At 38.9% G+C, this 72089-nt stretch overlaps 1 protein-coding gene and 1 pseudogene across 1 annotated transcript; one reads left to right on the top strand and one right to left on the bottom strand.

Moving 5' to 3' along the window:
- The first annotated feature begins 11145 nt into the window (after positions 1-11145).
- Positions 11146-16108, top strand: IFNG (interferon, gamma). The gene is made up of 4 exons (XM_011929269.1): positions 11146-11387; positions 12636-12704; positions 12800-12982; positions 15392-16108. The coding sequence occupies exons 1-4, from the start codon at positions 11274-11276 to the stop codon at positions 15521-15523; spliced, it is 498 nt and encodes a 165-aa protein (XP_011784659.1). The 5' UTR covers positions 11146-11273; the 3' UTR covers positions 15524-16108.
- A 10674-nt stretch (positions 16109-26782) lies between these two features.
- Positions 26783-62862, bottom strand: LOC105502738 (annotated as a pseudogene).
- Positions 62863-72089: the final 9227 nt, after the last annotated feature.

Raw genomic sequence — 72089 nt, 5'->3', positions numbered from 1 at the left:
TAGAAATATTTAGTTGCACAAACACTTGTTCTTAAGCTCTGTTTTACTGGAGCCAAATCCAGATTTATTGAGATTTTTTTTTTTGACTGTTGCAGTCTTTATACTAAGGTTAGGGTCTTCAGTTTACATATTGCTTGACTAATATTGGCCTCACCTAATTTGGGAAATTATAACATATAGGTTCTGCAAAACCTCAGACTAAAAGTAACAAGGCCTATGGAGACAACTAGAGTTGGGACATGACATTCAATACTTCTCAAACTTTAAAATCAGAGCATTAACAAAGGCAACAAAAATCCTAACCAAAACCAGGCATCTAAAAATCTCTTGGGAATTTCCACCAATCACCACAGTGAATCCGTCCTTTGCAGCCTGGTAATTTGGACTGCTGCTTCCTCTTTTGAGATAAAGGGCCTGGGGACATGTGTTTCTGGGAGAGAACATTTTGGTTCCAGTTAAAAATTCTATCGAAGGCACAGCCATTTTCATTAATCCATTGATTTTATACAGGAGGAAAAGTCTTTGCAGTTCCTTCACCTGCACTTGCTGCTTCCCAGATAGTGGAAATTCAGCAATTCTTGAATCCACTAAACCAATTACTACTGGTATTAAAGTAAAACACTTCTATAACTTTTGACTTTTTAAAAAGGTCTTCAAATATTGCTAAGGATTTTTCCTAAATGTGAGAAGACATATGCTTGGTTGTCTTTTTTTTTTTTTTTTGAGATGGAGTTTTGCTCTTGGTGCCCAGGCTGGAGTGCAATGATGTAACCTCAGCTCACTGCAACCTCCGCCTCCTGGGTTCAAGTGATTCTCCTGCCTCAGCCTCTGAAGTGGCTGGGATGTGCCACCACGCCTGGCTAATTTTGTATTTTCAGTAGAGACGGGGTTTCATCATGTTGGTCAGGTTGGTCTCAGACTCCTGACCTCAGGTGATCCACCCGCTTCGGCCTCCCAAAGTGCTGGGATTACAGGGATGAGCCACTGTGCCGAACCTTGGTTGTTTTAAAACCTTAACATGCTGGGAAAAATCTAGTATAAACCCAAATTAATTCCACATTTTATCAGCATCATTTTCTTATTTGCCAACTAAGCATGAGGTAATCATAAAAAAGTTATAGCAGAACAAACAGTTTAAAAGGGAAAAAAATAAAGGAATATTATGCAGTACAGGATTAACTTCATCCTAAGAGAGCTTTGGCCTTTGTCTCCAACACTGGGCATGTAACCTCCATGCCCTTGGAATGTCCTGCCTGATAAGAGTGCCTTTGGTTTCCTAGGGGCCTTAAGCCCTGTGACATAGTCTATGCTAACGATGTGATCTATGGTGGGAGCATTGGGCCATCCAGTATCAAATTGACCTCTGGAAGGGCTAGAGACTAAAGTCAGTCATACAGGTGTCAATCTTGTTTATGTGACCAAGCTCAATAAAGTCTCTGGACAGCAAGACCCAGGTAAGCTCCCTGAGTCTGCAGTACTCTGTGTACACTGTCACATATCATGGCTGGGAAAAGTTAGCACTGTCCACTTCCCTACTGGTAGAGAACGACTGGAAGCTCTAAGCATGGAGTGCTCCTGAGCCCTGCCCTATGGGCCTCTTTCCTCTGCTGATTTTAATCTGTATTCTTTTGCTGTAATCAACCATAATCATGAGTATAATGGTTTTTCTAAGTTCTATGAGTCCTTCTAGTGAATTATTGAACCTGGGGCTGGTTCCAAACTTTCAGTTGGTGTCAGAAATGAAGGTGGCTTTGGGGACTCCCAGATGTTGCACAAGGGTTATAACACAAAGCCAGTAACTCTGATTCATGCAGTTCCATCTCTGAAACATACTTCTCTGAGGCTATCACTTTTAATTCCTTTAGTTTCATTTCTTAGCTCAACTTCTACTTACCTTACACAACTACATATTTCTTACATTCAATTTTTCCCATTTCAAGTAATATGACTATGACTTACTTTACCCTATACAAACACACACTTAGCCCCTTTATCCTCTGTCTTCCCATTATAGCTGCTTTACACTTTAGGTGGTAAAATGGACATGACTATGATTAGGTAAATCTTGTTCATGATATTTGTGGTACAATATTACATTTTTTCATGAACCATATTTGCTTTTCCCGAAGTTAATAATTGGCATTGTTTGGTTTGTTTTCTTAGTTTTCCACATACCCATCATTAATTTACCTTCCCCTTCTCCAGTCTCTCTCAGGGGTGAAATTTCTTTGTAATGTTCATATTAATTGCATTTCTTTTTTTTCTTGGAGACATTTCTCCTGGGCTTTCCAGTCCTTTAGTTCCAACCAGTGCTGGTTGCTCTGAAGACCTGCTGCACAATGATCCTCTCGGGATTTCCCTCACCACCTGCTAGAAAATCTTCTAGCTTTTTCCTGTGTTAAATCCTTTGTTTCCTGGATCCCAGGTCTTCTTCCTTAATTTAATGTTTTATTCAGGTTAAACACTTTCTCGACTTTCTCAAGATGCTTCATGAGAAACGACACGTGGGACATAAAGTCATGAAATCTCCCATGAATAAAAAAAAGTCTTATCCTAACTATTAATTGTTTGGCATAGCATGAAATTCTAGTTTGGACACTATTTTCTTCCAATATTTAAAAGCATTGCTCCATCAACCTCTAGCTTCCAGAATAGCTATTGAGAAGTGTGATGACATTTTGTTTCCTCATCCTTTGTATTTATAATGTTTACAACCTATGTTTTCTCTCTTGAACTTTGAGGATCTTCTCCACATCCAAGATTCTCTGAAATTTAAAAATGCACTCTAAGGCCTGTCTCTTTATTTTTTTTCCAAACTCATTGGGCTGGGCATTCAGTGGGTTTTTCATTTTGGAAACTGACATTCTTCAGCCATGGAGAAATTAAAAAAAAATCTTCTTGATAATTTTCTTCCTTCAATTACTTATTTTCTCTTTCTGGAGCACCTGTTACTTAAGTGTTGGATTTCTAAGTAGATTCTTTAGTTTTCCTGAATTTCTTTATATTTTTCCAGTTCTTGGTCATTTTGTTCTCTCTTAGAGATTTCTTCAACTTTATATTTCAACCCTTCTATTGCTTTATAAACTTCTGCCACCATTTTTTTTTTTTTTTTTTTTTGAGACCAAGTCTCACTCTGTCACCCAGGCTGGAGTGCAGTGGTGTGATCTTGGCTCACTGCAACCTCTGCCTCCCGGGTTCCAGTGATTCTCCTGCCTCGGCCTCCTGAGTAGCTGAGGCTACAGATGTGTGCCACCACACTTGACTAATTTTTGTATTTTCACTAGGGACGGGGTTTCACTATATTGACTAGGCTGGTCTCGAACTCCTGACCTCCAGTGATCCGCCTGCCTCAGCCTCCCAAAGTGCTGGGATTATAGGCGTGAGTCACTGCACCTGGCCCTACCACCAGCTTTTAAGTTCTAAGAGCTTCTTCTTCTCTAAATGTTGTTGTTCCATTAATCTTCTATTTTTTTTTTGATTTTTGTCTCTTTGTTATTTTTCTCTGCATTAACTCCATTTCTTTTATTTTTTCTGTTTGTTTTTTAGACTTTGTATTTTATCCTAAAGTACTTTTTTCAAGTATTTTTCTGCTCATTAATGTTGTTTATGTTTTATAACAAAGTCCAAATCATTGGATTGGGTACATTAAATATATGGATTGGACTTCTCGACTTACAAGCCTCCTAGTAGGGTGATACTTGAAACTGGTGAGTTTCACTGGCAGAAACCCCACGTTAGTACATCTTTTCTTTTCAGCTTGGCAATTTCCTAGAGACTAGGAATATAAGCCTGATAGTAAGCATTCTGGAAGCCTCGTGCTGTCACTGCTCAGTATAATGACTTTCAATTAAATCCTAACCTTATGAAGGTACTTACTTCCTTCTCAGCTATGCTAAATATCCAGAAGATATCCAGAACCTTGCTGGAAGGTAAACTTCCAGTCTTCAAACAGGTATATGGGGGCAGTGGAGTGGCTAAGTGGGATACGAGGGATCTAACTACATCTTATATACATTTTTCAACCAATTGTCCTATTTTCAATCCCACCCTGAACTTCCTTTTTCAGAAGTGATTAATAACACAATTCCTGAGTTTTCTACTAATCTGCAGTGTGAACTAACTTTCCTCTACTTGGTACTTGCCTCAGCGGAGAAATCTAAAGTTGAAGTTACTCACCACTTGCTCATCTTCTTTCCATCTTCCATAACTTCATTGACATTTCTCATTTGCTTTTGTCTTTTTTTGTTGTTGAGACTTTAGAGCCTTTTATGTTGTTATTTTTGTCTTAGAGATTCTGAAAGAAGGTAGAGGTAGCATGTATTCTATCTGCCATGTTTCGTGTCCTCCAAACATGTGATCATTGTCATTACTGCAGCAAAGGAAGAGAGAGCTGGAAAGATTCTCAGGGGCTTTATTTGGCCTTGGCCCAGAATGGCATCTCATGACTTTTTCTGGCCAGCCTACTCTAATCCAAAGTAATGTCTGTCATTACATAGAGTAGATTGGCCAGAAGAAGTCATGAGATACCATTTAATTGAAAGAGGCCGTGAAGTATCTTATTCCATGTGCTAGGAGGAGACTGAATCTGAATATTGGAAGCCACTAGTAATAATGACTATGCATTTAATGAGCTCTTACTATATGCAAGGCATTGCACTATTACACATGTTGACATAATTTATACTCATGAAATCTTTTTGAGACAGTTATTATTTATATCAACTTTTTATAGACAAGGAAAGTGATACTCAGAGAAGTTAAGTAATGCATTAAAAATCAACAGACAGTAAGGAGCAAAGTCACGACTGAACACACACTGCCTGACCCCAAAGCCTTTGAACTTAATCACTAAATCACTTTGGCTCATATTTCGTTAATCCACATTGGGGAAAAATTCTGTGCCAGGCACTGTGTTATGTAGGTAGAAAAAAATAATGAAATACTTTGTCTCAAAACGCTAACTGTATTTACCTATGGGAAATGAAATCATAGGTGATTTTTTCTTTTCTTACACTCTTCTGTATTGTCTGATTTTTTTTTGTTTAAAAGATCCCACATAATTTTACAGCCATTAAAAAATATTTCTATTTGAAAAATCAATGGATGGGAATTTAATTCTGATACTTCTTAAATTAGTTCAGGGATTGGTGACATGGTAATAATGACATGTTAAACACTGGTGAGAAAAGAAACTTATTTATTGGCTCATCATGGACTCAGAATTCCTCTGCCAGGTAGCATAGGAGTGAATGTGAACCTGCCAGTCTGCGGTATAGAACTTTTATCAAGAGAGACACAGAAGTAAGTTTCCATTGGAAAAATGTACAAGTTTTCAAAGCCTCGTGCCATTGCCATTTCAGGGGCTACCCTGAGGGCAACTCATTTCTTGAGATCATTGGGGTAAAAAAGCACATGACCTGAAGGTTTAAGTACAAGCTGTGAAGTATTATTCCTACAAATTCTATATATGTTTAAAAATTCTATTCCAATTCAAAGCTCAAATTCAACTTAAATTAAAAACTCAAGTGATGGGTAGAATTTCCCAACTTTTCCACCATTCAGACAATGATTTTTTTCTGAATTTCTTTCTTTTATTTGTTTTTGTTTGTTTTAGACAGAGTCTTGCTCTATCACCTAGGCTGGAGTGCAATGGTGCAATCTTGGCTCACTGCAACCTCCGTCTCCTGGGTTTAAGTGATTCTCCTGCCTCAGCCTCCTGAATAGCTGGGATTACAGGTGCATGCCACCATGATCGGCTAATTTTTGTATTTTTAGTAGAGATGGGATTTGTATTTTTAGTAGAGATGGGGTTTCACCATGTTGGCCAGGCTGGTTTCGAACTCCTGACCTCAGGTGATCTGCCTGCCTCGGCCTCCCAAAGTGCTGGGATTACAGGCATGAGCCACTGCACCTGGCTGATTTCTCTGAACTTCTAAGTCTGTTGGAGTCCTTACTTCCTGTAACCTTAGTCCTTAGTAATGTCTTATATTCCTCGTAAATCACAATTATAGAAACATAGGATATTAAGAATAGAAGATAACTTAGAGTTCATTTAGATCTAAATCTTCATTTTAAAGATGATGTCGTTAAATATAAGGCATGGGTAAAGGCTTTGTTCAAAATCTCACATCACTTGCAGACACAGGACCAGAATTTGGGACTCCTTTCTCTTAGGCCAAAGTTCTTTCCCTTATATTACTTCATGTTTTCCCCCAATACTAATTGTTTTCCCCCAATACTATGTTTTCCCCCAATACTAATTTTCTTGGAGGAAGAGATTATGCCTTTTACTTCTTTGTAAGTTGAATGAACCTATTTGGAGGATCTAACTAAGAGGCATAACAATAAGTAAACCTTTGCCCTAATAGGGAAAATAGGCAATGAAATATAAATAAATTAGTATCTATCTGGATTTCAGTGTTGAGAAGGATTCAGCAGTTATATCTGAATTCAATAGAAAGGAATGCCATGACTGATTAGTGACGTCTGCCTTGGGTATAGGAATAAGAAACACAATACATATGCCAATGTGTGTATTTCCCTGTGACCAATAATAAGTCCTCTCAACTATATGAACCACCTGGAGAGGATATACATGGAGAAGAGGTGGAGAATATGGACACCTATTCTACCTATTCAGCAACAACAACAGGAGAATCAATCCTAGCTTCCAATGTGGTGACATATGCTTCTACCAGATTGTCTCACTGTTGACTTCTTTGTAACCCCTAAAGCTATGAACGTCTAGTAGGCATTCAATTCAATAAGGACATATTAATTAATTGAAATTGGGATATAAACCAACGTTTTCACAATAGAACTTTCCATCCGTCTTTGGTAACCCCATATCAGTCAAAGTATTTGGCATTTGGTGCATTAAAATTCCTTGTGGAACAAAAATACAACCTTTAAAGCAGGACCATGAATCTCTGGATTATCAATGCCCAATCCCATCTGATATAAAATGAAGAATATTGTAATCTGATGATTGTACTGTGTAAGTAGCATACCTTCTATATTCTTTGAACCACTCCTCAAAATTAGCCAGAAGGCACAAAAGAAAAGGGGGGATTCAGAAAATCTTCCTCTAACTTACGGGATTTTATGAGTCAAATTGCGGGGAAAATCTGACTCCGTGTGGACTTCCATTCTGTATGTCATGCTTCTTCCGTAGGTTTGGCTTGCATGATGTCAGGAGTTCCGGGAGTCAAAATAGCGTGGGGGCATGGATCCAATATTGACTCATATTGAGTGGAAGAAATCTACACCGAAGTCTGGATGAGATAATTTGGTTGTGAGTACTAGGATGTGACTGCTGATGACAGAGGAAAAGGGAAACCAAGGTGTAAGTTTTGGCTAACTGACTACCTACTCAGTTAAGACGGAGGATAGCATGAGATATGATTGAAATCTTCCTGACATGTCATATATAACCATAGCCAGTTTTCAGAAAAAAAGTCTGGTTGAAAAGAAAAAAGAAAGTTTTCAGCCCCTCTGTTTTAGTAATATGGTCACACCTTGGCTCCTGGTGGGTTTGCAAAACTTTTAAATTATATCTTGATGGTGATTTATTCTGCAGTCTCAGAACTGGCCAAACCAACAAAGTGTGAAACCTCTAGTTTGCATGTGCAACAAAAGGTGTTTTACGGGCAGAAAAGAGAGAGAACTTTCTTTGTTTGCAAAGTTGACAAGACAGGAAAAGATCACAAATGGATATACTTATTGTAGTGATAATGTTCTGAGCCAAAAAATCATATGTTGAAAGATGAAAATCTAATAGCAGATGTTTCACTTCCAGCCTGGAATGCAGGACAAGCTACATAATTTGTGGAAACAAGTGCAAAACGAAAATGTGGGTCCGTTGTTTGAAGAGTTATTAGAAATTTCAAGAAAGTGACAACAGAGCATTAAACCAAGTGTGGGCTGTTCTAAGTTCAGGGTTCTGACAGACTGCACAGGTTGCATGCCCATGAAGTTGAGCTGGCTGGGATGTCTAGGCAAAAATTTCCAAAATATATTTCAAAAACAATTTCAAAATATATTTGCAGTCTTACTATGTTTTAAGGAATTAAAGTGTGATTACTATCTCACAAATTCTACAGAAAAAAAGTTCCAGAAAGTAAAGCCTGATAGGGTGTAATTATCTGAATTCACATATCTAATGTAGAGGCACATACAATAATCTCAATGGATATTGATAGATTGGGGGATGTATTGACTAAAGGTTTCATCCTCTTTGGGAAGATCTTGGATTTAGACTCAGTTCTGCATTAGCCAGTTGAAGGAATTTAAGCATATCACTTGTTTTTCTGGGTCTTGATTTACAAATCTAAAAGGTAAGGAGGTTGACCATAGATAATCCATAATTCCATAATTCTGTGCTTGGCCGTGCAATCAACAGTTATTAGAGCTTGGATTTTAGCCATGTAATTACTCTTCATAAACATCCATCCACACTGTAAACAATATAATCTGTTATTTTGAATAGGCATTCTCAATTTACAAGTGGCTACGCAGCGTATCATTCCCTGTTATGAATCCCACTATTCTTAACTCCTCAGTCCTAGTACTACATTCCAGTGGAGCAATCAAGGACTAGGCAGAACTAAGTTTTACTTATTTCCAGAAAGCTGGGAACATTCCTTCCAGTGACTCAGAGGTGGACCATTGGAAGGTATTGAGAACCTGCAGTGTGTCTCAGGCTTGGACCCAAATCCCTGTGCCACCTGCAAGCACGTTCTCTGGCCATAATTTTTCTTGAGCAGAGCAACAGTAGAGCTTTGAATACAACAATGTAATTTTTACATTCTTCACTTGCTTAACATGAGGTTTGGTTTCACATAAATGTTTTGATCTTATTCATTCTTTGGGAAGATTGCCCCTCAAAGAGCTTTCTGGCTTTTTTTCCACATAAAAGAATACACAAAATTGTCCCAGTCATCAAGTGGCTAAAGAGACAGAGCATCATGTTTCTAACATTAATCATAAATATTATTTAATTAAAAACTAGTTTCTTACAGGTTAGGCCTGATAATATCAGAATTAGATCAGAATTAGAACTTCAGGGCAAATAACTCAAAAGAGATCCTTAGGCAAGCATTCGAATTTACATTTATTCAGTGCTGTTTATGAGCAAATCTCCATGCTAAAATATTTTAAGGAAGAGAAAGCCATCATAAAAGCAATGAAACAATTTCTGATTTTCAGAAACTCAATCTAATATGGGAGAAGACACACGAATAACTATCTTCAATCAAGATTGAGGAATCAGAACTCTTAGAAAAGTATACACCAAGACTTTTATAGAGAATGTAAGATTAATTTTAGGGGAGGATAATTTTGGAAGAACTCAGGGAGATGATAATTTTTGAGCTGGGCTTGGATGAATGGCTACTATCAGGGGCACAAATGAGAGTAAAAAGAACTCAAGACCAAAGACACAGCATGAGCAAAGGTACAGGGTATTTTTTTTTTTTAAAGAAATGACTAGTCATCCAATGTGCCAGAATAATAATAAACTTTTATTGAGTGATTACTATATGCCAGGAAAAATTTCTAGCACTTTATGAGGGTTATCTGATTTAATTTTCAACTGAAGCATGGAAGAAGCTACTTTTATCAAGCCAATTTTACAGATAAGGAGACTGAGTCATAGTAGATTTAAGAAGCTAACTCACAATCATATAGCTAGATAGTATGGGAGTCAGGAATCAAGTTTGCCCCCATGACCGCAATGCTGTTATGTACACAGTGCAGGTAGAAATGCAAAGTGGGTTGGAACCAAAGAGTGGAGGGCTTTTTGTGCCATCCCAAAGTGTTGTACTTCATAAATAAATTACAAAGGAGGAGAAATAATCCTATTTTTTTTTTTTTGTATCTGAAAGACAAAGAAATAAAAAGTTAAAAAGATTCTGTGTTAATACTGATTATTTGGAACAATAAATTGTTTAGAGCTATGCTGTCCAATATAGTAGCACCTAGCAATATGTGGCCATTAAACATTTGAAATATGACTAGACCAAATTGAGATGTACTGTAGGTATAAAATATACACTGTAGTTCTTTTTTTTTTTTTTTTTTGAGATGGAGTCTTACTATGTCACCTAGGCTGGAGCGTAGTGGCATGATCTCGGCTCACTGCAACCTCCACCTCCTGGGTTCAACCAATTCTCCTGCCTCAGCCTCCCTAGTAGCTGAGATTACAGGCATGCATCACCATGCCTGACTAATTCTTTGTATTTTTAGTAGAGACGGGGTTTCACCATATTGGCCAGGCTGGTGTCGAACTCCTGACCTTGTGATCCACCCACCTCGACCTCCCAAAGTGCTGGGATTACAGGTGTGAGCCACTGTGCCTGGCCCTTCCCATGGGAATATTCTGTACACTGTATTTCAAGGATTTAATATGACAAAAAGAATATCAAATACCTTATTAATAATGTAGTATACTGATGCATACCGAAGTAATATTTGGGATATATTGGTTTAAATACAATGTATTTAGAAATTATATTTACCTTTTTAAGAAACTTTTATTAATGAGGCTACTAGATCATTTAAATTTACCTGTGTGGCTTGTATTATATTTCTACTGGGCAGGGCTGATCTAGAGCAATTTGAAACTTGTGGTAGATATTTTACTAACCAACTCTGATGAAGGACTTCCTCACCAAATTGGTCTTTCAACCACATTCTTTCCTTGCTTTCTGGTCATTTGCAAGAAAAATTTTAAAAGGCTCCCCCTTTGTAAAGGTTTGAGAGGCCCTAGAATTTCCTTTTTCACTTGTTCCCAACCACAAGCAAATGATCAATGTGCTTTGTGAATGAGGAGTCAACATTTTACCAGGGTGAAGGGGGGAGGTGCGAAAAAATTTCCAGTCCTTGAATGGTGTGAAGCAAAAGTGCCTTCAAAGAATCCCACCAGAATGGCACAGGTAGGCATAATGGGTCTGTCTCATCGTCAAAGGACCCAAGGAGTCTAAAGGAAACTCTAACTACAACACCCAAATGCCACAAAACCTTAGTTATTAATACAAACTAGCATCCCTGCCTATCTGTCACCATCTCATCTTAAAAAACTTGTGAAAATACGTAATCCTGAGGAGACTTCAATTAGGTATAAATACCAGCAGCCAAAGGAGGTGCAGCACATTGTTCTGATCATCTGAAGATCAGCTATTAGAAGAGAAAGATCAGTTAAGCCCTTTGGACCTGATCAACTTGATACAAGAACTTCTGATTTCAACTTCTTTGGCTTAACTCTCTCTGAAACGATGAAATATACAAGTTATATCTTGGCTTTTCAGCTCTGCATTGTTTTGGGTTCTCTTGGCTGTTACTGCCAGGACCCATATGTAAAAGAAGCAGAAAACCTTAAGAAATATTTTGTAAGTATGGCTTTTTAACAGTACTTTTTTGTGGTTGAAAATGACTGAATATTGACTTGCTGTAGCATCTCTGATAGACTGTTCTCTTGTACACAGTCACTTTGAGATCTGGTTTTATTTTGTTAATTATTGACTGGATGAGTTTCTTGACTACATAATCTAGATATTGTTTTAACCCTCTGCTCAGTTTGTATAGAGACTTAAAAGGGATTTATGAATCTTCCAAAAGATGGGCATGATATGGATATGAAGCATAATGATGTTAATAATTTTGTGGTGAGAACTCATTCAGATGTGATAAGTCAAGGAGTATGCATATTGAAGAAAATGATTGGCTATTAGTTTTTGACTTCTCAGACTCTAAGGTCAGGATTAGCATTAAAAAGTTAATAGGAAACGTTTACAAATTAAAGTAAAAGATCCTTAAAATTTTGGCTTAAAAAAATCACTGATAGGTGATTTTCTCCAAAAAGTTATTTCAACATTCTGCTGCTCTATCTATATTACTTGTGAATTATTCCTGAACTTAGTTGCTCACTGGGATTTTGTAGGAATTATGATTCTGGCTATGGAATATTTAAAAATTTTAAGCGAGTTTTTTGAGTCTCTTTTAAAATTTTATTGACGGTTAATGAAAAGTTTTTACATTTCAAATATTTCATTATTTATTTAAAACTTAGCTATTATAATTATAACTGTCATACATTCACAATTGATTTTATTCAGACATTCACAATTGATTTTATTCCTACCACACAAAATCATATCTCACACACACACACACACACACACACACACACATGCACACGTTTGAAACTATCTTTTAAAGTTGACGTAATACCCTACAGGAAGGCATAGTAGATGTAATAGAAACCTGTGCCATTGGGGGGCAGTATTTTATAGTGGGGTGGCTTTGCTGTTTTTGTTTTGTATTTTTTAGCCTAGCTTGAAAATACTTTCTTTAGCCTACTATAGTTTTTGAGACCCTTGGAGTATCATCAGCTTTGTTGAACTCCTTTGTGACATTGCAATTTAATGGTTATATTGGAAAACAAAAAAGCTAAAAGAGCATAATAATCTTTGGCTATATCTCACATAAACCTTTTGTGAATACTTATTGTTAGAACTAAGCAGAAGAATTGAAAAGGAAATCAGTGAATATTGTCACATCTGAGTTCAATGAAACTTGAAATTTATTTTTAAGACAATTTATGGGCTAATTGTAAACCATTTTTTTTTTTTTTCCAGAATGCAGGTAACTCAGATGTAGCAGATAATGGAACTCTTTTCTTAGACATCTTGAGGAATTGGAAAGAGGTAAGCTGAATATTCCCATTTGGCTAATTTTCCTGTTGCTTGTTTTCTGATGGATAAATACACATCATCCTCTGTTTGTGTTCTTTCCTTCCAAGGAGAGTGACAGAAAAATAATGCAGAGCCAAATTGTCTCCTTTTACTTCAAACTTTTTAAAAACTTCAAAGATGACCAGAGGATCCAAAAGAGTGTGGAGACCATCAAGGAAGACATTAATGTCAAGTTTTTCAATAGCAACAAAAAGAAACGGGATGACTTCGAAAAGCTGACCAATTATTCGGTGAGGCTCTTTAAATTCTTTCTTTGGTTTCATTGTGGAGGGTCTTGCAAAGCATTTGTTCTCCAGAAAGTAGACATTAGCTATTTAACAGTTGCTAAAGCTATGAACTCAACCCATAGCTGAAACTCTTACTAATTCCATTTGTGTTTGGATGACTTTGCAAAGCCAGTATGGGGATCACTGAAGTATGTAATGTAGAAAAATGCTAGCATTGTAACTATTGTGTAAAGACAGGTGAATTGACAAATCCAATGAAGAGGAAGTAGGTGAGGAAGTAGTGGGGAGTACTGAGTAGCAATTCTCTCGTTGTCCCTTGCTCATATGATGGAAATTCTCTTACTTTGAATGAGAGTCTTAATGGAAAGAGCAGTGGGAGGAGCTGAGAAGATGTGTGTTCTCCTCCCAACTCAGCCACCAGGGAACTGTGATGAATCACATGGCTGGCTGGGGCTCAGTGCCCTCATCTTAAAAGGAAACTGTTAGGTTCACTGCATAAGTTTGATGACCTTCTTTGCTCCAAAACTCTACAATGCCAAGAATAGAAAATGAGAATGAGATACAAGAAAGCTACAGCCTTTGAATAGGTACCAGTGCACCCCACTGCAAGTCTCTAGCCAACCTATCAGATTGTACTGCCTAATTAGAAGCAAGAATGGTTGCTGTTTGTTTTTAGGGAAAAATAGGTAGAATTTATACCTTATGAAAAAGATTGCTCTATCAAGTCTCTATCAACTTTCAGAATATCTCAGCTGGAGAACTCCTTAGACTCCTAAGTCATACCTCATGAACTTGTATCTTTAAATTATCTTTAAATTATGCCTTCTGTAAACAGAAAGATAACATTGAGGCATAAAGACAAAACACGTTTTTCAAAATTTTATCTAGAAGACAAAGACCTCTAGATTCCTTTGGGGTTGGCTTTGATATAAATGGGCTCAAATGAGAGCTCAAGCTGGCATTTCTGTTCTTAGGATTTGTGCTCAGCTTTCACTATTGCCGGGCCTGCCTCTCACTCCTCTCATGTGAGCCCCCAGAAACTGAAAGGAGAGACATGGCAACAGGTATCCTTTTGTTAGAAACTAGACACTCAGCACTTGCCCCTAACCCAGTGGTGCCCCTGGCTTACTGTTCAGTCCTGGATAAGTCTCTTAGTTTCTTGGTGATGATTTGAACATTGGAAAGTAAAATCTGTCACTTGCAAACACACAGCTTGTAGAAAACTTTTTCTACTCTGCAGGAACTGGGCCTTAAAAAAGTGAAAAAAAAATCTGTGGGTTTCTTCCTTCTGGAAGCTACAAACCTCCTGTTTCTTGATGGCCAATCTTGAGTGAGCTCTATTAATTATTGTTCTCTTTGGTTCAGTTGCTAAGCTGAGGTATGTCATGCCCTTTCATAATTAGTCCTGTAGCCTGTAATCCCCCAGCCATCCTCAGAAATGTGGCGAGGTAGCCATAGTGTTCCCAAGATTAGAAAAAATATAATGGCAGAGTCAAGAGGAAATTAAATGGTCCACATTTTATGAAGCAAGAAATCACCTAAATGGCCCTATTGGTTAGAGTGAGGAAATGCAAGTAGTTCAATTTGCTGGCCTAGAAGGTAGGGTACTGGAAAAGTTGTTGCAATTCCTAATTTTAAACTTTATATATCAGTAAGCCATATATAAATATGATTGGTGGTTATTTTAAAACCTATTATGGAAATTGAGAGACTGACCTAATCTCGGAGAAATAAAAATTACAGTTTTCACTTGTTTTGGATTTGGTGTTTTCTAGGGTACCTAACCTAGATCAGTGGTTCTCAAACTTAGGTGGATGTCAGAATCACCTGGGGAGCTTAGTGAATGCACAGGGCACAGTCCTTCCAATTCATGCACCTGGATCTCTGAGTTCTTTATTAGGTTTCTGGGTTAATCTGCAACGCAAAACAGTGAGAATCATTGACCTATAGTTACTCATTTGATACATACAGGAGAGACTAAAGTATAAAGTGATATAATGGTAGATTGATGATAAAGAGGTCATAGAAACAGTCTTCTCTTCCTTTAGATGAGAAAATAGAAGTTCCGAAAGGTAAAGTAGCTGGCTCAAGGTCAGAATTAGTGCACACATGAGATTCAGATCCACCTTTTCACATTGACTCCACACCGGGGTCTTTTCACTATATGATTTCAAGAATTCTATAGGAGTAGATTTAAAGATATGTGATGGACTCCAGCACATCATTGCACAACTAAGAATGTAATTATAATTTTTAGCCTCAACTGCTGAAGAAGTAAATATTGTATATTAAGGTAATATGGTCCATTTTTTTAAAGGAATCATTTTATTTTCACTGACCATCATGCCATTAACCGAATATCCTGATGGCTTATATGCCTGAAATTAATTTTGCTCTTTTCTTTTCCAATAGGTAACTGACTTGAATGTCCAACGCAAAGCAGTACATGAACTCATCCAAGTGATGGCTGAACTGTCGCCAGCAGCTAAAATAGGGAAGCGAAAAAGGAGTCAGACGTTTCGAGGTCGAAGAGCATCCCAGTAATGGTTGTCCTGCCTGCACTATTTGAATTTTAAATCTAAATCTATTTATTAATATTTAACATTATTTATATGGGGAATATATTTTTAGACTCATCAATCAAATAAGTATTTATAATAGCAACTTTTGTGTAATGAAAATGAATATCTATTAATATGTGTATTATTTATAATTCCTATATCCTGTGACTGTTTCACTTAATCCTTTGTTTTCTGACTAATTAGGCGAGGCTATGTGATTACAAGGCTTTATCTCAGGGGCCACCTAGGCAGCCAACCTAAGCAAGATCCTGTGGGTTGTGTGTTTATTTCACTTGATGATACAATGAACACTTATAAGTGAAGTGATACTATCCCGTTACTGCCTGTTTGAAAACTTGCCTGCATTCTGAGCCACTGCTTTAATGGTATGTCAGACAGAACTTGAATGTGTCAGGTGACCCTGATGAAAACATAGCATCTCAAGAGATTTCATGCCTGGTGCTTCCAAATATTGTTGACAACTGTGACTGTACCCAAATGGAAAGTAACTCATTTGTTAAGATTATCAATATCTAATATATATGAATAAAGTATAAGTTCACAACTATTTATGCTGTGTCCGACTTTTTCTAAGTGAGAACTAGAGTGAAAGAACTACTATTAATGAATTAATAGGGACGGGAGTCATCTTAGCTGTGGAAATTTCAGAGTTGCATTTGGTTCCATTAAATGTGGTGTCTCTTTCCACTAGCATTTTGTTGGCTTTCACTTTTCCAGTTGGCAGCTCTTTGAATTATCTTTCTAAGATACAGATTTAATTATGTCACTATTCAATTTAGAGGTTCTGCTATGGAATGTAGTTTAAACTGCTCAGCTTGGCACACAGAGATTTATTTCTAGCCCCTTCTCCACCTTCCTATTCCCTCCTTCATTTCAGTATCTTCCTCTCCCTCATCCAATGCTGGCAAACACCACTGGGTGTGGAGTAGTGGGTGTAAGCTCTAGGGACAAGGCTTGAATTGGAATCCAAGTTATTCCATTACAAGTAGTGTGACCTTTAATACATTATGTATATTGTCTAAGTTTCAGCTTTATTGTCAGAAAAATAATTGTGTGTTCCTCATAATATTGTGGCACAAATTGATACTTTCACTCAAGACATATTTATTGGAGTACCTACTATGTGCCTGGTGCTGTTGTAGATCCTTGAGATACCTTACTCCAGCAAAACAGCCTAGGATCCCTGCCCCTGGGGAATTTGAAATTAAGCAAGGGACAGATAAACAATGAACAAAATACATACTATGTAAGTCTATTGCATGGCATTCTCTAAGGTGACTGGTATCATGGAAAAATAGTTAAAGGAGAGCAGGACAGGGAAATTAGGAATCCTATGTGTGGTGGGGTGGGAGGGCTAGAGGTTCAAAAGAGTAATTATATGTGGCTTCATTGAGGAGATGCCATTTGAGGAAGCACTTGTAAGAAATAAGAGAGGTAGCTATTTGAATTCCAGGCAAAAGGTATATCCTTGCAAAGGCTCTGAAGAGGAGATTTTCCTGGAATGGTAGAAGAACCAGCAGACCAGTGTGCTGCGCCCAGAAGACGGAAGAGAAAACCAGCCACACTTGAGAGGAATTCCGGGGAAGCAATGTCCTTAGGGGAGGGCCAGTTTATCTTTTGAGAAGGAGGAAGTTGAGGATATGAAGGATTTGGTTAGTTCTGGGCTGTAAATTCCAGAAGACACAGTGAGACAAAATAAGAGAGGCGGTCATAAAAGGGAAAGTGCATAGGGATGTGTTGTGAGTCTGAGACTTCTGATGATCACCGACATAAACAAGATAATGGATATAGTGAGATTAGTTCTACCAACTATGGAACATACAGTGGTGGCAAGATTGTGAATGTCAAGGATAGAGAGGGTTAGGCATCTGGGGCTTCCTTCTCAACAATTTCACATAACTCTCCAACAGCAACAGTAGGATTATGTGAAAGAGATCACACAAAGGATCATTTGAGTTGTCGATAACAATCAGGGGTCATTATTTTGATTATTGGGCAATTAAGTGACAGTGGGTGAGACCTGATTCTGAAACTTTTGAATCTTTGATGAAGCAAGACTGAAAGTAAATTGGGGTTATTTTTGGCACAATTACAGTTAATATGATCTGCGACTGGTGTCTCCACTCTTGTTCATATTAAGATTCACTGAGGCAGACTTTGATGTGTAAACAGATGGAGGGCTACTGTGAAACTGTCTTGCCTGGACCGTATTTCCAGAGCATACTTCTGGGGAAGGGATTGGAAATTCCCACCATCAATCATCTTGAGAAGCGATTAATCACACCATGTGGAATGAAGCCCCAGGAGATGAATTTTAGTCTAGGGCTGGATAAAACATTCCCTTTCGGCCGGGCGCGGTGGCTCAAGCCTGTAATCCCAGCACTTTGGGAGGCCGAGACGGGCGGATCACGAGGTCAGGAGATCGAGACCATCCTGGCTAACATGGTGAAACCCCGTCTCTACTAAAAAATACAAAAAACTAGCCGGGCGACGTGGCAGGCGCCTGTAGTCCCAGCTACTCGGGAGGCTGAGGCAGGAGAATGGCATGAACCCAGGAGGCGGAGCTTGCAGTGAGCTGAGATCCGGCCACTGCACTCCAGCCTGGGTGGCAGAGCAAGACTCCGTCTCAAAAAAAAAACAAAAAAAAAACAAAAAAAAAACATTCCCTTTCACTGAAGTTGGTCTCAGTTTGGCCCAGACTGTGAGATATGAAGAGATACAAACTGTATTAGGTGTTGTGATGATAGCGGGGAATGAGACAGGGAGAAGATCCTTTAAGAGAATTTGAGTTGAGACTGGCCTATGCAGTGGTTGTCAATTATTCCCTATGTTGTATGTTTCTTCTCTTATGAACACACCTAGTTTCAGAAGTATGATGGAGCTTGTAGGAGGGATGGACCATGCTTTAGACTAAGACCTTGGGGGAAGCTTCCTCTCCCAATGCCAGCAGGGGCAGTTATCTCCCTAATCTTGTAAGCAGCTGGGGCAGCAGCCTGGGCTTGCAGCCTGAGAGCCCTTATCATATGGCGTCCCACCCTTAGTGACTTTCAGAAATTGCTGGCACATCCTTGCTGGTAGGGCAATTTTTGGCAATTAAAATTTGAGCATGAAATGTCAATGGATTTTCTTGTTCTTTCTTTCTTTCTTTCTTTTTTTTTTTTTTTGAGACCCGGAGTCTAGCTCTGTCGCCCAGGCTGGAGTGCAGTGGCCGGATCTCAGCTCACTGCAAGCTCCGCCTCCTGGGTTCACGCCATCCTCCTGCCTCAGCCTCCCGAGTAGCTGGGACTACAGGTGCCCACCACCTCGCCCGGCTAGTTTTTTTTGTATTTTTAGTAGAGACGGGGTTTCACTGTGTTAGCCAGGATAGTCTCGACCTCCTGACCTAGTGATCCGCCCGTCTCAGCCTCCCAAAGTGCTGGGATTACAGGCTTGAGCCACCGCGCCCGGCCTTCTTGTTCTTTCTTATTCTGTTCTCTTCATTCTTCTCTTCTTCTCTTCCCATTTGAACAATATTATTCTAAATCAATTAAGTGCATCAGAGTAAGGTAGACATCTGTAATTGCCCACGATGGGCAGCCAATTCCAGGCACAGTGTGAAGGGAGGAAACCTGGTGTGGAAGGTGTCAGAACCTGAGCAGAATGAGGAGAAGGTCCTTGAAGAGGTGAGTGAGCATATTAGTTTCCTATTGCTGTGGTAGAAAGTGACAACAAACAGTTACTGAAAAAAACCCCACATGTTTATTATCTTATCATCATGGAGGGCAGAAATCCAAAACTAGGCTCAGTGGGCTAAAATCAAGGCATCGGCAGGGCTTGTCCCTTCTGGAGACTCTAGGAGACAATCTGTTTCCTTGACTTCTCCAACTGCTGGAGGCCACTCTCATTCCTCAGCTAGTGGCCTCTTCCTTTTCAAAAGCCAGCAGAACAGTGTCTTCCAGGCTCTCTCATTCTCTCTGAGTCTGATATTCCCTATTTCCTCTTATAAGGACTCTCGTAATTACATTAAGACCACTTGAATAATTCAGGATATTGTCTCCTTCTTAAGATTTTTAACTTAACCACATCTGAGAATTTGTGTGTGTGTGTGTGTGTGTATGTGTGTGTGTGTGTGTGTGTATGCCATATAAAGCAACAGTCCCAGATTCAGGGGACTAGGATGTGGACATCTTTGGGGGTCCATTATGCAGTGTATCATAGGGCGGCAGCCTGACATGACATGGGTCCTCTGAACCTTAGCCTAGCAAGGAGGTGCCTATGTGAAAGAAAGGCCTGGAGTAGGCTGTCAGAGTCCAGGCAAGGTGAGGAGGACATCTGTGTCCTGGGATGGCCCAGCATGGGTGTTAGAGTGAAGTAAGAATGGCATCTGCATAGGGGAAGGCATATTAGTGCAGATGGGAAATTAATTAAGTAATTATATTAAAGATAATGGGAGCCAGTTTTCCTCACTATTGAAGGAAGCTAAGTACAGAAAAGGAGAAAATTAGAATAAACCCTATGATATTGAATTAGAATTAGATGTGTCAGTATTACCTTATGCTCTTCAATATATAGAGGTAGATACAGAAATACATAATAGGTGGAAATATTAATTCACCCTAACTCTGTCCATTGAGGGGGCCTGAGAGTAGTTAACATTCAATAACAGTGAGAACACTGATCACCCATATCTTCACTTCTAAATACCATTCTTTGCTAGAAGGGACCAGAACTCCTTGGAGAACTGGCTGATCCCAGAGCAGGGGTAATGAAAGTACATGGTGTGCTAGAACAAAAGAAGTATTCAGAGGATGATGGAAACATGTTAAAAGGCACAGAAACCAGCTCGAAGGGACTCCCACTGGTCAAATATGAGAAAATTTGAGCATCAAAATAAATAGTGATAGTGATGTATTATGACCTTTTGAATATAATAGGAAACTGTGAGTATATATTGATATAAATGAACATGCCAAAAGTTTGATGAGGAATGGTATAGCCACATCATTGCAAAATATCTCCCTATAAAATATTTATTAATTACAAATTGGAAAGGAGTAATTTTATAGTAGAGAAGCTTAGCAGATGCCATCTTAATCAAGGAATAAAAGTGAACATCTTTAGTAATGAGATAAACGAAAAGGTGTCCTACCTGATAAGATGCAAGGAAACGAACACAGCATACCTTTTGTAATATCTCTGTGAAAGATGCATAACCTATTCTAGTCATGAGAAAACATACAAATGCAAACTAAGAAGCAATTTACAAAATATCTTGTCTGTAGTCTGCAAAGTATCAAAGTTGTATACGTTAAGGAAAGACTAAGGACTGAAGAACAGTTTTGTTCTGAAATGAATTATAGAGACATGATAGCTAAATGCAATGTAAGTTTCTGAACTGAATACTTATGCAGTAGAAATCATTTTTAGAACAACTGGTGAACTTGAATGAGGTCTGAAGATGAGAGAGTAGTGATATATCAATTTAAACTTCCTGATTTTGAGGTTTGTATCATGGTTAAGCAGGACATGTCTTTGTGGGTAGATAATGCACACTAATGTATTCAGAGGTGAAGGGGCATCAGGACAGCCACTTACTCTGAGATGATTCAGGAAATATAAAGCTTTTCCAACTCTTCTGTAAGTTTTCAATTTCTTTCTTTCTTTTAAGACACCCAGGCTAGAGTGTCACCCAGGCTAGAGTGCAGTTGGTACAATCATGGCTCACTGCAACCTCTGCTTCCTGGGCTCAAGCCATCCTCCTGCCTCAGCCTCCTGAGTAGCTAGGACCACAGGCACGCACCACCATGCTCAGCTAATTTTTAATTTTTGTGCTTTTTGTAGAGACGTGGTTTGACCATGTTGCCCGGGCTGGTCTTGAACTCCTGGGCTCAAGTGATTCACCCACCTTAGCCTCCCAAAGTGCTATGATTTGCATGGGTCCAGCCTGCAATATTTTTTCAAAATATAAATATGAAAAAGTCACTGTGAGATTATTTCAGAGTCACAGGCTGGTGAGGTCTAAAATTCTTGATAACTCAGAATTCCCCTTATTTAACTTGAAACAAGGTGAAATTTCCAAAAGTAATCACACATATATAGTCACCCCATTTCCATGCTCTTCTTGTAATGTGACTTCTTGTAATCCAACTTAAAGATGAGGGTGTGTTACTCTCCTAAATATTGGGAAGCGGCTTGACTTTGCTTACCAGTGAAGTGAAATGGAAATGCAGTCACATCCTTTGAAGTCTAGGGTACAGTCTCTACCTGGCTTCTTTCCATCTCAAGACTTTTGTCCTCAGAACCCAACATCATGTCGAGATGTTCAGGCTGCATGGGGAAAACCATGTGTGCATATTCTGGCCAAGAGTTCCAGTGAGGCTTCCACTCAACATCAGCACAAATCATCAGATGCATGTGAGCAAGCCCTTAGATGATTGCAGCTCCAAGCGTTTGAATTTTCCAACTGAGGCCTCAGATACCATGCTGCTTGGGATGAAAAAAACCATCGTGGGTTGGGTGCAGTGGCTCAAGCTTATAATCCCAGCACTTTGGGAGGCCGAGGCAGGTGAATCACCAGAGGTGGAGAGATCAAGACCATTCTGGCCAACACGGTGAAACCTGGTCTCTACTAAAAATACAAAAATTAGCTGGACATGGTGGCACGTGCCTGTAGTTCCAGCTACTCAGGAGGCTGAGGCAGGAGAATCGCTTGAACCCGTGAGGCAGAGGTTGCGATGAGCTGAGATTGTGCCACTGCATTCCAGCCTGGGTGACAGAGTGAGACTCCATCTCAGAAAAAAAAGGAAAAAAAAAAAAAAATCATCATGAGAGACTTCCAGTTTTAGCTCCAACATATACAGAGCCTGGAAGTTGTTACTCCAGCCTTCAAAACAAGGAAAAGCTGGACAAACAAAATCAGTGATTTTTTTTTTTTTAGTTCCATTATAGAACGGAATTTGTAGGACAAACTGCCACAATAAAATCTGGAGAGTAGGCAAATCCAGAAATTCACAGCCAAGACCTGCTTACTTGGACCTGAATCCACTGAAGTAATTAACTTGTTAAAACACTTAAATGGTAATTTTGATGAGTTGCTGGAGGCTGAGTGTGGACTAGCATGGGAGTGAGATACACCTGGGGGTTGAACTGTGAAGGGCCTCCATGTTTTCATGAGGGTACCCACAGGAATCCCACCAAGTTCTCATGGTGAAGTTCTGAGAAAGATATCCCTGTGGCTCTGGCAGGGGGAGGGGATGAGTAATCCTTGTGAAGTGTGTCCAGAAACAAAGGTCTGCTCTCCATGTGGAAAGGCTTTACCAGACTCCTATGAGAGGGCTGTGGGAGAAGGATGTTCCTCTAACTTGAGTCCCTTCTAGTTGTCCTTTTTCACCTAAAGCTATACAAGATGAAACACTTGTGAAGATCACAGTCCTGAAACACAGGCCCACTAAAATGCTGAGATTTAAAGATTATAAAACGCGTCCCTTTCCCCATACTTTACTACATACCACAGGGCTCCAGTAATAACAGTGGATCACAGGTGAAAGAGCTGCAAGGCACAGACTCTCTCTAACGAGGAGCAGTTATGGAAGCACAAAGTAAAGATGGGAGACAAAGGCAAGAATGCCAGAGAACTTGAAGCCTCTGGCACACGGAAAGGTGAGAGAAAACAGCCGGAAGTGATAAAGCAAACGTCAAAACCAGATTTGGATATGACATAGAGTTTGAGATTACCAGGTGAGAAATTTAAAATAGCTAAAATTAATATGTTAAGGGAGAAAGGTAGACAACATGCAAGAACAGATGGGTAATGTCAGTAGAGAGATGGAAAGTCTAAGAAAAGAATCAAATGGAAATACTATAAATAAAATACACTGTAACAGAAATGAAGATTGTCTTTGATAGGCTCAACAGTAAACACAACATATCGGTGAGCTTGAAGAGAGTCAGTGAGTTTGAAGCGAATCAGTGAGCTTGAAGATAGGTAAATAGAAACTTCCCAAACCAAAATGCAGAGAGAAAAAATGAAGAACAAGCAAACAGAATAGAACAAAACACACAAAAAAGAATATCTAAGAACTGGGGAGGGGGCAATATGTTTTTAAATTTTTTCTTTTTGGTAATTTCAAAATATGTAGCATAACAATAGATCCTCAAAGAATACTGAGCAGAACAAATTGCAGTAAAACTACCCCTAAGAATATGCTATGGTTTGTAAGAAGTTCAGGTGTTGTAAACTAATCCTCAACACAACAGTGTTGAGACATGGGATCTTCAGGAGGTGATTAGGTCGTGAGGGCATTAGGCTGTGCCCTCATGAATGGATTAATGTCATTATTGAGAATGGGTTACTTATCCTGAGTGGGTTTCCTTTTAGAATAAATTCAGCTTCCTTCTCCTCCTCTTCCTCCTCTGAACCTTTCTCTCAAGCTCTATTACTCTCTCTCATCCATGTGATGCCTTTTGCCGTGTTGTGATGCAGCAAGAAGGTCTTCACCAGGTGCACCCCCTTGGCCTTAGATTTCCCAGCCTCCAGAACTGTGAGACAAATTAATGTCTGCTCATTATAGATTACTGAGTCTCAGGTATTCTGTAATAGCAGCACAAAATGGTCTAAGACAGAATATTATATTCAAATGGCAGAAAAACAAAGAGAAAATCTTGAAAGAGTCAAAGGAAAAAAAAAGCCACTTTACCTGTGGAAGAACAAAAAATTACAACAAGCTTATTTTCAGAAGATATGTATATTAGTTTCCCATTGCTGTTGTAACAAATTCACAAACTTGGTGGCTTAAACAACACAAATTTGTTATTTTCCAGTTCTGGATGTCATAAGTGCAAAATCAGTCTCAGTGACTAAAATTAAGGTGTAGGGAAACTCTGTGTTCCTTCTGGAGGCTCTAAGAAGAGAATCTGTTTCCTTATCTTTTTTAATTTCTAGAGGCTGCCTGCATTACTTGGCTCACAGTCTGCTTCCTCCTTGTCAGCTGAGTCCTTCTCATGCTGCCATCTCTCTGGTTTGCTCTCTCTGCCTATATTACCCATTTATAAGAACCTTTGCTTTCATATTGGCTTACCTAGATAATCCAGGATAATCTCCTCATCTGGAGGTCAGGTGATTACCAAACCTAATTTCATCTTCAACCTTAATTCTTTTCCATTTAACCTAACATATTCGTAGAAGAAAACAGAAGGTAAACAGATCGGAAAAGAAAAAATTAAACTGTTCACAGTGACATAATTGTCTATACAGGAAATCTCAAGGAATTGACAAAAAGTTCTTGGAACTAATAGGTGAGTGTTGCAAGGTGACAGGATGCAAGGTGAATACACAAAAGTTAATTGCTTTGCAATATACCAGCAGTGAACAATTAAAATTTGAAGTTAAAAACATCATTTACAATAGCACTCAAAACATGGAATAGGTATAAATCTAACAAAATATGTACATGACCTCTATGCGGTAAATTACAATGCACTGATGAAAAACATCAAAGAAGATCTAGGTAAATGGAGAAATATTCCATGTTCATGGATCGGAAGATTCCATATCATTAAGATGTTATTTCTTATTAGCTTAATCTATAGATTCAACAAAATCCCAGCAAGTATTTTGTAGATACCAACAAATTTTGAAATTTATGTGGAAAGGGAAAAAACAGAATAGTTAACCCTATACTGAAGAAAAAAAAAGCACCTGTTGATCAATCAAAGCTGTGTATTAAGCCTACTGCACTAAGGGAGAGAAACCTTGACAAAGTCTTTCTAGGTCTCAGAACCTAGCGGTTCAGAGGAGGTCAGAAGGATATTTATAGGGCTTGGGGCTATGGGATCAAGTGGTTTGAGAAGAGTCTTTCAGTAAAGGGAGACTGAGATTGCGGAATCTGTGGTATGTTGATTTAGGTCTAGTGGAAATGTAAGGCATTCTTATATGTCAAGAAATTCTTGTCGGATAAGTAATTTTTTGATAATTGTTTACTCAGGGGAGCAATCTGTTGTCCTGAGAAGGAGGTTGTTTGTCCAGTTAAGCAACTATTTGTTCAGATAAATTGATTTTCAATACTTTTCTGAAGCAAGCAGTGAAATTATTTACTGGTTTATTTAAGTCACCTTGACCAAGGTGGCATTCAGCTTCAGTTCTGCTAGTTAAGCTCTGTGGACACAGGTGGTCATAGTTCTCACCATGACCCATTTGTCAGTCTCCTTTGTGACCTCTGACTCCTGGGTTGATGTGTGAGGTCTATTTTTGATACATTCTTATCAAGACATAGAGCTTAACTCCTCAAAATAACATACTCACACAAAAGCATTAATACTCAGCAATTCAGAATACTTTCTGAAGGTGTCAGAGGGTTTTTCAGGGAAGAATGATTATCAGTATTCCAGAGATTTTCTTTTTCCAAAGGTCTACCTCAGCTGCGCCATCATGGAGAGGGGAGATTTTTCTCTTTCCTCTACACAGTACCAATTTCTTTTCCTTTCCACAATTTCCTTCCAAGAACTTCCGATTCTTCACTCTTATTATCCAGAGTAGCTTCCTCTCTTCCTTTGAAGATTTGACTGGAATGGAATTCTTTCCCTGGGGCTCAGTTTCCAGCATAAGTTTATCAAATCACTTCCCACAAAGCCAGTCTTCCCCATACAAAATCCTTGCTACTAGAAAGAATACTTTTTTTTTTTTTTAGTTTATTAGCTTTCACATTTTTCATGATAATTTTATGTGTTAGACATTATCACACAGTTACTAAATGGATAATTGATTGAAAGAATTGGAGAGGGTTGAGAAATCTTGATTTGTCTGTAACGTAATCAGCATCTGAGTGCTCTGGGAGAAAATACAAGGCCAGAAGTGTCTTATCCTTTTCTGTTTACCTGAAATGAGAATCTGGCTGCTCCATGACAGGGCTTCTTTTGGGCAGATGGTGATGAAGGATCAAAGGTGAAAGTGCCATCACCATCTGAGCTGCATTTTATATGCATTCTATTTAATCTTCACAACAATCTTATCAATGAGGCTTGGAAACTACAAATAACATTCCTAAAGTTTTGCAGCTGAAGAGATCTGAGTCTAACTGAATCCTGAACAAGAGTTGTTAAGTACAGCACATGCTCACTAGTTGCTCATTAGCACAATTTTATAGTAGCCTATTACACATCGTTGGGGGTGGTCATACCCAAGCTTCTTTTTTTCCTTGGAAAGCAATAGTTTTTTTTTATACGTCCGCAAATATTAACTCGGTAATTACAACAAACACTGAGTAATCTCAATGCTGTTTATCTGGAGGACGGTCTGGGGGGTCACAATGAATTATTTCTTCTTGAAGCTTTTCCTTCTCCTAAATCTCATAATGACTCTTGACCATATTTCTGTCTTTTCAATGACTGTGGCTTCTACTCAAACAAGATCCTTTCTGGGGAGTGGCTTGTCCAACAGCGTGAAGTTGTCTGCCCCAACCAGTAGGACCTTCTCCAGTAGAATTCTCTCTCCACATGCAAGGTCTAGTTCATTTCCAATTAAGATAAGATCTTCAGAGGTCACCTTCAACTGGTGGCTGGCAAAATGCACCATGGGAAAAAGCCTGCCATACTGCCCCACGGCGATGTAAAGTTACATCAGAGAATCATTGACATCTTGGTTACAGCCACCCCCAAGGATGTGTAATAGGTTAGTGTAAAATTATACTCATGAGTAACTAGTGAGCATGTGCTGTACTTGTCTGGGTTTCAGTTAGACTTAGATCTCTTTAGCTGTAAAACTTTAGCAATGTTATTTATAGTCTCCAAGTCTCATTTATAAGACTGTTGGTAAAGATTAAATAAAATGCATATAAAATGCTTAGAAGAGAGACAATGCTCTGTAAATGCCTATTATTATTATTATTGTGATTTTTGTTGAATAAATCAATGAATCATTGTCATTAGCTTCATCATTCTGGCAAGTTCTGTTTAGTTTTTCTGGGTCTGAAAAATTTTCCATTTCTAGAAGCACCGAGAGAGGAAGCAAGTTGCAAAAGAAGTCAGTAAGTCAGAATCCCTTGATTATGTTTAGTTTAACTGTGTTTTCTTTGGCATGGTGCACTGTTACTTAGGCTCCAGTGTAGATTTTGTGAGGCCTTACATCTTAGGAACATCAGGGCGATGATCTGAGGTGCATAGGGCTTGCAAAACTGATCTAGCCTCAGGAATTTGGTCACAAAAGGGCAGAGTACCCTGGCGGTTGGTGAGAGACTGTGGTGTGGCAGTTTTGAGGAGAAAGGGTGGGAGCATCTAGACTGTGATCCAAATCTTGGAGACAGGGGTGGTGAGTGTGATTTTGAGGAATCCATCTATAAAAGACGAGACCACCACTGGTGAGGGGGGGTCCCCATGGCGGCATCTAGTCCTTTTGAGTAAGCACTGACAGAAGGGCGATGAGGATATGGGTACCGACCAGTATACCTGCTCAAATGCACTGAAACAGCTTGAGAAGAGGAAAGGGCAGGAAGTTCTGGGGCTCGAGAGGTCCAAACAGCATCAGACTCTTTTCTGTTGCATCAGGTCCCTGCTAAACTGCGGTGGATGTAAACTGATATGACTTGCTATGGGCCCTGCCCATATCATCAGTATTTGCTCAGGACCTGGGGAAAAGGGGTTTGAGCAGGCTGAGACTGCAACCATAGAGAGCTGGGAAAATAAAATATAGGGGCCTGATGATATGCTTTAGATAGGAAAAGATACACAAATTGTGAAAAGGTTTGTAAGAAGTCCAAATGAATCAGTGTTCACGTTTGGATAAACACTCTATTTGGTTGAGGTTATGATTTTTAGAGGGCAATTGCTTTTCAGAAATACCAAGTATTTTTGGAGATTTGACACTGTCACTCATCAGCTATGTGACTTTGATTTACTCAGGATCAAATGACATAATATTTGTGACTCTGAATGGCAAAGTTCTATGTAAATGTGAGCTATGACACTAACGTAGTTTCTGGAAGGAGCCTTGTAATATTCTGGGTGCCAGATTCATGAATTTTAGGAGATAATGAAATGTAGTAGATTTTTCTATTTCTTAAACTTCTCTGATGTGTAAATAATCAATTAAGATCTAATTTCATGAATTTAAATCTTGTTAGTGCTTATTCTCAAATACTGCCTTCAGAAGGATTTTGTGGTTCATCTTAAGATTTTGTAGTGGGATTGTTTTGAATTTTTAACTCAGTTTTTCCTCTGTATTTGTTTGATCTTAGACCATCCCTCCCATTGAAATAGGCCATTCTGTGCTAGTTGTCAAGAACTGATGTAACAATGGAAAATGGAGAAAAACTAGGTCTTCACTTTCAAAGGCCTAGGATGTTAAAAAATAAAAAAGACTTATGATGTAGACAAACAATTTAAGAGAAAGCATCCTGAGCTAGAGGAGCAAGTTCTACCTCAACCCTCAGATTAATCAAGAACTCCTCTGGCCAAAAATATTAGGGGAAATTGGAAATAAGGTGATGGGGGAGGAGAAATTGGGGAGCTCTCGGGTCACAAAGCTGGAACGGAGAGAATCATATGTCCCATAATGGAGTCCCTACCTGGAGGTCAACCAGCTTCTACTTGAGCAAAGTAACCATGCGTCACCTAGACTGACACAAACAGCATTATTCTAAGGGACATGTGCTTCCATTTTCACCAGAAGATTCTGGGAAACCACTTCTATTTCAGGCTGGAAAAATCTGTTCTTATCTCACCAAACACTAGTATATGATTTTGTTTTGTTTTTCTGTTTACATTTTAACAAATATAGTTGATACTCTTCTTATTCATTTACAGGTAGTAAAGAAAGGGAGAAAAATTTAGGTTGGTGGAGGAAAACAAATGAATCTTTGCATCTCATAAGATCTTACCTTGTGATTTAAAAAGAAGTACAAAGTGGAAAGAATGTCCCTGGAGCCTCACAAAAGTATACTCTGCGTATCCCACAGAATGGCATACACAGACAGTGGCTCAAAATTACCTTAATACAATTATGAATTTTACATGAAGTTTCCAGGAATTTATTCTGATTTACCAAGAATATTTCTTTCCAGGTGAAAATAACATCAGTAATTAATTACTGAGTGTTGCTAAGAGCTTTCTGGTGTCCAACATGATTTTTCAGTACTTTAGGTGCAGAATTATCTTAGATGTTGTAGTGAGGTCTCCAGAGCCCCCTGCCCGTGCCTCATGGGGATGTGGCAATTAAAAAAATGCACTTGCTCTTTAACCATACAAAAAAGTGATATTAATGATTCATGTCAAATGAACACTGAAATTTTTACCAGTTCATGTAATTTATACATACTGCTTTGGGTGCACCAAGACTTTAATTAGTATAGATAGAAAAAAAGAGGATTGGAATCAATAGCAAAATTATGGCTAGGAAAATGATTATGTCTGATAGAAGGTTTTATGGGCTGGAGTATGTTTTTGGTGGAATCCAACAGCAATGTTGATAAATCTGTCTCCTGTCATTGCATCCTGCTTGGAGACACCCACTAGCAGATGTTCAGATTCACCAAGGATTATTTGCACATCATTAATATTTAGGAAGGTGATCTAGCTGCTCTCTAAGAAGCACTAATTATCAACATATTCACTGGGGCTTATGCCACCTCAGCATGTTAATGTATTACTTCTGGGTCTTTGCAAATATGCTAATCCTTTTTGCTACTCAGGTTTCCTGAGGGCTTTGCATAAGCCACTAGAAAACTTTTTAAAATTAAGACATTGGCATCCATTAGTGAGCTAATAAAGACCCAGCAAATGAATGACCTATAATTTAGGCCTTCAGGTGCAGGGAAAAGGAGCCAATATTGTGTGTCACAGAACACTTTTTGAAAAAATGCTAAACACATATACTGTAGTGTTTCATGGTTGTGTGGGTGGTTCTACTTTATCTTAGATTGGTGAAGTGAGAGTTGTCTTTATTTTTGAAGAGCAGATGACATGAAATAAACAAAGAAGTAGCAGCAGAATAAGTTTCAAACAGGGGAAAGTGTAGTACGCTGAGTGAAGGAAAAGCAAACTTTTTTGTCCCTGAGTTGGGGGTACACAACCAGGCGTGTACCCTATGGGAAGAGCAAGAACAGGACCAATCAATTCAATGGAACTATTTCACCAGTCACTAACATAGCAATTGCCCAATTCAGTTTACTTACAATGTTTGGTCATTAGGGTATGTGTGGGTAAGCAAATTCCACTTTTATTCCTCTTTTTCAACCTCATGTGATTTTACAGCAAGGGTACTTGACCACAGAGACAGAATCTGTTTAACTACCTTGACACCATGCTGCTTCCAATAACTCAGGATATGTTTTTTTCCTTTGTAAGCTATTAGAAGACAAGGTCGAGGTACATTAAGTCCTGGTTAAACCATAGATTCAGTTTTTGTCCTAATGCATATGGGCTCATGAAAAGAATCCACCTTCAAACCTATTATTTATTCAGTGCTAAAATCCTATAGGGGTAATAAAGAAAGGGAGAAAAATTTAAGTTGGTGGAGGAAAACAAATGAATCTTTACATCTCATAAGATCTTACCTTGTGATTTAAAAAGAAGTACAAAGTGGAAAGAATGTCCCTGGAGACTCACAAAGGTATACTCTGTGTATCCCACAGGATGGCATACACAGGCAGTGGCTCAAAATTTCCTTAACACAGTTATGAATTTTACATGAAGTTTCAAGGAATTTATTCTGATTTACCAAGAATATTTCTTTCCAGGTGAAAATAACATCAGTAATTAATTATTGAGCCTTGCTAAGAGCTTTCCGGTGTCCAACATGATTTTTCAGTACTTTAGGTGGAGAATTATCTTAGATGTTGTAGTGAGGTCTCCAGAGGCCCCTGACTGTGCCCCATGGGGATGTGAACAATCGAGAAAAATTGAGGGAGGAATATTGTCTGCATATGTTGAACCAAAATAATTAATTCTAGGGAAGAGATTTTCAAGCAGGTAGGGAAGATGAAGCCTCCCCATTAACCTCCATTATAATTTGCCAGATGGGGATAAATACAGTACCTATAGGGCCATTGTATAAATTAAGATAAATTATGTGTGTAAGTTGCATGAGACATGGGGCAATTCTTCATTGCACAAAACTGTCTCATGCATTGCAGGAGTTCTAACCTCGTTGGATTCTCCACCCACAATATTCCAGTAGAACCTCTGAAATTATTGTGACAATCAAAGTTGCTCACAGTACATTTCCAAAATTACCTGGGGGTGGGGGGAGATGAATATCACCCACTCAGCCCTATGACCATTGGACTAATTGAATTTTATGGAACTTTCCACATCTGTGCATGCATGAAGCCATAACTTTGCAGCCTTGCTCTTCTCTGGTTTCTAATCAATGGTATATGATTAATCTTCCAAAGAGTTTGACAAGACCATTTCAAATATTATCAAATTAATATTTTTCTCTCATTGAGGGTACTATGTACAAGGCACTGAAAACACTGGGGTAACAAGAATCATGAATATGAGTAACTGATCTTGGGTGGGTTAGGGGCACCAGGAATTCTGGGTAATTGGGGTTTAGCTATTTTTGTTTTTAATCAGTAACTTTAGGGACTATCACTAGAGTAGAAAATGCTGAGTAACTGGAAAATGACATGTTGGAAACTCTGGCTCAGGAGTTAGGAAATCCCCACCGTCAGTTTCCTTAGGGTAATATACTGGGTTGAATTGGATGTAACTGAAGGGGCCAGACCTCATAGCCATATTAGTCTGCAAGTGTGACCATGTCTAGAAGACACCAGGACAATATAACACCAGCCAATTTAAGGAATAGCATCAGTGAAGACAGTTTGTCATAATGTAGTTAAAATCGATTATTGTTTCCCTGAGTTCTTTCTCTGCTTTAATTCCTGACTCAGGGTTACCAGAGGTAAGTCAGAAAACCCGTACTCAGAAGACACAGCAACCAAGAAGGGCACACCATGAATTACTGAACAAGCACCCCCAAAAATGTCCATATGACCTCCAAACAGTGGTCCTAACATCTGAGACTTTGCATCTTTCCAAAGACATCAAGTTATTAGATTGTTAACTGATGTGCATGTCAGACAGGAATGAACTGCTCATTTTATTCTGGTTTATTCTGGTTTGTTTTTTGTTTAAATGTCATTTTTCATCTTTTATTGATACGTTTTGTGGCTACTGCTACTATAGCTGCTGCTATTTCATGCCCATGGCCCATGAGCTCAGGTTGGATGACACGAAAAAAGCCAGGCAAGGTATGAAACTTAGAAAAATTGTTGCTGGCCAGTATCTACCATTTGGAGTAATGGGACATGTGACCCAAAATTCCTCCTGCAGTGGGAAGAGGAGAAAATAGGGGTTTGAAGATTTCAGGGTGTAGTTGGGAAGGGATTATTTCAAGGGACTCCATTTCTGAAGTGAAAAGAGACTCAGTTGGGAAACAAGGTTCTACTCTTATGAGATTTTTTTTTTTTTTTTCCTGACAAATATCTTAAAGGTCACATACTAATAGTATAAGAATGTTTTTAACCACACAAGTTTCAGTAAAATCAAAATCAAATGCTACTAAGGAAACCAGTTTTTTTATTTTGAACACCAGGTTAGCAAATAAGGAACAGTATACCTATGGGGCTGCATGGCTTGAAGATCTCAATGGTACAATAAGCAGTGCCAGGGAAACCACAGACTGGGTTTTCTACCCTAAAATGTGGAAACATATTTATTTTCATCTTTTTCCTGTCTCAAAGACTAGACCAGAATGTTGGTGTTAAAAACTGATTTGCACACTGCTCACCAAAACAGTTACATCCCAAATGCAAAACATGAAGAGTCTTGCTCTTAGCAACATAGGGACTTCAGCCATGTCCAGAGGAAGCAGTTTCCTAATTATGCTGACAAGGAGGGCTAGACATTTGCTTTCTGCTTCTTATTAGAGACAGTCAGTGGGAAAGTGGTAGACTTTAAAGAGATGACAGGAAACGGCTTCTCAGAAGTGAAATGAGAGGCCATTTCTACATTGATTAGATGGGAGTGGAAGGGGAGACAGGAAAGCAAGTTGGTAGAAGATTCAAAAAGAAGTAAAGGAAGGCTAAAGGTGCTTCCCTGGACTGTTGTAGGCAGGGCCCAGGGGAGTGTGACTGGGTGAGGGAGATTGCTTCCCAGCTCTGAGAAAGACTTGGCCATTCCTGGGAGCAAGTTGGACTTTCTGCAAAGGCTCTTTATGAAAGGGAGATTCTAAGTGTGTCTCCCACCCCCTCCTCTCTCCCTACCCGTCACCCCCAGAGTTTTGGTTTGGAAGAGTAAAGAAGACAATACAAATTACTAAAAGTCTTTAGCACAGTGCCTGGCACAAAATTAGTGCTCATAATGAAAACCATTATTTTATCATTATTGTTCATTTTGGTGGAGTATTTTATTCCCAGCCCATTGGTGGGGAACAAAGTAGCTTCTTAATTAGCACTTGTTAATTGGGTAATGAATTGGAGCAGTCACAGTGGTAATAATAGTAGTAAACATTGATTTTGGATTTACTATGTGTGTACTTACTACAGTAAATATGCTGAACTCTTTATATGTAGCTCTATAAGTGGGACATCAGTACTATTCTCTTTTTACAGATGAGAAAACTGAGACCCCAGATCATTGAGGTAGTAAATGGCAGAGCCAGGGCTCAAACCCAGGCAGACACTACGGTCTCGACCAGGGCACCTCCCCTGAGAAAATGAGACAGTAGCCAGGAACTGGAGGATTCTGACACCTGCGAGGGTTCCTTCTGTGTAGCAAATCTTGGGAATACATGTGAGGAAGAGGAGATGGGTTTCTCTGGTGTAGCAGAGAAGTCCTTAGCCCAGACAGGAGCTGTAGCAGAGAGGGTCTGCAGGGGCAGGGGCAGAGGCAGAGCCAGCTCATTGATTCTGCTAGACTGTGGCCTCCACGCAACCCTCCTCACCTTTCCCTCACTCCTGAAGCCTACGGTTTCCTGGAAGTGCCCCTGAAGTGATGGGAGAAAGCATCCTGGCCAGATGTTGCAGCAACCACAGCAGTAGGAAAGTGATCACCATAATTCTAAGAGGAAAAACGGTCGTGAGTCTCAAGCTGGGCTTCATAGGCCTGGCCACAGAGAACCTCAGAGGAAGGTCAAATCTAGGTGAGAAAGAGTCTTGGATAAATTTGCAAAGTAGGAAGTCCATATCCTGTGCCCACTCCCTTCCTTTTGTGATTCTCCCTTCTCATATTCCTACCTATTCTGGACCTCAAAGCTCTTTGTCTACCCTGGACCCCTCAATGTCATGGTTCACTTAGGCCTGCCTTTCTCTGTCCAAAAGCCTTGAGCCCAGAATGCACCCTACTTTTTCCTCCCATCACACGTTTCACTTGTTCTGTGACTACCCTCCTGGCTGACCCAGCTAGAAGAAATTTGATAGGCTAATTTGACCTAAGGAGCCAGATTGGATGCACATCTTTGAGTGAGTTATCCTAGGGATGTTGACGTTTTCAATAAATATTCCTGAAATGTCAATGACTTGATTCTGAAATAATCAAGTTTCCAGGGGGAAGCTTCAGGCTCTGTGGCAGGGTTGGAGGGATTATTGGGCATCCTGTAAGCTGCAGGGGATTACTGATCTGTCTGCATATATGAGAAAAAGCTGAGCGTTCTCTACTGACAGCATTTTAAATGAGATGCATGGTGTGTAATGCATTTTATTTCATGCTATCTTAAGTTATTCTCTAACTGTTTTATGTGTGTATTCTGTCTATCAAATGGATGATCAGTTTTTAGGACAGGAACAAATCCTCATGCATTTCATGTACCACATAATGTGTAGGAAAGATACTCAACAAACAAGTGTCCATTTGTGTATTCAAGAGGGAGCACAGTGGACACTCTAGGATGATTCATTTTAGGATTTTAAAAAATCTTAATGACAGGATTCATTTAGGGGGAAAAAATCAGAAAATGCCTATAGCCCAGGCAGTCTTACTACAAAGAGGTAACCATTAGGGAACTTCTGCAGATTCAGGTTTAATTAAATTCTGTAACTGCTACTATGATTCCACAACCAGATTTAGGCTTGTAAGAAAGTAAACTAGGGTAACATCACCAAGATAGCAGAGTGGGAGATACCAGCCTTCATCCCCCCTGCCCCTCCCACACACACAAAACAATAGAGACAGCTATCTACAGACCAAAATACAGACCTCAAGTGCTCATCAAATAATCTGCAGCTATGTGGTGGGGCAAAAAATATGGAGCATATCCATCCACATAGTAAGCATTGCTGGTGATATTGGCCTACGTGTGACTCCAGAATACAGCCAGTAACAAAGAAAAAGGCAGAGGCTATCTATATCAGCCACTCTGCAGAAGCCACCATGGTCAGAGCAGCCTGCTCTGCACAGGACACAAGTATCTTTTGCCACTGAGGCAACCAACAGCCATTTCCCCTGGTTAGCTCTGGAGAAGGAAACATGGTTTACATCCTCCCCTTCACCCATCAGGAAGCAGCCGCCATGGAGCTGCTTTGGGAAAGGAGCAGCCGTGTCTTCCAACTTTGTGTGGGCCCTAACCCCCAAGCTGTGGCTCCCCTGAGAATGCCTTCACTCCTGACTCAAGCTCTGTGACTGCTTTGTGCCTGCCCACAAATCAGACACTGGAGGCATCACCATAGTGAATTAATTTTCACTTTGGGCCCTGGAGCCAAGTTCTTCCTGCCTATGCCCATGCTCTCAGTGCTGGCTTAGCCACTGTAGAGAGCTAGGCTATATACCAGAGCCACTTTAACTCTGCATACTCCTGTGCTCACATTCTCAGTTTCCCAGCTACTTTACAAGCATCTGTACCTTACGTATTGTTACCACCAGAGCAGTGGGATGCCTGTGTTTCAGGCACCAATGCCATTACTTCTGTAGATCCTGGAGCTGTTATTCTTCCATATGTGCCTGTGCTCCAGGCCTCAGCTCCATGGATGATCCACTTATCAGTCATTGGTAGCATGATCACCGTGAGAGGGTACACAAGCCAGACCCAGAGCCAAGAGGGATGCCTCAGCTACAACATCCCCAGTGGGAGAAAAAGACCAGGAGTTTCTTAGCAGCCACTGCCACTGAGGACCCCACTGCAGACATCCAGAGCACTGGCTGCTCAGGATCCCTGCAATTTTAGTCAACACCAACCTCAGCTGACAAAGCTGCACAGAGACTACACAGCTGCATCTTCACTTGTGCCAGAATTAATATACCCCACCCAGCAAGTGCCCTCAGACTATACCCCTACCACTGAAGAAGGTCTACCTGCAGCAAAACTAACATGTAAAGTCTGAAAGGGATGTCTACTTGACCAAATGTGTAGACATCACCACGAGACAAAAAACATAAAACACACTACCAAAAGAACACAATAACCTTCCTGTAGCTGACCCCAAAGAAATTAAAATATACAAACTGCATTACAAAGAATTCAAAATGACTGTTTAAAGGAAGTTGAGTGAACTTCAAGAAAATACAGAAAATAATTCAATGAAATTAGGAAAACAATAAATGACCAAAATTATAAGTGTAAGAGAGAGATTGAAACTACAAGAAAAAAAATCAAACAAATTCTGGATTTGAAAAATATAGTGAATGAAATAAAAAAATGCAGCAGAGTGTCAACAACAGAATTAATCAAGGAGAGCAAGATGGTGGAATAGAAACCTCCATAGATTGTCTCCTCTGCAAGGACATCAATTTAACAACTATCTATACAAAAAAATCACTTTCATAAACACCAAAACTTAGGTGAGTACTCACAATACCTGGTTTTAACTTTATATCACTGAAAGAGGCACTGGGATGGTAGGAAAAGCAGTCTTGAATCACCAAAGCCACTCTTGCCCAATCCCCAAGCAGGGATGGCATGGTGCAGAGAGGATTTCAGTGCCCTGGAGAGAGGAAGATCACAGCATTTGTGAGGCATTGAACACAGTGCTGCCCTGTTACAACAGAAAACAAAACTGGACCAAATTCAGCTGACACGCACCCACAGAGGGAGCATTCAAAGCAGCCCTAGCCAGAGGGAAATCACAGATCCCAGTGGTCTAAACTTGAGCTCCTGCAATCCTCGCTAATGAACTAAAGTGCTCTGCGGCTCTAAACAAACTTGAAAGACAGTCTAGGCCACAAGGACTGCAACTTCTAGTCAAATTTGAGTGCCAAATTGGGTCCAGAGACAGTGGACTGGGTGGGGGGCGGGGGCACACAATCTACCGAGACACCATGTTAGCATCACCTCTCTTTTAACACCACGCTGCACAGCTCATGGCTCCAAAGGTGACCTTTTCCCTTCACTTGAGGAGAGGAGAGGGAAGAGTGGGGAGGACTTTCACTTTCATCTTGGATACCAGCTCAACCACAGTAGAACAGGGCACCAGTCTGAGTCATGAGGCTCCCTTTCTAGGCCCTAGTTCCAAGATGGCATTTCTAGATACACCCTGGCCAGAAGAGAATCTGCAGCCTTGAAAGGAAGAACTCAGTCCCGGCAAGATATACCATCTGCTAACTGAAGAGCCCTTGGGCCCTGAATAACCAGCAGCGATATCTAGGTACTACACCAAAGGCCTTGGGTGAGCCTCTGAGACTTGTTAGTCTCAGGCGAGTCTCAGCACCTTCCCAGATATAGTGGTTATGGGGCAAGACTCCTTCCTGTTGAGAAAAGTGGAGGGAAAACAAAGGGGATTTTGTCTCACACCTTAGGTATCAGCTCAGCCACAGGGAGTTAGAGCACCAAGCAGACCCTTTGGCTCCCCAATTCCAAGACTTGGCTCTTGGACTGCATTTCTTGACCTGCCCTGGGCCAGTGGGGAGCCCACTTCCCTGAAGGAGAAGTCCCAGGCCAAGCAGCATTTACCACAAGCTGACCAGAGAAACCTCAGGCCAGAAAAGAACATCAGTGGTAGCCTGGCAGTATTCCCCTGGGTCTGGGGTGGTGGTCATGAGGTGAGGCTTCTCTGCCTTTAGAAAGGGGATGGAAGAGTGGGAAGGACTACATCTTATGATTCAAGAGCCATTTCAGCCACAGTACAATAGAATACCAGGTAGATGTCTAAAGTTTTTACTCTAGCTCCTGGTTCCTGGACAGCACCTCTGGACATGCCCAGGGACTGGGGAGCTTGCCACCCTGAAGGAAGGACACAGGCATAGCTGACTTTGCTACCTGCTGATTGTAGAGCCCCAGGGCCTTGAGCAAGTATAGGCTGTAGCCAGGGAGTGGTTACAGCAGGCCTTGGGTGAGACCCAGTGCTGTTGTGGCTTCAGGTCTGACCCAGTGCAGTTCCATTTGTGGCAGCCATACGGGTGTTTGTGTCACACCACCCCCAGTGTGAGGTGGCTCAGAACAGAGAGACTTCATTCATTTGGGAGAAAGTAAAAGAAGAGAACAACAATCTCTGCCTGGTGATCCAGATAATTGTTCTGAATCTTGTCCAAGACTACCAAGGTGGTGCCTCTATGAATCTGCAAGAAGCACAATGTTACAGGTCTTGGGGTGCCCCCTAAAGCAGACACAGTTTAGATCACAACACCCATGTCCTTCTGATTATCTGGAAAGCCTTCCCAATAAGGATAGGTACCAATAACCCCAGACTGAGACAACCACAATAAATACCTAACTCTTCAATGCCCAGACACCAAAGAATGTCAACAAGCATCAACACCCTCCAGGAAAACATTACCTCAACAAATGAACTAAATAAGGTGCCAGAGACCAACCCTGGAGAAACAGCTATGTGACCTTTCAGACAGAGAATTCAAAATAGCTGTATTGAGAAAACTCAAAGAAATTCAAGATGACACAGAGAAGGAATTCAGAATTCTTTCAGGTAAATTTAACAAAGAGACTGAAATAATTAAAAAGAATCAAGCAGAAATTCTGGAGCTGAAAAACACAACTGGCCTACTGAAGAATGCTTTAGAGTCCTTTAATATTAGAATTCATCAAGCAGAAGAAAGAATTAGTAAGCTTGAAGACAGGCTATTTGAAAATACACAGTCAAAGGAAAGAAAAAAAACAGTGAAGCACACCTATAAAATTGGGAAAACAGCCTCAAAAAGGCAAATCAAGAGTTATTGGCTTTAAAGAGGAAGTAGAGAAAGAGGTAGGGGTAGAAAGCTTATTCAAAGGGATAATAACAGAGAACTTCTCAAACCCAGAGAAAGATATTGATACCCAAGTACAAGAAGGTTCTCAAACACTAAGCAGATTTAACCCAAAGAAGACCACTTTGAAGCATTTAGTAATTAAACTCCTACAGGTCAAGAATAGAGAAAGGATTCTAAAAGAAAAGCAAGAGAAAAGAAACAACATACAATGGAGCTACACTACATCTGGTAGCAGACTTTTCAGTGGAAACCTTATAGATCAGGAAAGGGTGGCATGACATATTTAAAGTGTTGAAGAAAAAACCTTTTACCCTAGAATAGTGTATTTGGTGAAAATACCCTTCAAATGTAAAGGAGAAACAAAGATTTTCCTAGACTAACAAAAGCTGATCAATTTCAACAACACCAGACCTGTCCTATAGGAAGTGCTAAAGGGAGCACTTCAATCACAAAGAAAAGGACATTAATGAGCAAAATAAAATCGTCTGAAGGCACAAAACTCACTGGTAATAGTAAGCACTTCAAAATACAGAACATTATAACACTGTAACTGTGGTATGTAGGACCAATTAAAAAATAATAACTATAACAACTTTTCAAGACATACAGAGTGCAATAAGATATAACCAGAAACAAGAAAAAGTTAAAAAGCAGAGGAATAAAGTTAGGGCATAGAGCATTCATTTTCTTTTTGCTTGTTTGTTTGTTTATGCAAATAGTGCTAAGTTGTTACCAGGTTAAAATGATGGGTTATAAGATACTATTTGCAAGGTTCATGGTAGCTTCAAACCAAAAAATATACAAAAGATACACAAAAAAGAAAAAGCAGGAAATGAAATAATATCATCCAAGAAAATAATCTTCACTAAAAGGAAGACAGGAAGAAAAGAAAGAAGGAAGAGAAGACCACAAAACACCCAGAAAACAAATAGCAAGATGGCAGAATAAGTCCTTACTTATCAATAATAACATTAAATGTAAATGGGCTAAACTCTCCAATCAGAGAACACAGAGCGGCTGAATAGATTAAAAACAAAACAAAACAAAACAAGACTCAATGATCTGTTGCCTACAAGAAATTCATTTCACCTATAAAAACACATATAGATGGGGCATGGTGGCACACACCTGTAATCTCAGCACTTTGGGAGACTGAGGCAGGGAGATCACCTGAGGTTGGGAGTTTGAGACCAGCCTGACCAACATGGAGAAACCCCGTCTGTATTAAAAGTACAAAATTAGCTGGGCGTGGTGGCACAAGCCTGTAATCCCAGCTACTTTGGAGGCTGAGGCAGGAGAATAACTTGAACCCAGGAAGCAGAGGTTGCAGTGATCTGAGATTGCACCATTGCACTCCAGTCTGGGCAACAAGAGTGAAACTCTGTCTCAAAACAAAAACAAAAACAAAAACAAACAAATGAAAAACAGACACATATAGACTGAAAATAAAAAGATGGGAAAAGATTCTCTGTGCCAATGGAAACCGAAAAAGAGCAGGAGTAGCTATAGTTACGTCAGACAAAATAAATTTCAAGGCAAAAACCACGAGAAGAGACAAAGAAGGTCACTATATAATGATAAAGGGGTCAATTCAGCAAGAGGATATAACAGTTTTAAATATATACACATCCAACACCGAGCACCTGGATATATAAAGCAAATATTATTAGAGCTAAAGAGTGTGATAGGCCCCAATACGATAATAGCTGGAGACTTCAATGCCCCACTTTCAGCGTTGTACAGATCTTGCAGACAGAAAATCAACAAAGAAATGTTGGAGTTAATCTGCACTATAGACCAAATGGATCTAAAAGATATTTATAGAACATTTCATCCAACTACTGCAGAATAAACATTCTTTTCCTCAGCACATGCATCATTCTCAAGAATAGACCACATGTTAGCTCACAAAGCAAGTCTTAAAACATTCAAAAAATTGCAGTAATATTAAGTATCTTCTCTGACACAATAGAATTAAACTAGAAATCAGTAACAGAGGGATTTTGAAAACTATACAAATACATGGAATTAAACAATATGTTCCTGGATGATCAGTGAAGAAATTAAGAAGGAAATTGAAACATTTCTTGAAACAAATGATAATGAAAACACAACATACCAAAACCCATTGGATACAGTAAAAGCAATACTAAGAGGGAAGTTTATAGCTGTAAGTGCCTATATCAACAAAGAAGAAAAGCTTCAGATAATAGCCTATGCATCTTAAAGAATGAGAAACTATGCATCTTAAAGAATGAGAAAAGTCAGAACAAATTATACCCAAAATTAGTAAAAGGAAAGAAATAATAAGATCAGAGCAGAAATAAATGAAATTGAAATGAAGAAAGCAATACAAAAGATCATTGAAACAAAGAATTTCATTGAAACTGTTTTAAAAATTTGTTGAAAACTTAAACAAAATTGACAAATGTTTAGCCAGGCTAACTCAGAAAAAAACAGAAAAGATCCAAAGAAATAAAATCAGAGATAAAAAAAGAGACATTACAAATGATACCGCAGAAATTCAAAGGATCATCAGTGGCTACTATGAGCAATTATATGCCAAAATTGGAAAATCTCGAAAAAATGAACAAATTCTTAGACACATGCAACCTACCAAGATTGAACCATGAAGAAATCCAATACCTGAACAAGCGATGAGATCAAAGCTGTAATAAAAACTCTCCCACTAAAGAAAAGTCATGACCTGATGTCTTCACTGCTGATTTGTATCAAGCATTTAAAGAAGAACTAATAATAATCCTACTCAAAATATTACAAAAAAGTAGAGGAGGGAATACTTCCAAAATCATTCTCCCAGGCCAGTATTATCCTGATACCAAAACCAGACAAAGAAACATCCAAAAAAAGAAAACTATAGGCCAATATCTCCAATGAATATTGATCCAAAAATCCTCAACAAAATACTAGCAAACTGGCTGGGTTTTTAATCCCATCTATTTGGGAGGCTGAGGCGGGTGGATCATTTGAGTCACGAGTTCGAGACCAACCTGGCCAACATGGCAAAACCCTGTCTCTACTAAAAATACAAAAATTAGCCAGGTGTTGTGGTGCACGCCTGTAGTCCAGTTACTTGGGAGACTGAGGCAGGAGAATTGCTTGAACCCAGGAGGTGGAGGTTGCAGTGAGCCAAGATCGCACCACTGCACTGCAGCCTTAGCAGCAGAGTGAGACTCTGTCTCAAAACAAACAAATAAACAAAAAGCACTAGCAAACTGAATTTAGCAATATGTCAAAAAGATGATTCATCATGACAAAGTGAGATTTATCCCTAAGATGCGAGGACGGTTCAACATACATACACAAATCAATCAATGTGAGGCGTCATATAAACAGAATAAAGGACAAAACCTATGTAATCATTTCAAGTGATGCTGAAATAGCATTTGATAAATTTCACATTGCTTCGTGATAAAAACCTTCAAAAACTGGCAACAGAAGGAACATACCTCAACATAATAAAAGTCATATGTGACAGACTCATAGCTAGTATACTGAATGGGAAATACTGAAAGCCTTTCCTCTAAGATCTGGAACATAACAGGGATGCCCACCCTCACCACTGTTATTCAACATAGTACTAGAAGTTCTAGCTAGAGAACTTAGACAAGAGAAATAAATAAAGGGCATCCAAATTGGTAACACAGTAGTCAAATTATCCTTATTTTCAGATAGTATGATCTTATATTTGGAAAAACCTAAGGACATCACAGAAAAGCTATTAGAACTGATAAACAAATTCAGTAAAGTTGCAGGATACAAAACCAAATATAAAAATCAGCAGCATTTCTATATATCAAGATTGAACAATCTAAAAAAGAAATAAAAAAGTAATACCATTTACAATAGCCATAAATAAAATTAAATATCTAAAATTAAAAATCCAAAGAAATAAAATCAGAGATTAAAAAAAGAGACATTACGAATGATACTGCAGAAATTCAAAGGATCATCAGTGGTTACTATGAGCAATTATATGCCAATAAATTGGAAAATCTCGAAAAAATGAACAAATTCTTAGACACATGCAACCTACCAAGATTTGCGACTGATCAAAGAAGTGAAGGATCTCTATAATGAAAACTATAAAACACTGATGGAAGAAATGGAAGAGGCCACCAAAAAATGGAAAGATATTCCATGTTCACGGACTGGAAGAATTGATATTATTAAAATGTCCATACTATCCAAAGCAATCCACAGACTCAGTACAATCCCTATCAAAATACCAAAGACATTCTTCACAAAAATAGAAAAAACAATCCTAAAATTGATATGGAACCACAAGAGCCAAAACTATCTTAATCCGAAAGAACAAACTAGAGGAATCACATTGCCTGATTTCAAATTATACTATAGAGGTTTAGTGACCAGAACAGCAGTACTGGCATAAAAGCAGACACATAGGCCAGTGGAACAGAATGGGTAACTCAGAAAGAAATCCACCATCTACCATAAATTAATTTTTGATAATGGTGGCAGGAACATACACTGGAGAAAAGACAGTGTCTTCAGTAAGTGGTGCTGGGAAAACTGGATAACCATATGCAGAAGAATAAAACTAGACTCCTAGCTATCACTGTATGCAAAAATCAAATCAAAATGGGTTAAAGACTTAAATATAAGACCTGAAATTATGAAACAACTACAAGAAAACATTGTGGAAACTCTCCAGGACATTGTTCTGGACAAAAATTTATTGAATAATATCCAATAAGCACAGGCAATGAAAGCAAAAATGAATAAACAGAATCACATCAAGTTAAAAAGTTTCTGCACAGCAAAGGAAACAATCAACAAAGTGAAGAGACAACCCACAGAATGGGAGTAAATATTTGCAAACTACCCATCTGACAAGGGATTAATAACCAGAATACATAAGGAACTCAAACAAATCTATAGGAAAAAGTCTAATGATCTGATTTAAAAATGGGCAAAAGATTTGAATAGCTATACAAATGGCAAACAGGCATATGAAAAGGTGCTCAACATCACTGATCATCAGAGAAATGCAAATCAAAACTACAATAAGATATCCTGTCACTCCAGTTAAAATGGCTTATATCCCAAAGACAGGCAATAACAAATGCTGGTGAGGATGTAGAGAAAAGGGAACCCTGTACACTGTTGGTGGGAATGTAAATTAGCACAATTACCATGGAGAACAGTTTGGAGGTCAGAAAACTAAAAATAGAGCTACCATATGATCCAGCCATCCCACTGCTAGGTATATACCCCAAAGAAAGGAAATCAGTATATCAGAGACATCTGCACTTCTATGTTTGTTGCAGCACTCTTCAGAATCTAAGACTTTGAAGCAACCTAGGTGTCCATCAACACATGAATGGATAAAGAAAATGTGGTACATATACATAACGGAGAACTATTCAGCCATAAAAGGTATGAGATCCTGTCATTTGCAAATGACATGGATGGAACTGGAGGTCATTATGCTAAGTGAAAAAAGTCAAGCACAGAAAGACAAACATTGGATGTGCTCACTTATTTGTGGGATCTAAAAATCAAAATAATTAAACCCATGGAGATAGAGAGTAGAAGGATAGTTGCCAGAGGCTGGAAGGGCAGTAGGGGATTTGGGGTGGGGGAGTGGGGATGGTTAATGGGTACAAAAAAATAGAAAGAATAAACTAGACCTAGTATGTGATAGCATAACACGGTGACTATAGTGAGAAATAATGTAATCATACATTTAAAAGTAACTAAAAAGTATAATTAGATTGTAACACAAAGGATAAATACCTGAAGGGGTGGATGCCTCATTTTCCATGAAATGATTATTATGCATTCCCTGCCTGTATCAAAACATCTCATGAACCACATAAATATATGTACCTACTATATACCCTCACAAATTAAAATTAAAAATTAAAAAAAAAGTCTTAAGCAGAAGAAAAGTGTGAAGTTGAAGACAGGTTATTTAAAAATATACCATCAGAGAAGAAAAAGAACAAAGGATAACAAGGAAAGAAGAAAGCATATGAGATTTATGGGAAAGCATCAAAATGGCAAATATTCAAGTTGTAGAAGTTCAAGAAGGAGAACAGAAAGACAAAAAAGCAAAAAGCTTATTTAAAGAATAATAGGAGAAAATGTCCAAATCAAGGGCAAGAGATAAATATCCAACTACAGGAAAGTCAAAGTTTTCTGATCAGATTCAATCTAAATTAGACTACACCAAGACGTGTAATCAAACTGTTAAAAATCAAAAGACAAAGAAGGCCAGGTGTGGTGGCTCATGCCTGTAATCCCAGCACTTTGGGAAGCCAAGGCAGGCAAATCGCTTGAGCCTAGGAGTTCGAGACCAACCTGGGCAACATGGCAAGACCCTGTCTCTACAAAAAATAAAAATACAAAAATACAAAAATTAGCCAGGTGTGGTGGCATGCACCTGCAGTCCCAGCTACTCAGGGGGTTGAGATGGCAAGATCACTTGAACCTGGGAAGTTGAGACTGTGGTGAGCCAAGATCATGCCACTGCACCCCAGCCTGGGTGACAGAGCTAAACCCTGTCTCAAAAAACAAAACAAATAAACAAAAAAGAAACAAAAAGAAAAATAAATTAAAAAAGCCAAGAAACTAACCCCCTCCCCCTCAAAAAAAAAAAAAAACCCACAAAAAATCAAAGACAAAGAGAGGATCCTGTAAGCAGTTAGAGAAATGAAGAAAATAACATATAAGAAAGTTTCAATAAGGCTAGAAGCAGATTTCTCAGCAGAAAGCTTACAGGGCAGGAGAAAATGGGATGATGTATTCAGTGTGCTGCAGGGGAAAAATAAAACCTGTCAATTAAGGATATATTGCCTGGTAAAGCTGTCATTCAGAAACGAAGGAGAAAGAAAGACTTACCCAGACTTATATCAGCTGAAGAAGTTGATCACCACCAGGCCTATCTTACAAGAAATGCTACAGGGAGTTCTTCAAGCTGAAAGAGAAGAAGACTAATTATTAGCATGAAAATTTATCAAAGTATAAGACTCACTGGTGAAATAAAGATGCAGTGAAATTCAGAATACTCTTAATAATCTAATGGTGGTGCATAGACCACTTATATTCATACTATGAAGATGAGATTTATGGGAAAGCATCAAAATGGCAAATATTCAAGTTGTAAATAGCTATAATAATTTGTTAAGGGATAAAAATAATAAATAATATTTGTCTAAGAGCAGGAAGAACCCCTGCTCTTGAATATATAATATTCAAATAAATATTATAATATTTATTAATAATAATAGCTATAATAATTTGTTAAGGGATACGCAATAAAAAGACGTAAATTGTGACATAAAAAACAAAACATGTGGAGTGTGGTGGAGTAATAGTGTTAAGCTTTTTAATGTGGTCAAAGTTTAGTTGTTAGCTTAAAATAGCCTGTTATAACTATAAGACATTTTACGTTAGCCTCAGGGTAACCACAAAGCAAAAATGTATAGTAGATAAACAAAAGATGAAACTTAAGGAATGAAAGCATACTAGAGAGAATTATCTAATCAGAAAGGAAGATAGTCAGTGAGAAAGAAAGAAACAAAGAATCTACAAAGCAATCAGAAAACAACAAAATGACAGGAGTAAGTCCTTACCTATCAATAATTACCTTGAATATAAATGGACTAAATTCTCTAACCAAAGATACACACAGAATGGCTGAATGGGTGAAAAAATAACAATATTTTGCCTTCAAGAGATTCACTTCACCTTAAAGGACACACATATGTTGAAAATGAAAGGATGAACAAAAATATTCCAGGCAAATGGAAACCAAAAGAGAGCAGGGAGAGCTATAGTTATGTCAAAAAAAAAAAAAAAAAGACTTTAAATCAAAAACTGTAAAATGTGACAAAGAACTTCATTATCTAATGATAAGGGGATTAATTCATCAAGAAGATATAATAATTATAAATATATATGAACCTAGTATCAGAGCTCCTAGATATATAAAGCAAATATTAATAGACCTGAAGAAAGAGATTGACCGTAATACAATAATAGTAGGGGATTTCAACAATGAACAGATTATCTTGACAGAATATCCATAAGGAAACACTGGACATACCAAATGGAACTAACAGACATATACGGGATATTTTATCCAACAGCAGCAGAATATACATTCTCTTCAACATGGATAGATCATATGTTAGACCACAGAACAAGTCTTAACAAATTTAAGAAGATTGAAATCTTATCAAGTATTTTTTCCAACAACAATGGTATGAAACTAAAAATCAATAATAGGAGGAATTTTGGAAAATTTACAAATATGTGGAAATTAAACAACATGTTTCTAAATAACCAATGAATCAAAAAATAAATTAAAAGAGACATTTTTTTAAAATCCTGAGACAAATAAAAATGGAAGCAAAACATATCAAAACTTATGGGATGCAGCAAAAACAATTCCAAGAGGGAAGTTTAAAGCAATAAACATCTACATTACAAAAGAAGAAAGATCCTCAAAAAACAGCCTAATGTTACACTGCAAGGAACTAGAAATAGATGAATAAACTAAGCCCAAAGAAAAATCTGGTTTTTCTTCCTCATCATATGAAGCTAATCTCTCTTAACTTCCATTTTCTTAGCTTTTAAGTGGGAATAATGAACTGTTTCTTGTAGGATTATTTTGAACTTTGTCGATAATAGATGGAATATGTATGTGACCCAAGGGCAGCCCTTGCTCACTCTGCACTAACCATGCATGACTATTTTTCATTTTTTTCAACAGGCACAACTTATCTTTAGCTTGTGGTCAACGAAGATCTTCTGAGTTTTTAATTTTTTTTTTAAACCTAGGCAAACTGAGGTCTTTCTATCCTAAATGTATGTAATTGATTATTTTTTAGAAACTTAATGCAGGTCTTTAACACTTATCCCTTTAAAACAGCTGACTTAGGGCCTTACCACAAACAGTTCTCCTGGTATGGAATGTTCTTCCTCCTGACCTTCCCATGGCTTTCTCTCTCTCTCTTTTTTTAATCATTCAGGTCTCAGTTTACATGCCATCCTTTCAGCAAGACCTTGCCTGATGACTCAATCTAATGCTGCGTCCAAGTCACTCTCTGTTACACTTTGCTTCTGTTCTCATTTCTTTAGTTGCTTATCATCCATTATCCACCCCACCTCAGCCTGGCCAGCCTGCAGCCTGCACTTATAAGAACACCTAACACACAATGAAGAGTCAATGAATATTTGTTGGAAGAATAGTCATTCTTCTTTTGTTATTGAGAAAAAGTTCTTAATATTGGTTCATTCCTACAAGATGCCTTAACATCAAGGAAAAGAAATTATTTCACTTCCTATCAGCATTAGTCTCACATTCTTTAAAAAGAGTTTTTTATTAATTTTTTTGTAGTAGCATATAGAAAGCTGAACTTCTTCAGAAGAAGAGTCATTGGATGATGTGCTTTGAGGCAGACAGCCTAACAGATAATCTTTCTAGACTCCCAAGGACAAGAACCAGGGGTTCTTCCTGCTCTTAGACAAATTATAGTGTGAGGGGAGCTATTGGGAAGAAGAGATGAATAGAAAATAAGCAAAGGAGGCCAAATTTTTGTCACTAATTCAGTATAACAGCTAAGGGAAAGAGAGAATTGAAGAGGTCCTGAGGTTCCTGGTTTAGGCCACTGGATGGATAGTGGTGTTATCTGTCAATATAAAAGCACTGTATAAAAGCAGGCAGAAGAGGAGAAGCAAGATCAGGAGAAGTGAGAAGATCCAAGCACAGTTGGGAAGAATAGGTTTGGTGCTCAGGGTAGGGGTCCAGACTAGACTGAAAGATCTGAGGTTTCTTCTGCAGGTGGCCGTTGAAGTTATGGGAGCAGTTAAGATCACTAAATAGTGTCAGAGAGTGAGCAAAGAGGGGTAAGGACTGGATCTTCAGTTACAGTAACATGGAGAGTCAGGAAGATAAGAGGGGACTGGGAAGAGCTAGCCAGGGTGTCAGGGGAACCAAGAGAGTGGTATCAGAGAAGCCAAAGGAAGAGTGTGTAGTCAATGATGTCAGATGCTGAAAGATGGCAAGTTCTTAGACCAGAAATGAGTCCACTGATTTGCCAGTCTGTGGTCCCTGGTGACCTTTGGCAGTCACAGTTTCAGAGTTGTTGGTGGTGATGGCTGGGGGCAGAACTTAGAAAGCAGTGGGCTGAGTAAAGAAATGAAAGAAGAGACAGATCTCATCTGTCTGTGTTCTTTAAGATGTGGTAGTCTGTTGCAGTACAGTGGAACTGCTAGGAAAGTGCTGCTTCTAGCAAGCATATTATATATGCCGGTGGCTCCGTTTCAGCTTGTGGTCAACTAAGATCTTCTGACATTTTTTTAAACCTTGGCAAGCCAGGGTCTTTCTATCTGAAATGTGCATAATTGATTATTTTTAAAAATTTTAATGCAGGCCTTTAACATTTATCCCTTTCAAACAGCACCTTATTAGTGTAAGCCAAATTTTCCAAAGATATTCTAAAGCTAATTTCATCATTGTTTACTTTATAGTCCTGCCTAGGACCCTACTTTTGAAGATGCCTGGTTCTCTTCCTTAGAAACTAGGGATGGTGGTATTCCTGTTACTATAACACTCGTGCATGGAAAACTAGATTGAGCTCAATTTCATTCCTGGGAAACAACAACTTTCTTAGCTGAAATATAAACTCTAACTGGAAAGCAACTGACCAGAGGTTTTTTAAGAATTGCATTTTGAAATAGTAAGTGAACGCAAATCAAAAGACATGTACTATTTAATGTGCTTGATTGATTTCAAAATTCCAAATCCTCAAAGCTAAAAACTGTCATCATAATGTACTTAGTTAATGGGTGACTGTATTTTTAGAAAATCTTTTGACAAAAGGCTAGAAAAAGACTTAAATGTGTAAACCAGGATATTTTCTTGCCTGAGTATCCCATTAATTGAAATTTTATACTTTACACCTTTTTTTTTCTAAGTTTTGCAAAGGACTATGAAATTGTGGTCCCTGTGAGGCAGATGGGCTGTTTTTATTTCACTTCCAAGAAGATCAAGGTATAAGGTACCTATTTCCTCAGATGTCATCAACCCAGAGAATATAATGGTGCCCTTTTGATTTTCCACCCAGGCCTTTTGGCATGACTTTCCCAGCACTCACATCAGATATCTTCATTCACCATTTAAAAAGAAGAGTTATGTCTCAAGGAGAAAAATCTAGGTAGGAACAGATAGAAACAGTTTTACATACAGCTCAGCTAATTGTGTGAAGTTAGTGGTCATGAAACTGTGGGACTCTGAATGTTGGTTACACCAAGGCGCAATGTGGGCAGAAGATGCTTCCTCCAGGCAGCTTGGGCAAACTGTTTAGTGCAACACCCTTGCTGTGTAGGCTTATTTTAGCAGAAACAGTGACCTCGAACTCATCAGCTCATTTTGTGTTCAATACAAAATCTGAACCTGGACCTGAGAAGATGCGTACCTGTGTCCCCAGCCGCCCCTTTGGTGTGCTGCCAGAAAATGTTTACTCAGAGCAGCAGCTGAAGTCTGTTTGGGAACCTGCAGCCTGTGTATATCCGATGAGTGACCAAGATGCTTGGGTGGGTGCTGACTCATTTAAGAACAACTGATTTAGAGAGCTGCTGGGGCGTGGGTGTCAGTGTGCTGTGGTTCATTTTCCAGCATGCTACCAGAAAAGCGCTGGATGGAAGTGGCAAATGATGAAGTCAGAACACAGTTACTGTACTCTTCAGAATATAGATAGCAATTTCTTTTCTAAATCTGTCTTTTAGGATGCCCTAGTCATTAGCATCTGGATTTGGCAATAGTTTAGAAATATGTAAACATAGCTGTATTTAATGAGCACTTACCACATGCTCGGCATTTTGCTAAATGTTTTATAGGTGTTAAATCATTTAGTCCTTACAGCCACACTCCAAGTCATCTGTTCTCATCTGTCATCATGGCCACCTTGCAGTTGGCGACAACTGAGGCTTGGGGATATGTAACTAGCTTAAAGATACCAGAGTATCCGTGGCAGAGCATGATATAAATCCAGGTCTGACTCAGTGTCACACTCAATATGACTCAAGTCTATATTGTTAACCTGTTAAATGTTACTGAAGTTTTGGTGCTATTTAAATCGAAATAAATGGGTTGTGCTTAATGCTCAGTAAATATAATTTCTATACCACTTTCTGATTTTTTTTGTATATGCATATATACAAAATAAAAGATGAGAGTTTGTCCATTTAACCTGAAAAGGTGCACTCAATTGTGATTAGGTATAGGAAGATGGTGCAACGATCTTTTTACATGTGATGGATTCTTAAGTCTTTTTAATTCTTTCAGGTGGCTAATCTCTGCTCATGGATATGTCAAACAACACTTCTTTCTCCAGCAGGCAAGAGGCAGGTCTGGGTGGGACACTCTGGGCTGGGCTGGGACTAGCTTCTGGAAACACCCAGGGATCCGTTAAGGCACAGCCTAAGTCAGGGTCCTGGGGCCATTGAGAACTCTCCACGGTTAAGAAGGGGGGATTCCTGAGGGTAAGTTAGTGACTACAATGGCATACATCAGTATTTCAGACATACATTTAATCATCTGTAACAACTTTTGTTGACCCTGTCTTAAGGTCATTTGAATCTTTTTCCAGAAGCCTATTGCTCTTGGCAATCTGAGGGGTGGGACAGTTAGAGACAAAAGTCTTTGACCCATATGTCTCAGACCTCATCAGCATGACTATAAAATAGAGACATTTATTTATTTATTTTGTAATTGCCTAAATTATGAAACTGTGTACTCTCCTCCTTTGCTTGCCCAAATGTTAAAAACTGGCACCCCCTGCCTCAACTGTTCTCTCAGTATTCCGAGACATCTCAGTGCCAGGTTTCACTGTTGCTCCCTCCTCCACTCCCCAGGTCTCTGTCTTCCTCTGCACTGTCACGACCTTCAGGGTTGGGCTGCTGTGATCATCCCTGCCACCTTCCAGAGACCACTCTCATACCCTCTGCTTGATCTCAGGAAATAGACCTCTGCACTCCTGTTTTTCAGCTTGTCTGAACCGTAGGACAGGCCCTTCCATAATTCCCCATAATACAACTGAGACCAACCACATAAGTACAGGCATACTTTGTTTTATTGTGCTTTGCTTTCCTGTGTTTTGCAGACATGGTGGTTTTTACTAATTGAAGGTTTGTGGTAGCCTTATATCCACCTAGTCTATTGGTTCTGTTTTTCCAACAGCATACGCTCACTTTGTATCTCTGTGCCACATTTTGATAATTCTCATAAGATTTCAAACTTTTTCATTATTATTATATCTGTTGTGGTGATCTGTAATCAGTGATCTTTGATGTCACTATTGTAATTGTTTTGGAGCGTGGTGATCCGTGCCCGTGTAAGACAGAGATCTTAATCAATAAATGTTGTGTGTGTTTATCTACCAACTGACTCCAGCAACCAGCTGTTCCCTATTTTTCTCCCTCTTCTTGAGCCTCCCTATTCTATGGGACACAACAATATTAAAATCAGGCCAATTAATCACCCTACAATGTCCTGTAAATGTTCAAGTGAAAGGAAGAGTTTCTCCCTTTAAATCAAAAGCTAGAAATGATTAAGCTTAGTGAGAAAGGCATATCCAAAGCCGAGATGGTCTGAAAACCAGTCCTCTTGACCAAACAGCCAAGCGGTGAATGCAAAGGAAAAATTCTTGAGGGAAATTAAAAATGTGACATCAATGAACACAATAATGATAAGAAAGTAAAACAATCTTATTGCTGGTACGAAGAAAGTTTTCTGGCTAGAAATCTGGATAGAAGACCAAACCAGCCACAACATTCTCTTAAGCCAAAGTCTAAACCAGAGCAAGGTTCTAACTCTCTTCAATTCTATGAAGGCTGAGAGAGGTGAAGAAGCTACAGAAGAAAAGTTTGAAGGAAGCAGTTGGTTCATGAGATTTAAGGAAAGAAGCTGTCTCTATAACATAAAAGTGCAAGGTGAAGCTGCATGTACTGATGGAGAGGTTGCAGCAAGTTATGCAAAAGATCTAGCTAAGTTCAATGTTGAAGGTGGCTACACTAAACAATGGATTTTAAATGCAGATGAAATAGCCTTATATTGGAAGAATATGCCATCTAGGAGCTTCACAGTCAGAGACGAGAAGTCAAGGCCTGGTTTCAAAGCTTTAAAGGACAGATTGACTCTCTTGTTAGAGGGGCTAATGCAGCTTGTGACTTTAAGTTGAAACCCATGCTCAATTATCCTTCCCAAAGTCTTAAAGTCTTTAAGAATTATGTTAAGTCGGCTAGGCTTACCCTCAGGAATCCCCCCTTCTTAACCATGGAGAGTTCTCAATGGCCCCAGGACCCTGACTTAGGCTGTGCCTTAACGGATCCCTGGGTGTTTCCAGGAGCTAGTCCCAGCCCAGCCCAGAGTGTCCCACCCAGACCTGCCTCTTGCCTGCTGGAGAAAGAAGTGTTGTTTGACATATCCATGACATATGTTAAGTTGCCTGTCTGCTGACATCTGTAATCTCAGCACTTTGGGAGGCTGAGGCAGGCGGATCACAAGGTCAGGAGATCGAGACCATCCTGGCTAACACGGCGAAACCCCGTCTCTACTAAAAAATACAAAAAAAATTAGCCGGGCATGGTAGTGGGGTGCCTGTAGTCCCAGTTACTTGGGAGGCTGAGGCAGGAGAATGGCATGAACCCAGGAGGCAGAGCTTGCAGTGAGCCGAGTTCGTGCCACTATACTCCAGCCTGGGGACAGTGTAAGTCTCTTGTCTCAAAAAAAAAAAAAAAAAAAAGAATTATGTTAAATCTACTCTGCCTGTGCTCTATCAATGGAACAACAAAACCTGGATAACAGCACATCTGTTTACAGCATGGTTTACTGAATATTTTAAGCCCACTGTTGAGACCTACAGCTCAGAAAAAAATATTTCTTTCAAAATGTCACTTCTCATTGACAATGTACCTAGTCACCCAAGAGCTCATGCCTGCTCTGTTAGGCTTTATTCTGCAGCCCATGGATCAAGGAGTAATTTCAACTTTCAGGTTGTATTATTTAAGACATAAATTTTAAAAGCCTATAGCTGCTTTAGATAGTGATTCCATGACTAGATCTGGGAAAAGTAAACTGAAAATCACCCAGAAAAAATTCACAATTCTGGCTGCCATTAAGAACTTTCATGATTCATGAGAGGAGTTTAAAATATAAACATTAATAGGAGTTTGGAAGAAGTTAATTCCAACCCTCACGGATGACTTTGAGGGATTCAAGACTTTAGTGGAGAAAGTAACTGCACATGTGGTGGAAGTAACAAAAGAAGCAGAAGTGGAGCCTGAAGTTACGAGGGAATTGCTGCAACCTCCTGATAAAATTTGAATATGTGAAGAGTTGCTTCTTAGAGATGAACAGAGAAGGTGATTTCTTGAGGTGAAATCTACTGTTAGTGAAGATGCTGTGAATACTGTTGAAATGATGGCAAAGGATTTAGAATATTACATAAACTTAGTTGATAGAGCAGTGGCAGGATTTGAGAGGATTGGATCCAATTTTGAAAGAATTTCTACCATGGGTAATATGCTATCAAGCAGTGTTGCATGCCACAGAGAAATCTTTTGTGAGACGAAGAGTCAGTCAATACAGCAAAGCACATTGTTGTCTTATTTTAACAAATTCCCATAGCCACCGCAACCTTCCACAATCACCATCCTGATCAGCTGGTAGCCATCAACATCTAGGCAAGACCCTCCTGCAGCAAAAACTATTACAACTTGCTGAAGGCTCAGATAACCATTTTCGATTTTTAGCAATAAAATATCTTTTATGTTTTTGAGACAGGGTCTCACTCCGTCACCTGGACTAGAGTGCAGTGACATGATCAGAGTTTACTGTAATTTCAAACTCCTGGGCTCAAGCAATCCCCTTGCCACATTCTCCCAATCATCTAGGTCTAGAGGTGCGTGCCATCATGCCCAGCTAATGTTTAAATTTTTTTGGTAGAGACTGGGTCTTGCTATGTTGCCCAGGCTGGTCTTGAACTCCTGGCTTCAAGTGATTCTCCAACCTCTGCCTCTCAAAGTGCTAGGATTATAGGCATGAGCCACCAAGGCTAACCGGTGAAGTATTTTTAAATTAAGATATGTACATTGTTTTTTAGACATAATATTATTGCATACGTAATAGACTATAGTACAGTGTAAACATAACTTCTGTATGCACTGGGAAACCAAAAAATTTCTGTAACTCACTTTATTGTGATATTTGCTTTATTGCGGTGATCTGGAATGAAACCCACAGCATCTTTGAGGTATGCCCATTTTAGAATTGAAATCACCCCTGTTCTAACTGTGGCTTTTCTTACTTTGAAGTGATTTCAAAATCACTTGGCTCCCAGTGGTCCTCAACCTAGGCAAAGTCTAGTCATCCCCAATCACCCTACTTATAAGAAAAGAACCAAGTCTTATGAGGAAACCTTGTAAAATTTCCCCGGGTCCTAGAGATGGGAAACAGACTTCTCCATATACTAACGCCCACTGCTGGAATTGCATTCTCTATACTGGAATTGCCTGTCTGTAATGACAGACTGGAAGTATAAACATTCTTCAGGAAAAACTCTACCTTTCTTTGCAGGGGTGTAGGTTTAACCTCCAGCTCCCTCGAGTCATCAGAACACTCAAGTCAGACGTTAATGCTTCCTGGCATCTGGCCATTCCTCTCAAACAAAGTTTTCAGTGGGACTCTTTACACTTAGCTTGGGTTACGGGGCATCAGACCCTGGGAGAGTGTTGGTCTTTCCTTCAGGATGTGCAAGTCTGTACTTCCTTGTGGAAGTCTCTTCCTCCCAACTCCTCAGCTTCTACAAAGAGCTCAAACATTGATATACCCATTTTGCAAGGAGGTCCGCATAGGTTGTAGGTTAAATAGAGCAGACAAAATGTTCACTGGGAACAAAACATTTCTCTTTCTGAAACATAATTCATGAGAATAGAGGTTTATCAAGACTTTCCTAGTTGACTTGATTATATGGCATCCAGTGTCTCATTCTGAAGTGATTTGCACACAGATGGTACTCAGTAAATACGGAGTGAACAAAGGACGCATAAACATTAGGGATGTTTCACTGCATTCTAGTCTTTTCCAAAAAAGGTGAGCAGATGTTTGCTTTCTACTTGCATAACAGCAGAGCCCCTCTCAAGCATGTTTTCTTTCTCCTTTTCCCAGAACAAAGGGACTGTCTGCCACGAAGATAAATCCAAATCTCTAGTGTAGAAGACAGAGCAGCTTGCTAATTTTAAAATGGTAATTTTCCTCATTTATTTCAGACATTCACATTTACTAATATTTCTTATTGTTTTAATGTAGTTGAAGTGAAAAAATAGTGGGTGCGGAACTGTGAGACCTGAATTCGAATCCTGGTTTCATACTTTCATAGCTCGGTGATACTGGAGGAGTTATAATCTCTCTGACAGTTTTCTTATCATAAACAGGAATCGTTATAAGATGAAAACCAAATGAAAATGAGTATATGTTATTACTTGGGAAGAATAAAATGCATTAAAGATGCAAATTAGAGTTTTGTATTATTGTTGTTGTCGTTATTACTCAAATTTCCACCCATTTTAGAGCTTTCAACTTCACCATATTTTGAGACACATTGCTCAAGGAAGAATGAAATGGAAGACTAGCAATCTCTATTTCCTCTTTCTAACTTCCATTCCTTGTGCGTTCTTTATCCCAAAGGTGTTAGAAAAGGTAGTTGACATTCCTTTTCTCAACTAAACAGCTTCTTATTGAGCAGTTACTGTGGGCTGGATACTATTCGAGGTGTTGGGGTGGGGAAATGTAAAGATAATAGAAACTGTTGTGGACTATGGGGGTTATGATCCAGCTCAGAAGACAGACTTTAACCATATAATTATGTAATTAACTAATTGCAATTGAGATAAATGCTCTGAAAGAAAAGAACCAACACACATAATCTCTGTTCACTAGCCTGGTCAGGCATAGCCACTGCCCCTCTCCCTCAGCATGGGGTCTGACAGTACCCTCTGCAGTAGTCTTTGGGAGGTGCCCTCAGTCTCTTTTGTCACCTGGGCTGCTACCATCAGCTTGTGTGGCAGAGGCTCTGAGGAGCTCCTCCTGGTGGTAGCCCCCATTGAACCTCTGGTGTCTGTCTCCATTAAAAATGGCTACTGGTTTCTTTGGAATTTGGATCACTATATGTTTCCTATTCTGCTCAAAGTGAATTAGTTCCTGAACCTTCCAGCAGCATCTATGAGTCTGGAAAAGGTTTTAAAGAGCTTGCTTAAAGCCCTCTTCTGTTGCATTGGGGATGTCTGCCAGTGTAACACATTACTGTCTGTAGTGTCTTGATTTAGGAAAAAATTAAGTATATATATAAAACTCATAGCTGAAGAATTCACAGTGACAGAAACCTCCTGGGTGGAAATGCTGAATTCTGCTTCAGAGAATATATTAATAAAATGATAACATAATTGTCAATGTCTTTTTTTAGGCTCTAACACTTGTGTATTTCTTTCACTGTTTTGCTTTCCACCTCTTCAAATTATGATGAGAATTATGAAGCTCATCTGTAAACAAAATTTCATAGCTCTTCTAAAAATATCAGTGAAGAAGAAATTGATCCTTTGATCTCCTGCCTTATTTTTTCTTTCTTTCACCCAGTAAGTTTCATTTTATCAAGGGAGAAATAGGAAGAGAGATGCTGACTCACTGATAAAACTTCTGGAGCTCCAGGGACCAATGAATGAGACTTTACATCTATTTGCATGGCTTTTCAAATTAGACCAGAAGTAAAATTATGTGTTTTGAATTTATCATTGTATATAAGAGTTTTGTAGTTTACACTGAATGTTTTGGGAAAAGAATAATTAAAATAATGTGTGCTATCACTTATTACTAATGAATGGTTAGTTTATTCAAAGAAAAAGATGAAAAGATCAATACACAGGTGACAATCATATTTACTATACTGTTTACTCCATTTTTCCCTCATACTCCATTTTTCCCTCATATATTGGATTTTCTTCAGTTATGAGTTTTACATATATACTTATTTTTTCCTAAATCTTGATTTGCAATGTAAATATCAATCCCATAATTAACAAACGAATATTTCCCTCCATTTAAAAATATTTTAAATTTTTATTTCTATTTTGTTTGTAGAGACAGAGTCTTGCTGCGTTGGCCAGGCTGGTCTCAAACTCCTGACCTCCGGCAATCCTCCTGCCTCTGCCTTCCAAAGTGCTGGCATTATAGGCATCAGTCACTGTGCCTGGACTTTTCTCAGTTTTGTTGTCAGATTCGTGTAGTCTGAATTATTAGTTTATCAAGGAAGTCAATAAGAATTTTAAGAACTCATTTCTGATAAAAGTTAATTTTTGAGATATAAGAAGTTTGATCAGCTAAGGTCAAACTAATGGCTAATGGTAGAAGTCAGACGGTTTCAGAGAGTTGCAGATTCTGAGACCAGATGTAATATTATAGACATAGCTATTTTCTCCTCAACAATTGAATGTTAAACTACCAACAGAATTCTAATCTCATATTGGGCAATCAAACACACAGGGCTGGTCAAGAACTGATTAAGGGCTTGTTTTCTGAGACAGACAATCAGACAGCAGCAAACCTCCCACCCACCCCAATTTATTATAGTCCTTACTGTTCTATTACAACAAAGCCTTAACAATCCCCACCTTGTTTATATTTTCATATATATATGCAAATCTCAAGTTACAGCTTTCGCGTGATTTTCAATGTGACAACATCTTAGACTCTTTTCTTTTTGGGAACTCTGAACAGGTCAACCCACTTGATGTAATGATGTAATACCCGTTATGTTTAGTAAAGGAAATATTCTTTTCATTGTGAGACTTTTATATGTTTCCCCATGATCATCTAATTTCTTTTTTATTATCATCCATAATTCTTTCTTCACTGTTTTAATTCTTTTTATTTTGATTTTTGGGAGTTTTCTCTGATTACTATCTTGTGTGACATACTTCATTGAATGCATGAACATTGAGCGGATTTGCCAGCACAGAGAGGTTCTGCTTCTTTCAGAGCCACCTTTGTCGGGGGACGAGCCAGTCAGGAGTTTGACTTTCTGATTGTCACATAGCTACTGAAAGGATTTCTGATCCTTGCAATTTTCATATTTTTGTGTTTCATCCACTTCAGTTAGTTTCTCTTCTCCAGTATTCTCTACTTTCTTTTATTTTTTAACCAACTTCTTTCCTTTACTTGCCTCTTTGCATCTGAAGCAATCTATCAATTAAAGAATGCCTGCCTTCCTTCTCTGAGTTACGATCCTCAAGGCTGGATTAGTTTCTTAAACCAGCTAAAATCTGCTATGTTCATTTTTATCTACACTAGACCTCTAGGTTCTCCTTGGAGCTGAAATTCCATCATTTGATAAGTATTTAAATGGAAATACTTCATGCCAGGCACATGGTGGGAATCAAACAGAAAAGTTCCCATATCCTCACAGGGCCTGTGTTCTGACAAGGGAGCCAGACGATAAACAGCATGTGTAAATGTGTGCTGTAATGGTAGATAGTGACAACAGTTGGGAAGAACAATTGAGCAGATTGATGTAAGGGGGAGAGAAGGTGGAGGCAAAGGCTATCTGAAGAGGTGACCTTTGGGCAGCGGCTGCATGAGCGGGAAGGCAGACATTCAAACATCTCAGGGCAGAGAATTCCAAATGTGAGAACAGCAAAGTCTCTGAGCAAGGATGTGCTGAGAGTGTTTGGGAACAGCAAGGAGGCCAGTGTCTGTAGGGTTGTGATAGGGAACATGAAAGGAAATTGGGTTCCAGAAGGAGCTGGGGGCCAAATCCTGCCCTCAATGAGCACTGTAGGGGGAAAAATAAGGAAGACTTTAAAAATAAAAACCAGAAGCACTTTTTCTTACAGTGCAATACATCATCTGGAACAATATAAGTGGTGCTTACTTTGTCTTACTTACTTATGTTACTGAGTATTTAAAAAGAGAAGTAACCCAGTAGCCTGGGCATAAGTGAGGAAGGCTTCCTGGGAGAGGATGGCCTTGAGCTGTTCTCATACACTCATTTTCTCAGCTTGCATTTTTTGAGTGCAAAATACATACCAGGCCTTTGCTAGGTGTTGGAGATATGTGATGGGCAAAACAGACCCATTCCTGCCCCCATGAACTTACAGTCCTTTGGGGGAAAGGTAAAGCAAAGAATTACACAACTAAATATACAATTACAAACTGAAAAATGCTCTAAAAGTATGATGGACCATAGGGTGCTGGAAAGACTAAGATAGGCACCTAAGATAGTCTGGGGAAGGAGCATGTTCTAGGGGAAGGTGATACACAGGAAGTGACCAGATGACAGGGAGCTGGCCAGGCAGGAGGTGTGCAGAGTTGTCTGAACAGGGGCAGCAGACTGTGGGGTGGTCCTGGGTAGAATAGGAAGCTTATTTGGGGACCTGAAATGCAGCCAGTGTGGTTGAGCATAGTGAAGGTAAATTGGAAAGGTGGAGAAGGTCTTTTCACAATGTAGATGCATCCAGAGCATGTGGGACTTTGGATTTTGGATTTTATCCTTAAAATACTGGGATGCAACAAAAGGTTTTAAGTAGGTGAGTGACATGATCAGACTGATGATTTAAGATGCTCATGCTTCAAGCTGTGCAGGGAAAGGTATTGGAAGAGGTCAAAAGAAGAATCAGAGGACTAGGTTGGAGGGCTGCAGGAGGTCAGGATAGCATGATGCTGGCTTCGACTGGAGTGGTCACAGTGGAGACCGAGAGCAAGGGCAGACATATCTCTGAGGTATGTTTATCAGGTAGACCCTGGGAAGCACATGGACTTTTAATTTATCTATGCTGTGAAAAATTAGAAATACGAAGAAAACAAGAGTCACCAGCTTACGATCTCTTAAATTAGAACAATGAAATATACACTGGCCAGGAAACCAGGCCATCTCACTGGAGAGCTTACATGTCAGTAGTAATTATCTTTTATTCTTGGAAAGTCTTTGGGAGTCTGATTTGCTACTTTCATACAAATTCCAAAATAATAATGAACTTATTAGTAGAATAAATAGTATACCTACTGTACGCTAGGAACAGCTGTAGGTTTGGTTTGGGGACACAGTGAATAGTCAGACCTCCTTCCTCAAAGAGCTCCAATTCTGACAAAACTTAAATTTCTGTGTACCTTTTAAGAAATGTATAACTTTAGCCAAAAGATGATAAGTAAGAGCGACGTGTTTCTTAAATATATTGGTTTGATATAGGAAAGTATAAAATAATACTTTCTGAATTTTTATGAGAAAACTTCAAAACTTCCATTAGAAAATACTTTAAAGGAAATCAATTAATAGGCAAACAACTTACTGGGAAAGCGTTTGCCATCAAAATAACCAAAGAATAATTTTATTACTATAAAAAGATATTGTAGAAATCATTAAATAAAGCAAGATCCCCCAATAGAAAAAATGCACTAAAAGTATAAATACTTTAAAAATAGGTAATACAAATGGCTTCTAGATATGAAAAAATTGACCTCTGTAGTAATAAAAGAAACACAAGGTGATTCAATCAGACATTATCTGTCCCTGTAACTGCAAAGATTTCTGTTTTTCAATCATGATACTTAGTGGTAGGTGGGTGTGGCAGAGCCAGTGTGAATTGACACGGCTTTTCTGGAAAGCTGTTTGGCAGTATACATGAGCCTTAAAATGTTAAATCCTTGTACTTAATGCTATTTTTAGGGGTATACTCTAAAATCATCATTGATAAAGATTTATATACATAAAAGTGGATAAAGGGTTCTAGACAGGACATAGATATTGAGCTTAGGAGATCAGAAAATTAATTCTGTGACCTGCCTCACAATATGAGTTTTCAGAACTTCCAGAGATCTGATTTTGACTATATTGTGAATGGATTGAATGGCCTTAGCAAAGATCTACAGCATCTGAGTTGGAGTCTCCATCCATTTCCTGGTTGGGAGACTACATTGTACTGATTTAGTGCTACAGCAGAACTGCAGAGCTTAGAGTTTCCTTATACTCCTGCCTCAGAGAGCTGCTGGAGGTTTCTTGTAGCCCAGAGATTGGATCAGAGCCTTGACATACCTGCTAGGAGCTCTCTGACGCCATCTCCAGTCCACTCCTCTCTCTCGGTCTTGCCTTCCACCTCCATTCTAGATGTTAAGTTTCAACACACACACACCACACTTGGTGGAGAGGAAGACTGAAATAAAGACATCAGTGAGTTTTGAATCAATAATAATAGCTGCAATGCTTATGTAGTGCATATGTCAGGCAGTGCATTTTATTTATAGTAACAAATTTCATCCTCACAATAGCAATAAATAAAATAATAATATAAGGTAGATACTATTATGATTCCCATTTTACAGATGAGGAAACTGAGGCATAGTGACTTGGCCAAGGTTATACTAACAGAGTATGGCAGAGCTGGGATTTGAATCTAAGCAACCTGGATCTAGAATTTGGCCTTTAAATCACCGTATCATCCTGCCTTTTTAATTAATTGCTGAAAATTCATGTCCTGACTTTCCCACTTACCAACTGGGTAACTAGGAAAGGCACTGAACATCTCAGATACTGGGTTTCTTATTGTGAAACAGATACAGTAATACCCACCACACTGAGTGCTGTGATAGTGGAATGAAATGATGTGTGTGAAGTTCTTGACACCTAATACACATGGAAATACGGTATTATGATTCATAAGCATATTTTAATACATGTGAGTTTGTACATTGACTTTGCCGCAATATTTAACTGCCATTGAAAAATGACTTGCAAAGACAAAGCTGTGCTGGCCTGAAACATTTTGAGGCCCATTTCTTGTGTCACAGCATTTGGTGGATATACAGCTTACTAAAGAGTGCTGATCCCTACCTCTTGGCCAAGTTTCCAGGCCATCTGCACACCCTGGAAAACCTGATGACACTAGACCAGGTCTCTGCCCATTGTGGGATCCACAGTAGTGGGTTTGACAAAAAACTGTTGGCAGTTTCCTATCACTATAGTTTGTGGCAGCTAAGTTTGGGCCAAAAGGAACTCACTAACTCACCAATATGGACTAATAAGTAACATCGTGGGGTTCTGGGTGCAGAATTGAGAAGTGAGCTTGCTTGTCTGATCTCATAAGCTGGCTTCTAAGGAATGGCTGTGATACAGAATTTTATGCCAATCACAAGAATGTAATTATAAGCACATCTTGATCTACTTCCTCACTTATGTGGTCACTGCTTGACATTTTGATCCTGCAGAGTAAGAGTTTTAAGAAAAAGAGAAAAATAGATTCCTCGTATACCCTAGAGAAGAAATGGAAATGTAAACATTTGTCTTGGGTAGTCCTGTGTTTAACAAGTTTAACAAGTTCTTGTATTTATTTATATAATGTATATATCTGCTCGTTGTCTTCAATTTTCCATTTTTTAAAGGTATAAGTTAACTTTGTGCTTAACTCTTTTCCTGATCTCCCACTTCCTTAAATCACTCCAACCTCTTGCTTCTGCTGTCACATCACCTACTACTTACTTTGATCCTCTTATTTCTCACTTTATAAGGACCCTTGTGATGACACTGGGCCCACTCAGATAATACTGGATAACCTTTCCATCTCAAGATTCTCAACTCAATCACATCTTTAAAGCCCGCTTTTCTATGTAAGGTAGCATATTCACAGGGTAGGATGTAAATATCTTTGGGGGAGCCATTATTTAGCCTACCACGGTTGATCAAATTTGTGTCTTAGAAGTATCACTCTGAGGATCACACACGGAGTTGATTTAAGAAGTATGACAGAAGTTCAGGAAAACAAATTTTAAAATGTTGCAATAATACAGGCACACCTTTGAAGAAAGATATGACAATGAGGAGGGAAAGGAGGATATGAATTTCAAAGATATCCAGGAATTTAAATTAGCAAAGATTTCACAACCAGTAGGAAATAAATGAGAGGAAAGAATCAAGGTTGACTCCTGATTTTTGATTTCAGTTAGTTGATTGTGATATAATTAACCTGCAAGGAATGCATGAGAATTTGTGGTGGGGGGACAATTAGTTCAGTTTGGGCCCCACAGTTTGAGTGGCTGATAAAACATTGTGTTGGTGATAACAATTGTCATTGGAAATTCAGGCCTAAAACTGCCATAAGAAAGAGATCATCTGGGGAGAACACATTGAGTAGGAAGTTCAAAAATAGAATCTTGGAGGCTCCAACATTTGAGAAGAATGGCTGGGTAACAGGACAGAGAAGGGAAGAAATAGAGATGTCATTGAAGTGAAGAGATGAGAGGCTTTCAAGAAGGAAGGAGTTGGCTGTGATGTCAAATATCTTACGGATCCAAGTAAGATCAGGCGTGACGATTTACTGGACTATGCAAACAGATAGAAGGTAATGTTGGATCTTATTAAGAACAATTTTAGAGAGCCCATGAAGCCTGGAGCTGATAGAAGTATTGAGGGTGACAGTGAAGTAAGAAGGGAGAGAAAATTAATGCCAGCTATTACTCAGGAAGCCTGATTGTAAACAGAGGGCAAAAGATTAGATAGTCAATACAGGGAGAAGCAGGTTTCCCCTAGTAATGTCAGTGGATTTCACATTTTATTATTTAAGGGAAAGAGCCACTGGTGAGGTAGACAATAAAGATAAGAGCACAAGAGATTGATGGAGAAAGGAGATGAGTAGTATCAGGTGGTAGAGGAGATGAGTGAAGATCTCACGTTTAAGGGTTAGCTCTGTAGACAGAAGTGGAGAAGGAGACACATATGTGATGAGTGAAAATGTAGGTAGGTACATTAAAAGGGGATATGGCAAAGATGAGGGAACTTGAGCTTGACAGCATCCATGTTTTCTGTGATGTAGGTGGTAAGAGCATCTCCTCACTCAGGAGCTGCAATCTGAGTTCACAAGCTCAGTCTGGGGTACATGTGCACAGATTTAGATCCCAGCTCCACCACTCCCTAGCTGGGCAACCTTGGGTGGGTTGCTTAACTCCTCTCCAGGAGTTCAAGACCAACCTGGGCAACATGGAAAAACCCCATCTCTACAAAAATCACAAAAATTAGCCAGGTATGATGATGTGCATCTGTAGGCTCAACTACTAAGGAGGCTAAGGTGAGAGGATTGCTTGAGCCCGGGAAGTCGAGGCTGCAGTGAGCTGGGACTAAACCACTGCTCTCCAGCCTGGGCCACAGAGCAAGATCCTATCTCAAAAAAACAAACATCAAAATGCTTATTGAACTCATTTATTTAGCTTTTAAAGACTTCTTCCAATAAAAAGTTGTTTAAAGTTTCAATATGTATCAGTGTGCCCTTTGGACATATCTGATCTTCAACTATAGCATAATTTATTTAAAGGATATAAGCCATACATATTATTTTATTTTGATGCCAAGGATAATAGGTCTTGTTTTAAATTCACATCTGGGAGAAAATTTGATATGATATTTATAACTGCAGCTCTAAGAGGATGTTTTATAAATTTCATTGTATGAGATCGTCATCCTGTCATTTCTGAATTTGGGCATCCTCAAGCCTGAGGGCTATCTGTGATCTTATGGTAAGGAGCTCAGGGTCTTAACTGAAATATCTCTATTAATCACGCAGCAGGCTTGCTATCCTCAGATGCAATGTGAGTTTTCACCAATTTAGATCCTCTGGTGTCCAGACATTAAATATGGCTTAATTTATTTCTATAATTTTTTTTTTTTTGAGATGGAGTCTCACTCTGTCGCCTAGGTTGGAGTGCAGTTGTGTGATCTTGGCTCACTGCAACCTCTGCCTCCCAGGTTCAAGAGATTCTCATGCCTCAGCCTCCTGAGTAGCTGGGACTACAGGCATACACCACCATGCCTGGCCAATTTTTGTATTTTTTGTAGAGACAGGGTTTCACCATGTTGACCAAGCTGGTCTCGAACTCCTGAGCTCAAGCAATCTGCCCACCTCAGCCTCCCAAAGTGCTGGGATTACAGGCATGAACCACCATGCCCAGCCTCTAGAAATAACTTGATTACATCAAGTAACTTTGAAAAATTATATATAATATATATTTACTTTTATTATATATAAAATGAAAATGTATATGTATATAATTTTTCAAAATACCTTAATATATATGTGTGTATGTGTGCATATATATACATCTATCTTTATCTCTATCTCTATCTACATCCATATCTATGTCTATATATCTCACCCAGGAGAGAGCGTACGCACATGAGAGAGAAGCAAGAAGAAATAAGGAAAACAAAAGCAGAGGGAGTGAGAAGAGGGAGAGTTAATGAACTGTTTCCTTTCATTCTGCTAAAAATGCCTGTATGCTCTCTTTTTTCAATCCAGAAAATAAAGTCCCAAACTAATGTGGCACTCTTGCAATTTAATCATCAATTCATTGTGAGCGACTGGATGAGGAAAAGTTGCCCAGAGTTACCAAAAATAAAATTCTTTAGAAAGGAGAAAAGAAATTGGGTAGAAGATATGTGATGGACACAGCAGCTTCTCATCAATTGACTTGGTTTTACGTTAAAGGAAACATGCAAATCTTTGTAGGTTAAACCACATATGAAATTCATGAGAGCTTCTTGGGTTTTAGGCACTGACTCTGTGGAAATACTAGCTGTAAGCTGCTTTCTTAGGAAAGGGATGTTTATTCTGTCACAGTGCTACTGAAACAGCTCAAAGTTACCACCTTAGAAATCTAGCTTTCACCAGGTACTTTAAAATTCCTTTAAAAAGTGTATTTTTATTAATTTCATTCATAATTTATTAGCCCTTAAATTTTTCCAGTAGCATTAGATCTGCCAGAGCTTCCAAATATAGGATATTTCGTACTTTGAATGCAAACTAGTTGTCTCTTTAAACTGTGGAATGGGAAAAATTTAGCACAGAAATATCCCTGTGACCAGCTTTCTGAGTAAATGTGCTAGGGGATTCAGTTGAGTGCTAAGAATACACAGAAGAATACACTTATGCATCCATCCTTTCATTAATGCAACAAATATTTATTGTCTACTTCATGTCAGACATTGTTTGCTTCTTGCTTTAGGGATTAAGCAGTGAACAAACCTGTTGAGAACCTTGTCCTTATGAAGCACACGTCGAAAATTATGGGAAGCAGAAAGAAAAAAAATACTGTAAATACTTTATATTGTATGCTGTAAAATACAACAGGACAGGTGGATCATACCACTCCTTTGTTTAAATTCTTCATTTATTTCCATGACTTTAGGAGCAAGTCTAAATCCCTTGCCTGTATCCTGGCACTCTGTTTCTTCAGCCTTCTGTCTTGTTGCCCCCATTCTCACTCAAGGCTGCAACTTTCTCTTTTCTTGGCTTGGCCCTAGGACTTTTCAAATATACCTCTGAGACCCTTTATCCTCTGCTCCATCACTCTCTCGCCTACACCTGGCTAGCTCCCACTGAACCTTACGTCTCAGCCTAAATACGGATCTTTTCGGGAAGTCCCAAAGTTTTCCCTCCAAGTCTGGTTGTGCATTGCCATGAGTGGTCTCATACAACCTGGTACATCCATTCATCTCTTATCATGGCGCTTGTTGCCCTGTATTATGGCACTTGTGTGTGTGTTGTGTGTGTGTTGGGGAGAGGGTACTGTTTTGTTCTGTTTTCATTTGACTGACACAGTTCACACTTGATTAATGGGTGAATGGATAGATGACAGAGTGGATGGATGAAGTAATGAATGTAATAATGTAATGTATTCCACCTGTAATTGGACTTTTTAAGGCTGTAGAAACTTCCATTCTTTGAGTTCACACCCAATAGTCCTCCTTTTCCTAATTCCTCTCTCTAACACTGAGTAAATTTTCTTATTAGTGACTCACCAATTTTTCCCAGAGCAGGTGGACAAAACCTCTTTAGTAGACTAACTTTTCTTAAGCCAGTGAGGGGAGAAAAAGATTCTGTCTTTTAGGGAATTGAAGGCGATGATGTAATGTTAACAGCACAGGAGAGAGCAGAAGCTTTGCCTGTGTGAAGCATGGCTCTAGGTTGAAAGCTCTTGAGGGAGTGCTTTCCTATATCAAACTTCACCCATGAAATGTAATTTGGGGAACTTTTCTATCTGGCGCCGTGTGGACTGTGGCGGACAATAGTATCTATTTGCTAGTAGTTTTCTTTCGGAGAAGGAGAGTGATTTGGATGTTTGTTATTTAATTCCATTTAGTGCTGCATAATGCTTATTAGAGACAAAATCTTACTACTTGCCTGCTTCACGGGCTGTAAGCTACCCAAATGTGTTCTAAGTATTGCCTTAGAGGACGTGCATGTGTGCATCTGTGTGTGTGTGCGTCTGTGTCTGTTTAGGAATCTGAGCCAGCCCCCACCATTTCCCTGTCCTCCCTGAGGCTGCAGGACTTTAGGATTTATTGTAGCCACTCTTAGAAGGACAGTTGCATTTGTGTCTGTAGAGAGAGACTATAAATATCAGGGCATTTGGTAACTGAGAGTAGAAACAACCATCACAATCATGGGTTCTGCAAAGACTTGAGTCTGCTGGAAGCAGTGTCTTGGGGTCGGCAACAGGCCCTTCAGGAGCATGACTGGGGAGGGGTTTGGGAACGATCAAAAGGACTATATTTTGCAGCTCTGTTATTTTCCTGAAATGAAATTCATAGGTAAGTATAGTCCTGCTATGCACGTAATTTTCAAAATCTAACATAATGACCTACCTGTAACATAATATTCATTTTAACTTTCAAATGCTAAAAATAACTATATTAGACACAATGAAGCAGTCAAATGCTTGTACCTAACATAATAAATATGTTTGGATATAAGAAAGTAAGATCATATTCAACTGAATAATGATCTTTTTTTGTATATGAGATATTTTGTATAAGAGGTATTCTAAAATTTTCATGTGTCCTAAGTCAGACTCAGCCTAATTTTCTCACTACCCTTCTCTGTGTCACCCTCCAATTGGTTCCTAAACCAATCTCTAATCACTATATTGTGTCCAAAATCCTGTGTTTCCTCTTCATCTCACTCCTGCCCTAGCATCTCCTGCCTCTGATTTATGAGAATAGCCTTCTAATTGATTTGTCTGTCTCTAGGCTGTTTTAGAAAGTTGTGTGGTGACCATGGTAATGGGGTGGTGGTGAGCAATTGGTGGGTACTGGCCAGGAATTCTAGAAAGCCTAATGTGCATGGAGCAATGCATAGAACAACAGTGCATGCAAAAGTGCAAAAATATCCTGGGTTCCACATGACATTTACTCATCCTGTGTACACCATGTAGATTAACTTCTATAATTACCTAAACCTAGAAATTAATTCTAGAATCAATCTGGTAACTTTTTTAGTTTTTTGGGGAAACTTCTTTGTCATTGAATTTATGTGCACAAAGTGGACTAAATTATTATCTTATAAATCTGTTTTGTGACTGTGGTTATTTCTCATTTTTTTTTCTTTCACTATACTTGCCTAGGTAACTAACACATGAATTATACATTTTAATGTGTGCTCATTTTTCAAAGAGCCAGCTTTTAATGTATTTATTAGCTCTATTGCTCTTCTGTTTCTGATTCATTAATTGGATTTTATGTATATAATTCACTTTCTTCTACTTTCTCTAAGAGTAATTTGAAGTTCCTTTCTAAATTCTTATTTTTTTTTCTGTTTAGTAATTTTTGTTTTAAACTATGAACTTTCCTCTGACTTGTGGTTATATTAAAATTTTATTTATCATTAGTTTTTAGGGATTCTGCAGTGTTGGATTTGATTTACATGTTGGATTTCTCATGAGTTAAGAGATATTCTAAAATTTTCATGTGGCAAAGATTTGTTTTCCTACTTTTGTTATTAATTTCTAATTTTACTGCACTGTGATCAGATAATATGGTCTATACTATTCCTACGTTTGGAACCTGAGGTTTCCTGTGTGGCCTGCTGTGGATTGAACTGTGCCCTTTCCAAAAATATGTTCCAGTTCTAATCCCTTGGCACCTGTCAATGTGACCTTGTTTGGAAATAGGGTCTTTGCATATATAATCAAGTAAAGATGATGTTGTAAGTCAAAAAGTAACTGAGATGGGTCTCAATCAATTTTGAAGTTTATTTTGCCAAGGTTAGGAATTACGACCTGTTAGGGGGTCCTAGGAATATTAGCCCAAGGTGGTTGGGTTACAGCTTGGTTTTATGTGTTTTAGGGAGACATAAGACATCAATCAATATATGTGAAATATACATTGGTTTAATCAGGAAAGGCAGGACAACTTGAAGTGGCAGGGCTTACTGGTCATAAGTGGATTCAAACATTCTCTGATTAAAAATTGGTTGAAAGGGTTAAGCTGTCCCTGACGAGTTGAAACCAGCCTGAGTTAAGGCAAGTGGGAGGGCCAGAGAAGCCTAGGTTCTTGTTATGTAGATGAAGCCTCTGGGTAGCAGGCTTCAGAGAGAATAGATGTGAATGTCTCTTATCAAAGGTGTCAGACTCTCTGGAGAGACCTAATAAAGGAAGGAGAATCTCTATAGATTGTAAAATTTCCTCCATAATTGCAGGGCTATTTCAAAATATGTTTTTCTCTCAGGACTTTGCTATCTGTCATGTAATGCTGTACTAGAGACAGGATAGAATTTGACATCTTATGGCTATAAAGAGTCTGTTCTGTCAGTCTTAGGATCTCTATTGTAATGTTAATGCTGGTCAATTGTGTGTCTGAATTCCAAAAAGAGGAGGGTATAATGAGTCATGTTCAACAACCCCTGCCCCACTCCACCATCTCATCATGATCTGAACTAGATTTTCAGGTTTCTTCGGATCCCCTTGGCCAAGACAAGGGTCCATTTAGTCTGTGTGGGGAGTTAAAATTTTACTTTTGGAACACCATATCATACTGTCATACTGGATAGGATTTAATAATGAGTCTAATCCAATAACTGCTGTTCTTTTAAGAAAAGGGAAACTTGGACACAGAGATACACACAGCAAACACTATGTGAAAATAGAGACAGAGATTCTAGTGATATATATACAAACGGAGGAAAGCTAAGGATTCCTGGCAATCATCAGAATCCAGGAAGAGGCAAGGAAGGGTCCTCCTCTAGAGCCTTCAGAGAGAGCATGGCCCTGCTGACACTGTGAGAGAATAAATTTCTATTGGTTGAAGCCACATAGCTTGTGATTCTTTGTTATGACAGCCCTAGGTAACTAATATGTAGCCCAATACGACATAGCCAAACTTTGTAGATGAAAGGAGCTAGAAAGCAAGCTATATATTTTTCCATGTGAGGATCTACCTTCTTAATTATGTTAAGTCTTCCATGTATTTTCTTATTTTTTGTTTATTCGAGTTATCAAAGACGGAGAGAGGTAAATTAAACTTATTTATGGCTACTGTCTCTCTATTTTCCTTATATTTTTACAATTT

The sequence above is a fragment of the Colobus angolensis genome, unplaced genomic scaffold (genome assembly GCF_000951035.1).
Source record: "Colobus angolensis palliatus isolate OR3802 unplaced genomic scaffold, Cang.pa_1.0 Scaffold80, whole genome shotgun sequence".
Lineage (NCBI taxonomy): Eukaryota > Metazoa > Chordata > Mammalia > Primates > Cercopithecidae > Colobus > Colobus angolensis.
This window is presented reverse-complemented; position numbering and strand designations above follow the sequence as displayed.

Bases quoted from the DNA above. Each gene is read 5' to 3' on its own strand.
- IFNG (XM_011929269.1), top strand. From the start codon at position 11,274: ATGAAATATACAAGTTATATCTTGGCTTTTCAGCTCTGCATTGTTTTG. The intron at 12,705-12,799 runs GTAAGCTGAATA...TTTCCTTCCAAG, and splicing joins TCTTGAGGAATTGGAAAGAG to GAGAGTGACAGAAAAATAAT. The intron at 12,983-15,391 runs GTGAGGCTCTTT...CTTTTCCAATAG, and splicing joins AAAAGCTGACCAATTATTCG to GTAACTGACTTGAATGTCCA.